General features: G+C 34.9%; 2 protein-coding genes, 1 long non-coding RNA gene and 1 pseudogene across 3 annotated transcripts in view; all 4 read left to right on the top strand.

Annotated features, from left to right (window-relative positions):
- Window positions 1-2,975, top strand: part of LOC111404546 (histone-lysine N-methyltransferase, H3 lysine-9 specific SUVH1-like) — an 18,037-nt gene extending 15,062 nt beyond the window's left edge. Inside the window, exons 5-6 of the mRNA XM_023033338.1 lie at window positions 6-1,528; window positions 2,610-2,975. Coding sequence (XP_022889106.1) covers window positions 6-1,470 — 1,465 coding nt within the window. The 3' untranslated portion in view covers window positions 1,471-1,528; window positions 2,610-2,975. The remainder of the gene's footprint in view (window positions 1-5; window positions 1,529-2,609) is intronic.
- A 29,051-nt stretch (window positions 2,976-32,026) lies between these two features.
- Window positions 32,027-33,940, top strand: LOC111403658. Its single transcript, XR_002704507.1, has 3 exons — window positions 32,027-32,197; window positions 32,724-32,812; window positions 33,761-33,940. It is a non-coding gene; the product is annotated as an uncharacterized LOC111403658 (long non-coding RNA).
- Window positions 33,941-37,497: 3,557 nt separating this feature from the next.
- LOC111404547 lies at window positions 37,498-44,580 on the top strand (annotated as a pseudogene).
- A 15,278-nt stretch (window positions 44,581-59,858) lies between these two features.
- Window positions 59,859-60,267, top strand: part of LOC111403659 (probable protein S-acyltransferase 3) — a 6,004-nt gene continuing 5,595 nt past the window's right edge. Inside the window, exon 1 of the mRNA XM_023032244.1 lies at window positions 59,859-60,252. Within this exon, the coding sequence (XP_022888012.1) occupies window positions 60,196-60,252 (57 nt within the window). The 5' untranslated portion in view covers window positions 59,859-60,195. The remainder of the gene's footprint in view (window positions 60,253-60,267) is intronic.

Here is a 60,267-nt window from a genome sequence, read left to right on the forward strand (position 1 = left end):
CGGAGAAGGCTAACCCAGCTTGAAGAAGCTAAGGATTTTTCTTCTGGAGTTGCTAGACGACCGGACCTGAAAGCTGGTGCACTCTTGATGACCAAAGGGGTTCGGACAAATAACACTAAGAGGATTGGTCATGTACCTGGGGTTGAAGTTGGCGACATTTTCTTCTTTAGGATGGAACTTTGCATTGTGGGGTTACATTTTCCAAGTATGGCAGGCATAGATTATTTAAAAACTACCATGAATGAAGAAACTGTGGCTGTCAGCATTGTCTCTTCTGGAGGATATGATGATGAGGGGGAAGATGGAGATGTCTTGATTTACAGTGGCCATGGTGGATTGAAAGATGGACGTATGTCTGATCAGAAGCTTGAAAGGGGAAACCTTGCTCTGGAGAAGAGTCTACATCGTGCTAATGAAGTAAGAGTTATACGGGGGGTACCGGAGTTTCCCGGTGCAACTGGGAAGATATACGTTTATGATGGCATTTACAAAGTTCAGGAGTCATGGGGTGAAAAAAATAGATCTGGATGCAATGTTTTTAAGTACAAGTTGGTTAGGGTACCCGGGCAGCCTGAAGCTTTTACATTGTGGAAATCAATCCGACAATGGAAGGATGGAATTGCTAGAAGACCTGGGGTTGTCCTTCCTGATCTGACTTCGGGTGCAGAGACTTATCCCGTGTATCTTGTGAATGATGTTGATGATGAAAAGGGACCTGCGTATTTCACTTACGTCTCCAGTCTCATGTACTCCAAACCTTTTGCTACACCTAAACCTTCTTTGGGCTGTCAATGCATGGGTGGATGTCAACCAGGTGGTACCAACTGCCCCTGCAATCAGAAAAATGGGGGCTATCTTCTCTATTCATCACTTGGGGTTCTTCTGGCTCACAAGCCCTTGTTACACGAGTGTGGACCGACTTGTGCATGTCCTCCAAACTGTCGGAATCGAGTGTCTCAAGCAGGTCCGAAAGTACGCCTGGATGTCTTTAAAACAAAGAACAGAGGTTGGGGGCTTAGGTCTTGGGATGCCATCCGTGCTGGAGGTTTTATTTGTGAGTACGCAGGGGATGTCATAGATGCTTCTACTACAGGTGATTTTGAGAATGAAAATGAAGATAATTATATTTTTGATGCTACCCGCTCCTACGAGCCACTGATGGCTATACAGGATGATGAAGATTGTAATGGTTCTAGAAAAGTTCCGTTTCCCCTTGTTATAAACGCAAAAAATAATGGAAATGTTGCTCGTTTCATGAACCATAGTTGTTCACCCAATGTGATCTGGCTCCCAGTTCTGCGTGAAAGTGATAATAACTCATATATCCATATTGCTTTCTTTGCCATCCGACACGTCCCTCCCATGCAAGAGCTAACGTACGATTATGGGAGTGTCCCACCTGAGAAGGGAGACCATGGAAGAAAGAAGTGTTTGTGTGGGTCTGTGAAATGCAGAGGGTACTTCAATTGACGATGCCTGATACAATGAATAATAAATTTTCTTGGTGCTTGATTCCTCTGGGAAAAAGGTTAGTTCTTTGGTTATTAAATTTTGATTATCCAAGTGTTTCTTATTTTTATATACTTTCATTCCAGTAATTCTAGAATGGTGCATCTGCGTGTTCCTTTTAAAGAAGTATTCGTGGATTTTCTCAAGTGGGCCTTTTTGGGTGCTGTATTTTATTTGGATGTTAATTTTCATTCATTGATAATATGCAAGAAATTTTGATTAAGAGGAGTTAGTCTTAACAAAAGATGTTACACACTTCTAACCTTAACTTCAATTGATTGCAAGGCATAGAAATTTTATGATTTCACAAGCCAAGCCTACTTGTATTTTTAGACAGACAATTCTTTTGAAACAAACTGAAATCCGCACGGATCACAAAATCTGTTGTTGATTAGTTCAGATTAAGTGGTTTATATTAAAGTCTGCTTCATGTCTCTGTTTTTAACAAAAAACCGTCTCAATGAAATTCCGCTTTGCCCTTGTTTGTCATCCTTTAACAAATTAAATTGTTTGCTATAGTAATATTCTCCACTACACTTTCACACAATAAAATATTCTACACACAAACCAATAAACTTCCTTAAAATTTTAACCACACATACTCCAAAAAAATACTATTCAAAACTCTATAATTTCTCTCATAATGGGAGACAACCAGACTCTTAATTGTATTGCAAGTTAAGCTACCTGAGAAGAAAGAGTAGTCAACGTTAGATATATTGGCTAGCATGTGCTTGATACCGTTTCATTTCTGCACTAGTGTGTGTAATGGGTTGGGGATAGGGGTTCTTTCATGTAGTGTTCTTTTATAATTATTCTTCATTCTTCATTCTTCATTCTTCATTCTTCATTTATTATTTATTTTATTTTATTTTTTGCTCTGAACATTTTGGTTTTTGGTCTTTGTTGGAAGCGAAAAAGAATATGGGTGTGTTCTGATCTTCTCGCCATTTTTCTTCTCGTGTGGCTGCCATCTATGCATCCCCCCCAAAAAAATGAAGAAGGCACTTTTAATATGCTTTTACTTTTCTTCATTGCACAACATGTATCATGGAATTTGCTGACATTGTGTTTGGTCAATGATGTATCAAACTTTGCAGACTAATTGAACGTGTTTGAAGATGTGTACGCGTGGAATACAATACAGCACAGCGGCAAGGTGAATGTAGCTTTTTGTTGGTGCAAGGGTTTTCTTTCCCCTCTTTTTGTGTCTTATTTTACCAAAGGAAATGGAGCTAGTCGAAGTGGATTCTTGCAATGCCACTTTTTCCCTCCTCAGATGATCAGAAGTAGATTTTAGGAAAGAGCTCGTCTCAAACTCTAATGTTTAATGAGCCAGGTTTTGGCAATAGATATGTGACATAATGGTTATGAACTTAACGAGGCAGAGTTCTTGTTTAACTTCTCCTGTCCTGATGTCCTTTATCCCCTGGGCACCCTTTTAATCGTTTTTTAAATCTATTTTATTTTGAGGTGGAGTAAATAATTTTGGTATGAAGTTGTATATTGCCACTTGAAATTGTTGTAAACTAGAGAGAAAAAAAGGACAAAAATAAAGAAGTCAATAAATTGGTAAATTAACTAGAAACTTACTTTTAAAGATTAAAGCCTTGTTTGAGCCACATTATTTAAAAAAAATATATATTTTTCAACAGTGATTTGACATTATTTCAATAATACATTCTTTAATAAAATAATATTATATGTAAATTCAAAATAGTTTTTTATTTTTTAATCATATGTTTTTCATCAATATATTATTTAAAAATGTATTTTCATTCCAATAATGTGGTTCAAGGGCTAATTTTCAAAAAAACAGGGGGGTTAATTTTTATTTCACAAATCAAGTGGTAATTAAGTTTAAAAAATTATTATTACTAAAATTTTAATTAAACCTAATTTAAATATTCACCTCACCCAATTCCCACTCACCCATTTGCACATTCAAAATTTCTAAATAAATCTCTCCTCTCACACACCCATCATCTCACCCAACTCACCTTCGTTTTCGACGTTGCTGCGCACGACAACCAGAACTGTTGTAGTTGTGATTAGCGGCCAAGTGTTGCCGCACTTGCTGCTACTCGTAGAAGCAATGTGTTGTCATCGTTGCACGGTGTCGCGAGCAGCGTGTAAGCTGATTTGTGATGGCCGTTGTCGATGGTGATGGTGGATAAGGCTAATTTTAAGAGCTATTTTTTCATTGATGCGACGATTGCAACGTTTGAGGAAGACTTCGATAGTGAGAAAGTGGAGGTCAGAGATCTGTAGGTGTTTTGTTCTTAGTAGTGGTTTTATTTGTGAGTTTTTTTATATGTGGGGTGGTTTTGTTGATGATGGTTGAGTAGGCGGCGATGGTTTTATCGCTGGGGGTGTTTGTGATCTTAGTGAGTTGGTGCCTGTTTGGTTCTTGACAATGTTGGAAATGGTGCTGGCATCAAAGTCGTGGCGGCGATGAAAATCGAGTGGGATCAAATCTATCGTTGTTGTAACTATCTACGACCAGATCTATGATAATTGTAATTTGGTTACATATAGTCACAAACTAGATTGAGTTGGTCACTGACAATTACATTGAAGACAAATTTAGTTACAGTTAGTCACAGATAATACAAGTCAGTGAAAGTAGTATTTAAGATCGTAAATTTGAGTTGAAGAGGTTATTGGAAGTGATGATGGTGGTGGTGGATTGTAATGTTGGTCTACGATTTGTGCAGATTTATTTGTGATGACCTTGCGTGATCAAATATTTGTTTATTGTGATTGAATGTTACCAAATATGTGTTAACTACGATCGGTTGTGACTCGGTCTTATACCGTCACAGTTAAGATTAAATTGGTCACAAATAGTGACTCTGAAAATAAATTTGGTCACAATTAGTAACAGGAACATAGATTTGGTTACACACAGTCACAAATTAGACAGTCATATTGATGACAAATTTTGTCACCGTTAGTCATATTTAACATACATGCATGGTCATAAACAATAAATTTGGTCACAGAAAACATAGTTAATTCGTGGATGGGGTATAATCTACAAAAAAAACTTTAAATTTTAGGAGAATTTCTACTGGTGACGTGGCGTGAGGTGTAATTTCTAGAAAAAGGTTTTAAATTTCTAAAATTTTTCCATGAATTGGGAAGGGGAGGGGCGGGGTGGGTAGTCTCTAAAAAATGGTTTTCATTTTCTGAAAATTTTGTACAAAGAGGGTGGTTGGGGTGGGTTCGGGGGATGGAGGGATATTCTTCATTATAATATTATTAATTTGGTAAGGTGGGGATGGAGTCAAGTTTGGGAATATATTAATTGGGTTGGGATAATTAATTTCAATTAATTCTATATAATATATATTATTAATTAGAATTAACGCCGAATTTTGAAATAATTTTACAAGTTAGTTTTGAAATGTGATTCTTATATGTAGGAGTTATGTATTGTTCCCCCAATAAATTTGTGTGTTTTATTAAGATCTAAAGGCCCAAATTTATGAGGAAGAATTAAGGTTACAAGGGATACAATAGTCATAACAACTAGGATTGTAGGAGTATAAAAGTCATTTATAAATACTAATATATTTATAACTTCCTCTTGAATAAATATTTACAGTAATCATTTCGCTGAGATATTATTTGACATTAGGCTGAAAAAAATGTCAACAAATGAAAAAAGAGTACAAATCATTTGGAGTAATAAAATGCTGCTTCGTTAAAATCTTGTTAAGTACACCTAATGAGATAAAACTTGATCGAAGGAAAAAGAGTACAGCCACTTTCCTTGATTTCAATTTTTATATCAAGCCATCCATGCTTTGTATGTCAATATATTTCATATTAATACCTTAAACGTCAATGTCTTCAAGTAACACCCTCTCCATACGAGATATTTTTCAACCTATGATAACTATAGTAACATAATGATTCAAAAAATAACTCTTATTGATCTTTTCGAGAGTCTCATATATTAGAGTATTATTTTGAGGATAAATGTCTTGTAAGTTATGAACACTTGTTACACAAATAATATACCTCATTAAAATCTTATTAAGAAAAACTTGTAGGAAAAATTCTAATGAAATAAAAAGAGTACATTATTCTTTTGATGCTATTAAAGTTGTCTTGTTAAAAACCTTGTTACGAAGTCCAATTGGGACAAAATCTTGGTCAAAGGAAAAAAGAATACAACCCGTATTTATTTCTCCTGATGATAATATCATTTGAATTACGTTTTAGGCATATTAAATTCTTTAAGGACAGTATTAAATTTATATAAGATAAATTCATTATAATCATATTTATTATATGCATATCGAATTTCGTGCATTGTCACGCTCAGGTAAATGCTCGTGATTATATCCGTCACATGATAACTTATCTATTTATACAAGTCTTCTCGAAATTCATTACGCGAAGTCGTACATTTTATATTATGCTTTTACTTTTTTCATTTTCATTTTGCATAAGTATGCACCTTTAACTGTTCAGATTGTAGATCAAAAATTTCAGATTTCTGTAGGAAGTACAATTTTATTATAATTACGTCCAGAAATTTTAGATTTCTTTATTAAAATTCAATTTTAGTATGATCGAATCATTTTATTTGACCAATTATTACTTCAATCGATATCTTTTGACGATTTATTTTGATTTCTCGCTATTCATAATATGATATAGTACATCATGTGTAAAAGTGTTGTCAAAAACTTTTTCTCTTTCGATTTTATTCTTTTATATAATGATATAACTTATTGAGATATCTCAATTTAAAATATATTAGATACTTGAACATCTTTTGCGATTTTATAATTTGTTATATCTAAGTACTTATTAAGAATATATGCCTTCATAATATGACCATCTTTGCCAATTATTCCATTTACGATTGGATATTTTTATATTAGAATTGAATATTATCAAGCTTTAGGTGTGCCATCAAATATCATATTAACTAATTGTCCTCTATGACGTTAATTCAAGTTAGAGCATTTTAAATCTGATTGTGAGATATTATTAATCTCTTTGGTTAGTAAATACATCTCAATTAATTATCTTTCAAACTTCTGGTTCGAATGATTTAAATGATGATGGGTTTTTACATTATTTTCACCTTCTTAATTCCCCTTTTTAATGCTGAGAGAATTGTCTAATCAAATTGACAATCACCAAACCGCGTTATAAAATAACATCTATTTGGAATAAGGATTCAAATTACACATTTATTCTCTATATTATTTACTTTTCATCTTAGTATAATGTGGTAGATTAATTGTATTATCAAATAATCTGACAAAGAAATTAGGCTCTGACCATAAGTCAATTATAACGTGTAGAACTAACATGATGCGTAATAGCATTCCCTAAATAGAAAAATTCGAAGAAATTTAGCCCAAATGGTCCCTAACGTTGCCTTATGTGTTCAAATGTTCCCTAACATTTTAGTTTCTCGGCACGGACATCCCCAACCTATTTATTTTGGTGTGCAATTTGTCCCTTTTTAAGTGAAAAAGACCAATGTGCCCTTCAGTGAAATCCATGGATACGTAGCTGTATGAATATTGTAGTTCAGGCCATGGTTGCAGCAGTCAAGGATAGGGAACATGTTTTCCTTTGTACCTCTAGCATGTGTCAAGGTGAAGCATGATTTCATTGATAGTCCCATGCCAGAAAAAATGTTACTTTGCTTTGTAAATACTAGCTTGGATACTTGAGTAACCTCCATTTTGGGATAAGTGAATATTCTTTATCAATTTTGTTCTGACCTGACCTCCTGATCCTGCATAAAATTTCCCTTTATGCTTGAGCAGTCCATTTTTATGAGTATAGTCAGACTCTTCCCTTGGATTTGTCAAAAGTGCTTCAATCTTTTGTTCATCTATCTCATCTCTCATAAATAAGGGTCACTAAAATGAGTAACATGTCTGAATAAATGTGGTTTCTTCTTTCCTTATATCTTAGGCGGTATGCACTTTTGGAAAATACTTATAGTTTCCAACTTAAGAGTTTTAATAAATGTAACATGAAAATAACATAAACTGATTGGAGAGCTATTGAGAGGCCAAGGCCTCCTAGCAATGATTTAGTTTCGTCTCTGTTTAATTACATTGAGGAATTGAGAAACATTTTCATCAAATAACTGGAGATTGTTATGAGTATCTCGAGCTACTGAGTTTTCTAAGGAAAAGCATCTGCCTTCAGATACAATGATTGTTATATAGAGCATTGAAGGACAATTGCTTTCTGTCAAGTGTGAGTACAGTCACTAAGAAATCATTTTGAATAACCTTAAAAGGTTAAACCCTAACCTTAAGGGTCCCCCACCACCCCTGCCCTGGAGTATCATGAGGGAGGTAAATCGCAGGTTATGCCTCCAAGGGTACAGGGTAGAAGGCTGCTTGTACACTTGCACTTACCCAAGAGCCAAATCCATATTTCAGGATTCGAACCCTTAACGCAGCAGCCTCAAGTAAAGCTGAATTTCTCCACCCTTCCCTTTTACCACTTGGAGATGTGCCTTGGGGGCATCATTTTTTTTTTTTTTACAATATTCAAATATGGACGTCATAACTACCATTAACTTTGACATTTTTTAAAGGTAATCAAATATTTTATTAATCAAAGAATAATACATATGAAGTATATCATTACTTTAAGCCTGAAGAAAACAACATGAAATTGGACAGCTCCTCTAGATGACTAGTAACTGTAGCATTAAACCAATTATACAATGTCAAATAAATCATTTCCTTAATCCGCTGTTTTGTCCGCGTTTGATCATAAAACAGCAGTTGTTTCTTTAACTCCATACGGTACAACACGGAATCACACACACAAGTTTGCTATCATTATCACAAAATTTTCTCCTTAATGCCTTTACTGCGTCTAGACAACACCCATTCCATGTGTTGAGATGCCAAAATAACGTTTTACAGCAAACGAGCAGCATCATAATAAAGGAATAAGTGGTCAATCGTCTCCCTATCTCTTCTATACATATAGCACCACTTTGTAACATAAAAACCTTTGTTCGAAGATTATCCACCTTTAATACTTGTCCCCTAACAATCTTCCAAAATAAAAATGCCATCCTTGGAGGTAATTTACATTTTCATATCATCTTTCATCAACCTCCACTTGCTATAATCACCCTCTCATTTGATATGTACCTCATACAACAATGTCAGGAGCAATGCAAAAAATATCCACTTCCCAGTCTTGCAAACTTCGTCGAAAATAATGTTCCAACTGAAACTTCCGTTATGTATATCTAAGACCTCATTCATCGTAATAGACGCTCCAAAGCAATACGATACAAAGAGGAAAATCCCTAAAGGATTGCTTCACACCAATAATAATCCCAAAAATTAATAGTATTACCATTTTCCACCACAAAAGTCAATTTATCTTAAAAAGTGCTCCACCCTCGTCGAATATACTGCCATAAACTTATCCCATAAGAACCACAACCTTCGATTGAGCACCATCCCCCGTCATAACACCATATTTTGCCCCCACTAATTTTTCTCCAAAAACTCTCACTCTCCACTCTAAATCGCCACAACCACTTACCGAACAATGTCTTATTAAACAATACAAGGTTCCTCAATCTGAGTCCCCCCACCCTTATGGGGAAAACAAACTGCATCCTAGTCAACCAAATATAATTTTCTCTCCTCCCTTAATCCTTCCCAGAGAAATTCCCGATGAATCTTCGTTAATCTTTTAGCACTGCAGCAGTAATAGGAAATAATGACAAAAAAAACTAGGTAGATTCCACATAGTGGACTTAATGAGAGTAAGACGACCATACTTCGATAGGTACATACGCTTCTACCCACTTCCACCCTCTCCACAATACTATTCCAAATATGTATACTTTTAAACCATGCTCCTATAGAAAGCCCAAGATATGACATAAGCTAAAGCGCAACCCTGCAACCCAATATAGCAGCCAATTCCTCCACGTTCTCGACCTCTCCCACTGTGATAGCATCAGATTTTCTCAAATATATCTTCAATGGGATACATCTTCAAAGCAAAAAGTAAACAAAGCAGGTTTCTAAATTGCTCAGCATCTGCAAATCAAAAGATTAGTGTATCATCTGCAAACAACAAATGAGATTCTTGCAACTGATCAATCATAAAGCCCCAAAATAAACTCTCCCCCATAGCCTTCTCAAGCATGATACTGAAATCTTCCATCATAATAACAAAATACAATGGAGAAAAATGATCCCCTTGTCTCAATCCTCGACTACCTCAAAAATAACTCTCAGGAGTGCCATTCACCATAACTGAGAAAGAAACTATAAAGATACAAAACTGAATCCACTAGCACCACTTATCCCCAAAGCCACATTGCTTGACCATATACATAAGAAATCCCCAATTTACTTGATTATAAGCCATCTGAATGTCAAACTTATATAGCATTCCTGGAACCCCTAGACGCATGCTTAAGTCAATGCATTCATTCGCTATAACTACGAAATCCAAAATCTAGCGCACTTTGACAAAAGCGTTCTGAAACTTAATATATGCCATCCTTGTTTGTTCATTGTCTTTTGTGGTTTTCATTTTGACCAAACAATAATGAAATCCACAAAATTTTCAGTTGGACGTTGTAAAATGCCTAAATTTTTTCAATGATAAGCTCTGGGTATTGACAATTTTTTAGGTTTTACGTGGTGCATACTTGTCTTCATGTTTATATTTGGGTAAGATTGTGTACAACTTTCTCATTTAATTAGAAAGATAACTATCTTCTCTATGTTTCTTTTAGTTTTTCAAATGCTTGAATTGTCACTCAATGAGTATATACATCAAACCTATGTTTAACCAGTGGAGTGATTATTTTTGTAGAGAGTTCTGTTGTTTTTTCAAAAATATAACTATTCTCAAGGTAAAGGTACAATATAATTTTCCTTGTACATTTTATCTTATTCACCTTTAACTTACATCTTGCCATAATGTAGTGTTTGTTGAGCCTCTTAACACACCCTGCCCCGTCTAACATTACTAGACCCAGACGTGATATGCGTTGATGATAGATATCAACTAAAAGTCGGACCCACCATCAAGGCTATTACAAGTACAATATACCACTTTTTATACATCATTTTTAACACAATTTCGGTATTATCTCCCATGTAAACAGGACTAACCAACCTGTGATCAATTACATACAAATTCCAAACTATAATACAACATAATAGAGATAAGCCGAAATATCAACTTTTACCAAGAAATAATATGAAATATATATGTAGATCCAAAATACATAGTGAGCCCCCTAACCATTTACAAGTGATGCAAAATCACATCTAGACATAAACATGCGTCCCAAAATACTGACTACATGCTGTATGAAGTGACTCATACTAACAAACTCTGTCGTGTGGCTCTGATTCCAAAATCAAGGCTCAACTCTCAAAGATTCACAGAAACTCAACTACTGTCTGATAAGAAAAATGTAGAAAAATATATGAGTTGATAGCTCGGTGAGTGGAGAAGTTCAAAAATAAATATACTTTTCTATTTTACATTTTTATCGAAAATTAGATTCATATCATTGAATAATTCACAAGATAACATCATATAATTATATCCAAAACGTGAGACATTCACATAATGTCATAAAATATCATCTCAAATCATGATATTGACATAAGCTGGTAATCATACTATAATCTCATCACATCAAATGTACTGAAAAAATTCACCAAAAATGTACTCTTTGACTGAAATCTATAATCTGCCCCTCGGGCTAAGAACTTTTGTCACGGACCTTTGACCTCCTCCGTGAACGAAAGACAGTCTCAAGACCTCTAGTAATCAATTCTAGAACACGATCAATGCTCTTTTATGAACTATATGTACACGATCAAAATCAATGTTAGGTCAAGACCCTTCCATGTAGGATAGAACATGGCCAAGGCCCATCCATGAACTAAAAGAAGTATATAATCATGAGTATTTTTCTGGCCAATTTCAATATTACATGTCTCCCATACCAAACAAATCTCAATATTACATGTCTCCCATATCAAACAAATCTCAATATAACATGTCTTACATACCAAGTCACAAATGTGTCATAAATAATCTTTGAGATTCCACATGTATCATAATAAAAGAGATTTCCATAATAATCATATAATCAAATACATAATTGTACATACTTTGATAATATACTTAATTTATAAATACTTTAAAAATATTTAAATTTTTTCACTCACAGAACTGTATACGGTAAAATCAACTCGGTTGGTAAGCTGTCCCGATATTCGTATCGCCGCCTGAAATATGATATAATTTTTAAATAAAAAATTAACTATTTTAAGTAATTTCAATAATTAAAAAGGCGATACCCAAACTTAACCATTTCACGTTTAGACAATTTCTAAAGTCTATTTAATCACTAAAACTAATTTTTCTTTCATTTAACTCAATTTCATAGCTTATTATAATTAATCCCTTCAATAAAATTGAATTTAATCTAATAACTATAAAATTAAACATAACTTGACAATAAGTAACTTTTTACTTATCTTTGAAATTGAAGAATTCAAGTTTAATAATAGGAAGCACTTAATTCCTAACAGCGTTGGCCAACTTTCCTATTTTTTCCTTCTTCTTCCTATTTTTTTTCTTCTTTCTCATTTCTCTTTCTGTATCGTTCTCTCTTTTTGTGGTAATAGGTGTGTTTGTGTGTGTAGAAATGGATTGATATAAATTAGGATTGAATTAAATGATTTCCACTGCCTGACTTTTTGTTTTATCTTTTTTTTTTTAAGTTCAGTTTTTATTTTCAACTCATAAAGTTATTACACCTCTGAATTAAACTGATCGACATGCTTATTGCCTTCAATCACTTATAGTCTTTCCTCACGCAGAGCAACTAGTGCAATCATTACATGATTAGGGAATGTATGTTTTCATTGTGGTGCTACAACCTAACCTGTTATAACTTATATGATGTTTTTTTTAGGAATTAGAAGCTACTAATTTTTCAAGATCAGTGGGATGCAAAATAATTTAAATCGAGAATAAATAAAATAGTAAAAAAATATAAGTGCAAGTACAACACAAGAATAACATGGTTCGGCAATCATACCTAAATCTACAAAGCCACACCAACTTTTTCACTAGATCAATAAGGAAAGAAGAGGAATGCACTAATACATTATATTATATTTGTTTATGTAGAGGTAATCTTTCAATTTTTTTTTTTTTTTGCTCTCTGTAAAAAATTCCAAGTACTTCTCTCTTTTTTCATTTCTCCCCACTTCTACACTTCTTAACTTTGCTCTGCATAAATTTTCATTTATGCATCCAATCTATAGAGAATTTTTAGAAGACGTGATATTTCTCCTTTTGATAATTTGGATGCAATTATGTGTGAATCCATTCGGTGCATTAATTTCATTACTTAATTATGTCAAAATATGAGAAAACACCCATGCAGGATAACCTTTGCATTAAATACAAAGGAAATACTTTCTGCCAACTTTGAAAATATAAAGTTTAAATATTAGGCTCCACTATTCATGAATAGTGGCCATCACTATTCAACAATTTCCCACTTAGAGACTAATGTTGCTTCACCTTAAGACATCTCGCATTCCTTGTGCGAGCAGTTCCATTTTAGTGTAAAATGGTGCGGATCGTCTTATTAGTCTTCATTTTAGAATACCAATTGAAGTTGAGCACAACTCCATTTTTTTGTAGTTACTACCATGATTGGGTTTTTACTACCCTGGATCTTTTTCAAAGTTAAATATGCCATCCTCCATGAGTGATATGATGAACTCATAACGAAGTCCCATGTGCTTGGTTCGTGAATGAAATGCTTAATTTTTTGCCAGATGTATAGCAATTTGACTATCACTGCAGAACATTCTCCACCTACTTGAAACCCATTTCTATTAATAGACCTTCTATTTGCTAGCTTCAGTTTGGGTAAAGCAACAATCTTCTGTTTTTGAGAAACATAATTCACTGCAGTAGTACCCACTGTAAATACATAATCAGTGTTATTTTTTTGTGATCTACCTTGTTAGCAAAATTTGCTTCTACAAAATCTTGTAATGTCAACTTGCCTTTTTTGAAGTACAAACATTTATTGGTGATACCCTGTAGATATCTCAGTATCCACTTTATTGCTTCCTTATGCTTTTTTTTGGATTGGTCATGAATCTACTCACAACTCCCACTATATGAGCAATATCTAGTCTTGTACAGACCTAGCATCCATCAAACTCCCAATAGCTCATGCATATGGAATATTAGCCATGAAGTTTCTTTCTTCTTATGCCTTCGGAGACTGATTGTTAGATAAACGGAAGTGATTAGCCAATGAAGTGTTAACTGCCTTTGCATTACTCATGTTGAACCTCTGTAAAACTTGACTAATGTACTTGGCCTGGGATAGCTGTGAAATACCCTTTTGCTTGTCCCTACAAATTCTTATCCTAGAATTTGTTTAGCTGGACCGAAGTCCTTCATTTCGAATTCTGCCGTCAATTGCTTCTTTAATTTTTGGATTTCATTCATATCTGGTCCTGCCACTAACATGTTGTCAACATAAAATAGCAAGATAATGTAACTAGACTCCAACCTTTTAAAGTAGCTACAATGGTCAGCATTGCATTTTTTTCTTTGCATAAATCCATCAAAATTCTTGTATCACTGTCTTGGAGCTTGTTTCAAGTCGTACAAGCTTTTCTTCTATTTGTACACAAGCTTCTTTTTTCCTTTGATTGAGAAATCCTCTAGTTGTTACATATATGTCTCTTCTTCTAAGTCACCGTGGAGAAATACAGTTTTCACATCTAACTGCTCTAAGTGAAATCCCTCTATTGTAACAATACTTAAAGACTGATCGAATTGATGTCAGCTTTACTTCTGGTGAAAAAAATTCTGTGTATTCAATTTCGTCCTTCTATTAAGCCTTTGAATACCAATCTCGACTTGTGTCATTTTGAACTGTCAGGTTCCTCCTTGATCCAATAGACCCATTTTTTATGTAGAGCCTTTCTTCTTGTAGGCAACTTAACTAGCTCCCATATTTGGTTAGAGATAAGAGACTTTATCTCATCTTTCATTGCAAGCTCCTACTTAATCGTATCCTCTCCTTGACATGTCTCATTATAGCATTCAGGTTCATCGACATTAGTTAGTAACAGATAATTTATGTACTTTATGTTTAGACAACTTCCTGTGGTTGAAGACTCTTATTGTCTGTTGTGACGTACTACTACTTCGAATATTGTCCAACTCATAATACGTTGGATTATCATGTATGTTACTAGACTGCATCGTGTCTTTATCCTTGTACATCACCCTTTCAATGAATATGACATCTTGATTTATGATGACCTTTTTGTTCTTATCATCTCAAAACAATACTGAGACTAATCTACACCATATCTAATTTAGTATACTTTAGTGATTTGGGGTTAACCTTACCCCGAATTTCATCACTAATATGTACATATGCAACATGGCCAAAAACTTTCAAATGAGAAAGTTTTATTTATTTTTCGCTCCATAATTCCTTCGATATCTTGTACTCCAAATGTATTGATGGCCCATGATTGATTAAGTACACTGCTACGTTGATAACTTTAGCCCAAAATTGTTTAGCCAAACCTGCATGTAACCGTGTGCTTCTGGCTCGCTTTGTCAATGCTCGATTCATTCATCCTACCTCTCCTTGTGATTTTCGTGGCAACATTCTCTCCAATTTGATATCACTCTGATAACAAAACTTTTTGAAATCTGCTTGTTCGTACTCTATGCCAGTATTTGATCTCAATTTCTTTACTTACTATCCTGTTTCATTCTCCACCATGGTCATCTCATAGTTGGAAGCCATCCAAATATCGCCGTTGAAGGTTGTGACACAACCTTTATTTGATAGTTGTCCCAAAGATATCAAGTTCTTCCTCAAGTCCCAAATGTGTCTTACATCATTTAGTTTCCATACAGATCCATTAAGCTTGATTTGTACTTTGCCTTTGCTGCTACTTCACAAGGTTAATCATCACCAAGATATACCTTTCCCAGATTGCCCGATATGTAACTCGCAAAGAGTTCTTTGCTTGAAGTAGTGTGAAAAGATGCTCCAAAATCTATTATCCAATATTCTGCTTTTCTTTCCGAAGAGCATATAAAGCATCATCTGATTCTTTCACTACAACATTGGCCTCATTCTTGTTTTCTTTTTCTTTCTTTAGAAACTTGGCATTGATTTTTGTGGTGTCCGAAATTGCCACAGTTCCAACATTCAACAAATTTTGATTTGTTGGAATTCTTTGGATTTCTGGACTTTGATTTGCTATCTTTGACTTGCTCCAATTATGTCCTTTACTTTCGTTTGAACTTCTGCCTCTGTTTTCCTTGTTCAAAGCTGCTCTCGAAGTGGAAACGCCTTTTTACTGTCTTCGAATTCCCTTGGTCAGGATCATACTCATGACATCCTCAAACTTCAACTTGGACTTTTCAGTAGAGCTATTTGTTGACCCAAAAAATGCGTCAACAGAATCTCGATCTCGTCCCCTCCACGTGGATATCACTTGCATACTGAACACTTCGTTAAAAAGCAAAGGTCTTCGGTTGAGAAAAAGGTTCGATGATCGTTTACACATTAATGGTCAAGTTGACAGCCGGACGAGGAAAAAATGGAAAAGTGTAGGAGACGGAAAAAGGATTTGATTAGGGTTAGGAAACATACCTTAATGAAGTTAATTTACACATATATATAGGAAAAATGTAAATGCGCCAAGCCCAAGATGCAAATGTTTAATTAAAATAAGCCCAATCAATGAATAGTAGAGGCCATGTTAGTGTATATGGGACCCCCTCCGTCACACGCATGCCATGTAATTTATGGATATAACAATATTTCCCATGTTTGAATCGTTTATTTATATACGAGTCAGACTTGAAATATGAACTGTTAAGTAGGCGAGGTTTGACAGATTTCCTCAGAAAGAATGAGTAGCTCCAATCAGCGAGTACTTACGAACCGCTTCAAAAATATATATATTGATCTCAAATAGGCGAGGACTTAGGAATTGCCTCGAGAATATAAGTCGCTCCAATAACTGAGGATTTACGAACTACCTCAGCAAATACGTGTGAGAGCCTGAATAAGTGATGATTTATGAATTGCCTTGAAAGATAGGTACTGTATATCATTTTTCGAAATTTCAACAATATCTCCTCTGTAATATGGACTAAACCAACCTATAATACAATACAATATATCCAATGCACATATACAAAATAAATTTGGGGTTCATTTGTCCCTCGAAATAAGGTAAAATGATGATCACATCAAACTTGCTGGTGTGAAGTAACATGATGTCTATAAAATGATAATGTAGATAACGTGCCATACGTACTAGAAGTAATGAAAATAGTGTCATTAGTCATGAGGCAAGTGAGTAATGATGTGACGTACGTATTTGGCAGCAATAATATAATGCATATGCTAACAATATTCACAATAGTTTCCCAAGACTTAGTCGAATATTTATATATGAGTCGGACTTGAAATATGAGTCACAGTGATGAAACTGGTACAAAGGCGATGCTCTAAACGTAAGCAGCTGTACTGATACTGATGATACTAATGTAGAGGCTGACTTTGAGTTGAATATAAATAGCAGAGACGGTGCTCTAGAAATAAACATTTGAGGCGATGTTCTGGATGTAAGTAGCAGAGGCCACGCTCTGAATATATATAGCTGTGATAAGTTGACATCCTTAGATAGGGGTGGCACATCCATGTCAAGGGCTTCCTGTGAGAGGCTTCACATTTGAAAGGTAGCAAGGTGCACACCTTGTGAGAGGCTTTACACTTGTCCTTGGTGAGGCTTTCTTTAATTTTTTATTTTCTTTTTATTTTTATTTTTTACCTACTTGCAAAAGGTTTATTGTTATGTGCAAGGGCTTTCTCTATGGTGTTTGATCCAGCCATTGAAGGCTTCATCTTCGCAGGTAATAAAGTGGGTCTACCCCTATCCTTACGAAGCGGTAATTGACATCCTTGCATGGTGGATGATTCATCCATGTCAAAGGGCTTCCTGTATGGTGGATGGTTCATCCATGTAGAGGATAACATAAAATCTCTGAAGATAAGTATATGCACCATAGCTGAAGTAGAAGAAAAACTCTGAAAGATAGGTAGCTGTAATGTAGAGGTATGATGAGCTCTCTAAAATTAATGCGGCTATAATGCAATAACTCATATGGTGAGGCATCTTGCAAATGAGGAATAAATATCAAGCTGGTGGATCGTCTCGAACTATCGGAGTCTTATAAATAACCTCGGATAGAAGAGGGCTTACAACTAAACTCAATGATAGCAAAATGCGGGAAATAAACATCTCGCAAAGTCAGGAATAGGCATTTGACGAGACGAGAAATAAACATTGCTAATAGCTCTCGAACTATCAAAGTCTTACAAGCAACCTCAGATAGACGAGGGCTTATAGCTAAGCTTGACAAAGGTGAGAGATGAGAAATAAACATCTCGCGAAGTCAGTAATAAGCATCTGGTGATGCCAGGAATAGACATCTCGCGTATAAGGTCAGAAAAGGCTCCTTTTATAGGGGCAAACATGTTTAGCAAATTGCCTCTTCATTTTTTCAAGGAACGATGAATTCAAAATATACCTCCTCTTCCTTTATTCAAGGAAAGGGGACTCCAAGATGTTGTCTCTCCCTTTACTCAAGGAACAAGGACTCAAAGATATCACCTCTTCCCTTATTCAAAGAATGAAGACTTCAAAATACTGCCTCGTTCCTCTATTCAAGGAATGAAGACTTCAAAAGATGCCATCTCTTTCTTTATTCAAGGAACGAGGACTCTAAGATATCGCATCTTCCTTTATTCAAGGAACAATGACTCCAAGATGTGACGTTTGATATTAAGAAATCCACGAGTTAGGATTTGCCTTAAAATATGTAAGGTCTTACAAGGTAGGCTCGAACATGGGAGGTCCAAGAGTTTGCCTCGAATAATAGTGATGATGATAAAAATGGCCTCCTAATAAGAGAGATCCGAGCTAATCATTTTGCTGAACACTTGGTGTGCATAGTTGTGATTTTGAATTTTCTATCCAGATTGTAATATGTCGTCTTGAGAATTTAATAAAGAAGGCAATTGAGGCACAATTTGAATATTTACCTTAAAAAGTCATGCCAGATGTATCATTGGCAAGTCTTTGGATGTAAAGATAAGAGAGTAAATAATTTCAACCATTAGTTCAAGCCCCATCACCTTATCATTAGAATTTCGAACTCTCCTTCCATTACCCAAGTGTAAAGCTGAGAATTCTCAAATGTATAGTAGAAAGACGGATACTTCTAAAAATACTCCAATCTAGTCGGCAATTAATGGCTCGATTGTTACCAATCCAGATTAACAAAGAAGATATTAGGTGCACAATTTACACCCCCTCTTTCGAAAGGCAAGCGACATCGACAAATAATTTTTAGTGACAAAATCAACCTATAGCATTAATTTCATAATCTCAAACAATCTTTCTTCACACAAGTAAGAGCATAGCATAAATAAGATTCTATTAAGTCATCATATCAGCCCGTAGGATGATCATTTTATAGTGAAGAATGGAGGTGGCATTTTATATGCCTTCTGCACATTAAAAATTAAACATAGCAAACTCTTGAATATGACATCAATCTGTATTGGTTATGCCAATATTTTCTTTGAATTTGGGTCACCACTAGAAAATATATTAGCAGAAAAGCCTAATCTCAAGTTAACCATATCTAGCTTCATGGTCCATTTTCCTTATAATTTTGACCTCAGTTTGTAGGCTGTAAAGTGGAATAAAGGGCAACCCAAAATGGAACATTCTAAAATATTAGGCCAAGAATATTTAAAAGGTTGGCCCATAAAAAAGAAAGAAGTTCCAGCAGAATGGAATCGTCTAATGGGCCCAAATACATGGAACATAATGATAGAATCATCAGCCCAAGAAAAATAAATTTTTGAAGTCCAAATAGAACTCCAAACTAACCTGTACCTGTTTCAACTTTTAACTTTGGATGAATCACGAGACAAAAGTACCAATTAGGCTGTAAACTTCTGTCATCTTTTTTTTCTCAATCATGCTAAACATTTATGTTTAAATTCAGATGGGACATATGTCGACGTATAATTGGACAGTTTAAAAAATTAAAACAAAAACACCAAATTATTTTCTGATACATTAGTCAATATGTTCACTCCCTATCTTTATTTTTTTTTTTTCTCTTCTACCAAACATAATTGCTTACAAAAGCTGAATAGACAGCATATCTTAGTCCAAACACACCACCACCATTGTCCCGTCGCTATGACAATTTAATGTGGCGAGAAAACCGGACCAAGCACTATATTATGGGCAGTATATTGAAGGGTGCCGGACCAGAACTGATTGGAGAGCTATCGAGAGGCCAAGGCCTCCTAGCCATGATTTAGTTTCGTCTCTGTTTAATTACATTGAGGAATTGAGAAACATTTTCATCAGATAATTGGAGATTGTTATGAGTACCTCGAGCTACTGAGTTTTCTAAGGAAAAGCATCTGCCTTCAGATACAATGATTGTTATATAGAGCATTGAAAGACAATTGCTTTCTGTCAAGTGTGAGTACAGTCACTAAGAAATCATTTTGAATAACCGTGCTTCATCAATACTCTGTGTGTGTTACAATATTCAAATATGGATGTCATAACTACCATTAACTTTGACCTTTTTTAAAGGTAATCAAATATTTTATTAATCAAAGAATAATACATATGAAGTATATCATTACTTTAAGCCTGAAGAAAACAACAAGAAATTGGACAGCTCCTCTAGATGACTAGTAACTGTAGCATTAAACCAATTATACAATGTCAAATAAATCATTTCCTTAATCCGCTGTGTTGTCCGTGTTTGATCATAAAACAGCAGTTGTTTCTTTAAATCCATATGATACAAAACCGAATCACACACACAAGTTTGCTATCATTATCACAAAATTTTCTCCTCTATGCCTTTATTGCGTCTAGACAACACCCATTCCATGTGTTGAGATGCCAAAATATCATTTTACAGCAAACGAGCAGCATCATAATAAAGGAATAAGTGGACAATCGTCTCCCTATCTCTTGTATACATATAGCACCACTCTGTAACATAAAACCCCTTGTTCGAAGATTATCCACCTTTAATACTTGTCCGCTAACGACCATCCAAAATAAAAATGCCATCCTTGAAGGCAATTTATATTTTCATATCATCTTTCATCAACCTCCACCTGCTATAATCACCCTCTCATTTGATATGTACCTCATACAACAATGTCAGGAGCAATACAAAAAATCATCTACTTCCCAGTCTTGCAAACTTCGTCGAAAATAATGTTCCAACTGAAACTTCCGTTATGTATATCTAAGACCTCATTCATTGTAATAGACGCTCCAAAGCAATACAATACAAAGAGGAAAATCCCTAAGCAATAGCTCTACACCAATAATAATCCCAAAAATTAATAGTATTACCATTTTCCACCACAAAAGTCTATTTATCCCATATACTGCCACAAACTTATCCCATAAGAACCACAACCTTCGACTAACCACCATCCCCCGTCATAACACCATATTTTGGCCCCCAATAATTTTTCTCCAAAAGCTCTCACTCTCCACTCCAAATCGCCACAACCACTTACCCAACAAGGTCTTATTAAACAATACAAGGTTCCTCAATCCAAGACCTCCCACGCTTATGGGAAAACAAACTACATCCCAGTTAACCAAATATAATTTCTTCTCCTCCCTTAATCCTTCCCAGAGAAATTCCCTATGAATCCTTGTTAATCTTTTAGCACTATAGCAGTAATAGGAAATAATGACAAAAAAACTAGGTAGATTTGACATAGTGGACTTAATGAGAGTAAGATGGTCATACTTCGATAGGTACATACGCTTCTACCCACTTCCACCCTTTCGACAATACTATTCCAAATATGTATACTTTTAAACCGTGCTCCTATAGAAAGCTCAAGATATGACATAAGCAAAAGCGCAACCCTACAACCCAATATAGCAGCCAACTCATCTACGTTCTTGACCTCTCCCACAATGATAGCATCAGATTTTCTTATAAATATCTTCAATTTGGATACATCTTCACAGCAAAAAGTAAACGAAGTAGGTTTCTAAATTGCTCAGCATCTGCATATCAAAAGATTAGTGTATCATCTGCAAACAACAAATGAGATTCCTGCAACTGATCAATCATAAAGCCCCATAATAAACTCTCCCCCATAGCCTTCTCAATCATGCTACTGAAATCTTCCATCATCATAACAAAATACAATGGATAAAAATGATCCCCTTGCCTCAATCCTCTACTACCTCGAAAATAACTCTCAGGAGTGTCATTCACCATAACTGAGAAATAAACTAAAAAGATACAAAACTGAATCCACTAGCACCATTTATCCCCAAAGCCACATTGCTTGAACATATACATAAGAAATCCCTAATTTACTTGATTATAAACCATCTAGATGACAAACTTATGTAACATTCCTGGAACCCTTAGACGTATGCTTAAGTCAATGCATTCATTCGCTATAACTACGGAATCCAAAATCTAGCACACTTTGACAAAACCGTTCTGAAACTTAATAAATGACATCCTTGTTTGTTCATTGTCTTCTGTGGTTTTCATTTTGACCAAACAATAATGAGATCCACAAAATTTTCAGTTGGACGTGATAAAATGCCTAAATTTTTTCAATGATAAGCTTTGGGTATTGATAATTTTTTAGGTTTTACGTGGTGCATACTTGTCTTCATGTTTATATTTGGGTAAGATTGTGTATAGCTTTCTCATTTGATCAAAAAGAAAACTGTCTTCTCTATGTTTCTTTTAGTTTTTCAAATGCTTGAATTATCACTCAATGAGTATATACATCAAACCTATGTTTAACCAGTGGAATGATAGTTTTTGTAGAGAGTTATTTTTTTGTTTTTTCAAAAATATAACTATTCTCAAGGCAAAGGTACAATATAATTTTCCTTGTACATTTTATCTTATTCACCTTTAACTTACATCTTGCCATAATGTGGTGTTTGCTGAGCCTCTTAACATACCCTGCCCTGTGTAAAATTACTAGACACAGACGTGACATGCGCCGATGATAGATATCAACTAAAAGTCGAACCCACCATCAAGGCTATTACAAGTACAATATACCACTTTTTACAAATCTTTTTTTAACAGAATTTCGGTACGATTTCCCTTGTAAACAGGATGAACCAACATGTGATCAATTAAATACAAATCCCAAACTATAATACAATATAATAGAGATAAGCCGAAATCTCAACTTTTACTAATAAATAATATGAAATACATATGTAGATACAAAATACATAGTGAGCCCTCTAACCATTTACAAGTGATGCAAAATCACATCTAGACATGAATATGCATCCCAAAATACTGACTACATGCTCTATGAAGTGAATTATACTAACAAACTCTGTCGTGTGGCTCTGATTGCAAAATTAAGGCTCAACTCTCAAAGATTCCCAGAAACTCAACTGCTGCCTGATAAGAAAAATGTAGAAAAATATATGAGTTTATAGCTCAGTGAGTGGAGAAGTTTAAAAATAAATATACTTTTCTATTTTACATTTTTATCGAAAACCAAATTCATATCATTGAATAATTCACAAGATAACATCATATAATTATAGCCAAAACGTGAGACATTCACATAACGTCATAAAATATCATCTCAAATCATGATATTGACATAAGCGGGTAATCATACTATAATCTCATCACATCAAATGTACTGAAAAAATCCATCAAAAATGTACACTCTGACTGAAATCTGTAATCGTTCCTCGGGCTAAGAACTTTCATCACGGGCCTTTGGTCTCTCCAGTGAACAAAAGTTGGGCTCAAGACCTCTGGTAATCAATTCTAGAATACGATCAAGGCCCTTTTGTGAACTATATGTACACGATCAAGATCAATATCAGGTTAAGACCCCTCCGTGTATGATAGAACACGACCAATGCCCATCTGTAAACTAAAAGAAGTATATAATCATGAGTATTTTTCTGACTGATCTCAATATTACATGTATCCCATACAAAACAAATCTCAATATTGCATATCTCCCATACCAAACAAATCTCAATATAATATGTCTTACATACCAAGTCACAAATGTGCCATAAATAATCTTTGAGATTCCATATGATCATAATAAAAGAGATTTCCTAATAATCATATAATCGAACACATAATTGCACATACTTTGATAATATACTTAATTTATAAATACATTAAAAATATTTATATTTTTTCACTCACAGAACTGTATACGCCAAAATCAACTCGGTTGGTAAACTGTCCCGATATTCGTATCGTCGCCTGAAATATGATATAATTTTTAAACAAAAAATTAACTATTTTAAGTAATTTCAATAATTAAATAGGCGATACCCAAATTTAATCATTTCACGTTTAGACGATTTCTAAAGTCTCTTTAATTACTAAAACTAATTTTTCTTTCATTTAACTCAATTTCATAGCTTATTATAATTAACCCCTTCAATAAAATTGAATTTAATCTAACAACTATAAAATTAAACATAATTTGACAATAAGTAACTTTTTACTTACCTTTGAAATTGAAGAATTCAAGCTTAATAGTAGGAAGCACTTAATTCCTAACAACATTGGCCAACTTTCCTATTTTCTTCCTTCTTCTTCCTATTTTTTTCTTCTTTCTCTTTTTTCTTTCTGTATCGTTCTCTCTTTTTGTGGTAATATGTGTGTTTGTGTGTGTAGAAATGGATTGATATAAATTAGGATTGAATTAAATGATTTCCACTGCCTGGCTTTTTGTTTTATTCTTTTTTTTTTTAAGTTCAGTTTTAATTTTCAACTCATAAAGTTATTACACCTCTGAATTAAACTGAACGACATGCTTATTGTCTTCAATCACTTATAGTTTTTCCTCACACAAAGCAACTGGTGCAATCATTACATGATTAGGGAATGTATGTTTTCATTGTGGTGCGACAGCCTAACCTATTATAACTTATATGATGTTTTTGTTAAGAATTAGAAGCTACTAATTTTGTCAAGATCAGTGAGATGCAAAATAATTTAAATCGAGAAGAAATGAAAATAGTAAAAAAAATAATAATAATAAGTGCAAGTACAACACAATAACATGGTTCGGCAATCATACCTACATCTACAAAGCCACACCAACTTTTTCACTATATCAATAAGGAAAGAAGAGGAATGCACTAATACAATATATTTTATTTGTTTACGCAGAGGCAATCTTTCAAAATTTTTTTTTTTGCTCTCTGTAAAAAATTCTCAGTACTTTACTCTTTTTTCATTTCTCTCCACTTCTTAACTTCGCTCTGCATAAATTTTCATTTATGCATCCAATTTGTAGAGAATTTTTAGAAGACGTGATCTTTCTCCTTTTGACAATTTGGATGCAATTATGTGCGAATCCATTCGGTGCATTAATTTCATTCCTTAATTGTGTCAAAATATGAGAAAATACCCATGCAGGATAACCTTTGCATTAAATGCAAAGGAAATACTATCTGTCAACTTTGAAAATATAAAGTTTAAATATTAGGCTCCACTATTCATGAATAGTGGCTATCACTACTCAACAATTTCCCACTTAGAGACTAATGTTGCTTCACCTTAAGACATCTCGCATTCCTTGTGCGAGCAGTTTTGTTTTAGTGTAAAATGGTGCGGATCATCTTATTAGTCTTCATTTTAGAATACCAATTGAAGTTGAGCACAACTCTAGTTTTTTTGTAGTTACTATCATGGTTGGGTTTCTACTATCCTGGATCTTTTTCAAAGTTAAATAGCCATCCTCCATGAGTGATATGATGAAGTGATAGCGAAGTCCCATGTGCTTGGTTCTTGAATGAAATGCTAAATTTTTGGCCAGATGTATAGCAATTTGACTATCACTGTAGAACATTCTTCATCTACTTGAAACCCAATTCTATTAATAGACCTTCTATTTGCTAGCTTCAGTTACTGTCACGTCTTGTTTCTATAGTGGATAAAGCAACAATCTTCTGTTTTTGAGAAACGTAACTCATTGCAGTAATACCCGCTATAAATACATAATCGGTGTTATTTTTTTGTGATCGACCTCGTTAGCAAAATTTGCTTTCACAAAATATTGTAATATCAACTTGCCTCTTTTGAAGCACAAACATTTATTGGTAATACCTTGTAGATATCTCAGTATCCACTTCATTGCTTCCCTATGCTGTTTTCTTGGATTGGTCATGAATCTACTCACAACTCCCACTATATGAGCAATATCTAGTCTTGTACAGACCTAGCATACATCAAACTCCCAATAGCTCATGCATATGGAATATTAGCCATGAAGTTTCTTTCTTCTTATGCCTTCGAAGACTGATTGTTAGATAAACGGAAGTGATTAGCCAATGGAGTGTTAACTGCCTTTGCATTACTCATGTTGAACCTCTTCAAAACTTGACTAATGTACTTGGCCTGGGATAGTTGTAAAATACCCTTTTGTTTGTCCCTACAAATTCTTATCCTAGAATTTGTCTAGTTGGATTGAAGTCCTTCATTTCAAATTCTACCACCAATTGCTTCTTTAATTTTTGGATTTCATTCATATCTCGTCCTGCCACTAACATGTTGTCAACATAAAATACCAAGATAATGTAACTAGATTCCAACCTTTTAAAGTAGCTACAATGGTCAGCATTGCATTTTCTTCTTTGCATAAATCCATCAAAATTCTTGTATCACTGTCTTGGAGCTTGTTTCAAGTCGTACAAGCTTTTCTTCTGTTTGCACACAAGCTTATCTTTTCCTTTGATTGAGAAATCCTCTGGTTGTTACATATATGTCTCTTCTTCTAAGTCACTGTGGAGAAATGCAGTTTTCACATCTAACTGCTCTAAGTGAAATCCCTCTATTGTAATAATACTTAAAGACTGATCGAATTGTTGTCAGCTTTACTTTTGGTGAAAAAAATTTTGTGTATTCAATTCTGTCCTTCTATTAAGCCTTTGAATACCAATCTCACCTTGTGTCTTTTTGAACTGTCATGCTTGTCCTAGATCCAAAAGACCCATTTTTTATGTAGAGCCTTCCTTCCTGTAGGCAACTCAACTAGCTCCCATGTTTGGTTAGAGATAAGAGACTTTATCTCTTCTTTTATTGCAAGCTCCTACTTAATCGTATCCTCTCCTTGACATGCCTCATTATAGCGTTCAGGTTCATCGGCATTAGTTAGTAACAGATAATTTATGTACTTTAGTTTAGAAACTTCCTATGGTTGAGGACTCTTATTTGTCTGTTGTGAAGTACTACTACTTGGAATATTGTCCAACTCATAATACGTTGGATTATCATGTATGTCACTAGATTGCATTTGCGTCTTTATCCTTGTATATGACCCTTTCAATGAATGTGACATCTCGATTTATGATGATGTTTTTGTTCTTATCATCCCAAAACAATACCCAGACTAATCTACACCATATCTAATTAAGTATACTTTCGTGATTTGGGGTCAACCTTACCCCGAATTTCATCACTAATATGTACATATGCAACACGGCCAAAAACTTTCAAATGAGAAAGTTTTATTTATTTTTCACTCCATACTTCTTTCGATATCTTGTACTCCAAAGGAACTGATGGTCCATGATTGATTAAGTACACTGCTATGTTGACAACTTTAGCCCAAAATTGTTTAGCCAAACCTGCATGTAATCGTGTCATTCTGACTCGCTTTGTCAATGCTTGATTCATTCATTCTGCCACTCCATTTTGTTGCGATTTTCGTGGCAACATCCTCTCTAATTTGATATCATTCTAATTACAAAACATTTTGAAATCTGCTTGTTTGTACTCTATGCCAGTATTTGATTTCAATTTCTTTATTCGCTATCCTGTTTCATTATCCACGATGGTCATCCCATAATTGGAAGCCATCCAAATATCACCGTTGAAGGTTGTGACACAACCTTCATTTGATAGTTGTCCCAAAGATATCAAGTTTTTTCCTCAAGTCCCAAATGTGTCTTACATCCTTTAGTTTCCATACAGATCCATTAAGCTTGATTTGTACTTTGCCTTTGCTACTACTTCTCAAGGTTGATCATCATCAAGAAATACCTTTCCCAGATTGCCCGATATGTAACTCGTAAAGAGTTCTTTGCTTGACGTAGTGTGAAAAGATGCTCCAGAATCTAGTATCCAATATTCTGCTTTTCTTTCCAAAGAGCATATCAAAGCATCATCTGATTCTTCCACTACAACATTGGCCTCATTCTTGTTTTCTTTTTCTTTCTTTAGAAACTTGGCATTGATTTTTGTGGCGTCCGGAATTGCCACAGTTCCAACATTCAACAAATTTTGATTTGTTGGAATTCTTTGGACTTCTGGACTTTGATTTGCTAATCTTTGACTTGCTCCAGTTATGTCCTTTACCTCTATTGGAAATTTTGCCTCTGCATTTCCTCTTCAAAGCGACTCTCGAAGTGGAAACGCCTTTTTACTGTCTTCGAATTCCCTTGGTCAGGATCATACTCATGGCATCCTCAAACTTCAACTTGGACTTTTCAGTAGAGCTACTTGTTGACCCGAAAAATGCATCAACAGAATTTCAATCTTGTCCCCTCCACGTGAATATCACCTACACACTGAACACTTCGTTAGAAAGCAAAGGTCGTTGGTTGAAAAAAAGGTTCGATGACCGTTTACATATTAATGGTCAAGCTGACAGCCGGACAAGAAAAAAATGTAAAAGTGCAAGAGACGAAAATGGGATTTGATTAGGGTTAGGAAACATACCTTAATGAAGTTAATTTACACATATATATAGGAAAAATGTAAATGCGCCAAGCCCAAGATGCAAATGTTTAATTAAAATAGGCCCAATCAATGAATAGTAGAGGCCATGTTAGTTTATATGGGACCTCATCCGTCACGCGTATGCCATGTAATTTATGGATATAACAATAGTCCCCATGTCTGAATCGTATATTTATATACGAGTCAGACTTGAAATATGAACTGTCAAGTAGGCGAGGTTTGACAAATTGCCTCAGAAAGTATGAGTAGTTCTAATAAGCGAGGACTTATGATTCGAAAATATATATCGATCTCAAATAGGCGAAGACTTACGAATTGCCTCGAGAATATAAGTTGCTCCAATAATTGAGGCTTTACGAACTACCTCAGAAAATATGTGTGAGAGCCTGAATAAGTGATGATTTATGAATTGCCCTGAAAGATAGGTACTGTATATCATTTTTAAAAATTTTGGCAGCATCTCCTCTGTAATATGGACTAAACTAACCTATAATACAATACAATATATCTAATGCACATATACAAAATAAATTTGGGGTTCATTTGTCCCTCCAAATAAGGTAAAATGATGATCATATCAAACTTGCCGGTGTGAAGTAACATGATGTCTGTAAAATGATAATGTAGATAACGTGTCATACGTACTAGAAGTAATGAAAATAGTGTCATTGGTCATGAGACATGCGAGTAATGATGTGACGTGAGTATTTGGCAGCCATAATATAATGCATACGCTAACAGTATTCACAATAGTTTCCCAAGACTTAGTCGAATATTTATACACGAGTCGGACTTGAAATATGAGTCACAGTGATGAAACTAATACAGAGGTGATGCTCTAAACATAAGCAGTTGTATTGATATTGATGATACTAATGTAGAGGCTGACTTTAAGTTGAATATAATAGCAGAGACGGTGCTCTAGAAATAAGCATTACAGGCGATGCTCTAGATGTAAGTAGCTGAGGCCATGCTCTGAATATATATAGATGTGATAAGTTTGACATCCTTACATAAGGGTGACACATCCATGTCAAGGGCTTTCTGTGAGAGGCTTCACACTTGTAAGGTAGCAAGGTGCACACCCTGTGAGAGGCTTTACACTTGTCCTTGGCGAGGCTTTCTTTAATTATTTTATTTTATTTTTTACCTACTTGCAAAAGGTTTATTGTTATGTGCAAGGACTCTCTCTATGGTGTTTGATCCAGCCATGGAAGGCTTCATCTTCATAGGTAATAAAGTGGGTCCACCCCTATCCTTACGAAGCGGTAATTGACATCCTTGCATGGTGGATAATTCATCCATGTCAAAGGGCTTCTTGTATGGTGGATGGTTCATCCATATAGGGGATAACGTAAACTCTTTACAGATAAGTATATGCGCCATTGCTGAAGTAGAAGAAAAACTCTGAAAGATAGATAGCTGTAATGTAAAGGCATGATGAGCTCTCTAAAAATAAATGCAGCTATAATGCAATAACTCATATGGTGAGGCATCTCACAAATGAGGAATAAATATCAAGCTGGTGGATCATCTCGAACTATCAAAGTCTTATAAATGACTTTGGATAGACGAGGGCTTACAACTAAACTCAATGATAATGAAACACTGGAAATAAACATCTCGCAAAGTCAAGAATAGGCATCCGACGAGACGAGAAATAAACATCGCTTATAACTCTCGAACTATCAAAGTCTTATAAGTGACCTCGGATAGACGAGGGCTTAGAATTAAGCTTGACAATAGTGAGCGATGAGGAATAAAAATCTCCCGAAGTTAATAATAAGCATCTGGTGATGCAGGGAATAGACATCCCGGGTATAAGGCTAGAAAAGGCTCCTTTTGCAGGGACAAACATGTCTAGCAATTTGCCTCTTCATTTTTTCAAGGAACAATGAATTCAAAATATACCTCCTCTTCCTTTATTCAAGGAAAGGGGACTCCAAGATGTTACCTCTACCTTTACTCAAGGAACAAGGACTCAAAGATATCACCTCTTCCTTTATTCAAAGAATGAGGACTTTAAAATACTGTCTCCTTCCTTTATTCAAGGAACAAAGACTTCAAAAGATGTCATCTCTTTAAGGAACGAGGACTTTAAGGTATCGCATCTTCCTTTATTCAAGGAACAATGACTCCAAGATGTGACGTATGATATTAAGAAATCCACGAGTTAGGATTTGCCTTAAAATATGTAAGGTCTTACAAGCTAGGCTCGAACATGGGAGGTCCAGGAGTTTGCCTTGAATAATAGTGATGATGATAAAAATGGCCTCCTAATAAGAGAGATCCGAGCTAATCATTTTGTTGAACACTTGGTGTGCATAATTGTGATTTTTAATTTTCTATCCAGATTGTAATATGTTGTCTTGAGAATTTAATAAAGAAGGCAATAGAAGCACAATTTGAATACTCACCTTAAAAATCCATGCCAGATGTATCATTGGCAAGTCTTTGGATGTAAAGATAAGAGAGTAAATAATTTCAACCATTAGTTCAAGCCCCATCACCTTATCATTAGAATTTCGAACACTCCTTCCATTACCCAAGTAGAAAGCTGAGAATTCTCAAATTTATAGTAGAAAGACGGATACTTCTAAAAATACTCCAATCTAGTCGACAATTCATGGCTCGATTGTACCAATCCAGATTAACAAAGAAGATATTAGGTGCACAATTTACGCCCCCTCTTTCGAAAGGCAAGCGACATCGACAAATAATTTTTAGTGACAAAATCAACCTATAGCATTAATTTCATAATCTCAAACAATCTTTCTTCACACAAGTAAGAGCATAGAATAAACAAGATTCTATTAAGTCATCATATCAGCCCGTAGGATGATCATTTTATAGTGAAGAATGGAGGTGGCATTTTATATGCCTTCTGCACATTAAAAATTAAAGACAGCAAACTCTTGAATATGACATCAATCTGTATTGGTTATGCCAATATTTTCTTTGAATTTGGGTCACCACTAGAAAATATATTAGCAGAAAAGCCTAATCTTAAGTTAACCATATCTAGCTTCATGGTCCATTTTCCTTATAATTTTGACCTCAGTTTGTAGGCTGTAAAGTGGAATAAAGGGCAACACAAAATGGAACATTCTAAAATATTAGGCCAAGAATATTTAAAAGGTTGGCCCATAAAAAAGAAAGAAGTTCCAGCAGAATGGAATCGTCTAATGGGCCCAAATACGTGGAACATAATGCAGAATCATCATTTTTGAAGTCCAAACTAACCTGTACCTGTTTCAACTTTTAACTTTGGATGAATCACGAGACAAGAGTACCAATTAAGCTGTAAACTCTGTCATCTTTTTTTTTTTTGCCAATCATGATGCACATTCAAGTTTAAATTTAGATGGGACACGTGTTGATAAATAATTGGATAATTTGAAAAATTAAAATAAAAACACTCAATCATTTTTTAACACATTAGTCAGTCCATTCACTCTCCGTTTTTAAGTCTGACTAAGTGGCTTTATTTTTTTTTTTTTCTCTTCTACCATACATAATAGCTTACAAAAGTTGAATAGACAGCATATCTTGGTCCAAACACGCCACCACCATTATCCCGTCGCTATGACAATTTAATGTGGCGAGAAAACCGGACCAAGCACTATATTATGGGCAGTATATTGAAGGGTGCCGGACCAAACGGTGGTGGCTGGAGGTTATGGAGTTTTCGACTGTAGTTAAAACCAAAAAGTGTAACTCATTTCTTCTTCAATTGGTAATTGAGCTGTTTAATTTGAAGCTTGATTGTATTGTTAACCATAGTCTCTAATTTTCTGTCATTTTTCACTTGCTCCATTTATGCGTATTAGGCGATATTGAGTTTCTTTTCGCCAAATGTCCACAACAGGACTAATAATGGCCTCTATTTCTAATCTTTGTTGCTAAATTTTTTAATGCTTGAAGTATCAAACAACGGTGGTTCACCTCTTCATTTTCATCTCTTCCCGAGTTTTTGTTGGACAAATCTATATGTTGATGTGTATTGCATAAATCCACATTTTCTTGATTGTGGTCTTCTGTGGTTGCCTGAGATTAAAGAGGGAGTTTTTTCATTTCTATTATCCGTTTTGGTTGAATGAACTCCTCGAAAAATCATCCTTTATCGTTAGCGTTAGCGTTAGCGTTAGCGTTAGCGTTTGCTTTTTTTTTTTTCTTTTTATATAGAAATTGACCAAAATATTATCTTTTCCAGTGGCTTTCTGGATGTGGTAATAACATGGTTAATGTACCGATTCCTACAGATTGCGCCAATTTGTTGACCCAAAAAAATGCGTCAACGGAATCCGACGTTGCCCCTTCCAAGTAGACATCATCTGTACAACATAATTCGGTTAGTCATTCGACTTTTCGTGAAGTGGTTTATACAAATGCTTCTGGTACGAGTAATCCTCCATTCGTATCTTCCAGAATCCAAAGTTTGTACCACAAACTTGTCGATTTTGGATATCTTCTCGTCTACAGCCATTGCTCCCACTCAAATTCTAGAACTATGATACCAGTTGTTAGGAATTAGATCCTAATAATTTTGCCACAATCAGTGAGTGGGACGCAAAATAATTTAAATTAAGAAGAAATTAAATTAGTAAAAAATAAGTGTTGCCTACATTCACAAAAGAAAAGAAGATGAATACAACAATACACTCTCTATATTTTATTTGCCTATGTAGAGGCAATCTCTCAAATTTCTTTTTCGCTCTTGCGAAATTCTCGGCACTTCACTCTCTCCACTTCTGCACTTTTTAAGTTCACTTTGCATAAATTTTCATTCATGCATCCAATTTATAGAGATTTTTTTTGGAGACTTAATCTTTCTCCTTTTGAGAATTTGGATGTAATTTAAAATGAAACATGATTATTAGAAGTAACAAATTTAATATTTTCGTTAACAAAATGTAATTATTTATGTAGTAGTAAATTAAATAAATAAATAATTTTTTCAGATATATAAATTGTTAAGAACAAAAAAAAAAATGAAGAAAATGATTAAACACTGCTCATTTGGTGCAACTTTTGGTGCAACGGGTTGGAGTTGATTGTTAGTTTGATGCAAGATTTAGTGTAAAACGATGCAAAACTTATCTCAAATTTTGGTGCAGAGTTAGATATGGCCTAAGACCTAATGATCACACATTCTTACTCTCATAGCACTGAATAGGGATCCTTTGTAAAATATAAGCATTTGAATTGTACCTATGATCAACTCTAACTATATGTCTACCCACAGAATGCTATAATCATAAATTCCTTCAATTATATTTCAGAAACTTTTATGTGGCAGGAGATTGATCTTTGGTCCAAATAAGGCATCATGCCTTTTATCGACATTCTTGATACGAGCCCCTGCATTAACACTCTGTATCAAAATGCTTATGAGGATTCGAGAAGAAGACTTCCTTGTATCGGAATGCTGTATTGATAGTGGGACCTGTCCTCACAATTTTCGTTTGTATTTTTTTGTTTCAAGGGGGCCAAAAAAAAAAGAAAAAAAAAATTAGGTTTTTGGCCTTAAAAATGAATGAATTGTATGAAATGGTGTTTATTTTATTATATCAAGACCAGAAGCATATATTTTCTTATATAGAGGTTTATAATGAAGGATATATATTGTGTACAAAGAAAGAATCAGACTAAAGGGAAAGAATAAAGATTAAAAGGAATGAAAGAAGAAAACATGCTGTAATCAAGCCTCTTCCTGTAATCAAGTAATCATATCTCTTCCAATATGGTATGTCAACTGGTATGCTTTCTGTTAGTTTCCTTAACATCCCCAGCCCCTCGCAAGCGAATAGGGGGAGACAAACCATGAGCTTGGCCTTGAGAAAGAGAAACCGAGGAGAAGTAAGTCCCTTTGTGAAAATATCAGCAATTTGGTCATATGTAGAAATAAACTTAACAACAACATCCTTATTCAAAACTTTCTCCTGAATAAAATGACCATCTACTTCCACATGTTTTGTGCGAGCATGAAAAATGGGATTGGAAGCAAGGGCTATTACCCAAATTATCACACCAAATAGTTGGAACACATGTAAGATGAACTTGTAAATCTATAAGTACCATCATAATCCAATAAAGTTCGGCAACAGTCAGTGCTAAAGCCCAATATTCTGCCTCAGTGCTTGATCGAGCAACAATCGATTGCTTTTTATACCAAAGCCTGAGGTGGAGCGACGGTCATCCGGATCACCCGCCCAGTCAGAATCACTAAATGCTTGTAAGTGAAGATTTCCCTTGGAGAAAGTAAGACCATGATCAATCGTACCTTTAAGATAGCAAAGGACCCATTTGGCGGCCGTCCAATGAATAGTAGTAGGAGTGTGAAGATGTTGGCAAAGCTGATTGACAGAATAACCAATTTCTGGACAGGTAAGAGTGCAATATTGGAGATCACCAACAATCTGACGATATTCAGTGGCATGAGGCAGTGGATCACCACTAGAAGTAGCAAGCTTCGAACCTAAGGTACATGGTGCCGAATATGGCATGGCACCAACCATATGAACATGTTCTAAAATGTCTAATATGTATTTGGATTGATGGAGGTGCATGCTGTGAGAGTCACGGGTGGCCTAAATTCCAAGAAAATAATGAAGGGAAGCCAAACCCTTCAAGGTAAATTCAGATTTTAATTGCTGAATCAATGAGGCAATGAATGAGTTTATGTGATCCTGTATTAAGAATGTCATCCACATAGACCAAAATAAAAATATGAACATCAGTTTGGTGATAAGTAAAAAGAGAGTGATCAACCATGGATCCCATAAATCCGAGTTCCAACAGACATTAAGAGAATCGATTAAACCAGGCTCTAGGTGCCTACTTTAATCCATAAAGGGCGTTATTAAGATGACATACATAATCTGGATGTTGTGAATCAATGTAGCCTTGAGGTTGAGAAATGTAAACTTTTTCATCAAGAGTACCATGAAGAAAGGCATTAGACACATCCAATTGCTTGATATCCCATCCAAAGTGTACACCAAGAGTCAAAACAATGCAAACAGTGGCAGGTTTGATGACAGGACTTAGGTCTCAGAATAATCAATGCCACTAATTTGATTATATCCCTTAGCCACTAAGCGGGTTTTTCGACAATCGAGAGAACCACCCTCCTTTTGTTTAGTCTTACAGACCCACTTAGTGTCAATAAAATTATGACCAATAGGTTGGGGACAAAGGGTCCACGTGTTGTTGGCAAGTAAAGCAGCATATTCCTCATCCATTGCCTTTTTCCACTATGTAGAAACTATTGCTTGTGAGAAATTCAATGGTTCTTTAGGTAAAGAAATTGTGGTCAAGGTAGATTAAGATGTCGGTTCAAGTAGTGGGTAACGAAATCAAGGAATTGCTTGGGCCGTGAAAAACCAGTTTGTGATCTTGTTACAATCTGTTAGGAATTGAAATTGAATCAGTTGAAGGTAACGACGATGATGTGGATGGGTGAAAGGAATCCGTGACTATAGGAGAAATGATTGATTGAATGGGTGAAGAATCTTCCACCAAGTGAAAAGAATTTCCATAGGATATAAGATATGTGGAGAGTCGAAATTATTGGAGTTAGATACTTGCTCATGTGGGGAGTGATGGGAATCGATGGTAGGAGATATGGATTCAACGGGAGAAGAGTGATTGTGCTCAAAGGGGCTGCTTGGAGGAAATCTTGGACACGCAATGGGTGAGAGATCTTTCGGTAGACGAGTGACAATGGACATATCCTTAGTTAGAAAAATTTCTCATAAAACACTACATGTCATTAATAGGTATACTCTCTTTGAGATGGGATCAAGACATCGATAACCTCTATGATAAGATGAGTAGCCTATGAAGATGCACTATTTATTGCGAAAGGCGAGCTTGTTTGTATTATAGGGTCTAAGGAGAGGGTAACAAACACATCCAAAACATTTTAATTGAGAGTAATCAGGTGGTCTTTTGAAGAGAAGACTGTAAGGAGAGTTAGTAGTCTAAGGCTTGGTGACTTGTTTTTCCACAAATCTAACAGGGATTGCAAATATGAGAGTTGCCATTCCCACTAGGCATCATATTGGATGGCCCTTCTTGTGCCTTTGAAGGTCCTCCTTGCGGATGAGGAGACTTTGAAAATTTTGGTTTGAATGAACCTTGCCTTGGAGAGCTTTTAGGAGGATAATTTGGTTTGTTACGCCATTGTCCTCCCTCATGTGAATTTCTACCAGCAATCATAGCAAATGTTGGTTGTTCCATAGAGGATAAGTGAGCTTGGTTTTCAATCATTATCTCATAAGAAAGTAACTGTGATTGGAAGTCATCAAAACTCATGGCACTATATTGCAAGGGAAACAAAACGGCTGTGACAAAAGGATTAAAAACTAAATTCAATCCACTCCACGTAAGAGAGAAGATCATTCTCACTTTCTGGCTTACCACTAACTGCAAGCTGATCGGCAAGGGATTTGGCAACAGCTAAATATTCAGTGTATGTCCTATTTCATTGCTGTAGTATTTGTAATTGACGCTTGAGACATTGCACATGGGCCGGCGAGTGCGACGCATATCGCTTGGCCAAAGAGTCCCACACTTGTTTGGCAGTAGTGAGACCAAAAACAGAAAGAAGGTTATCTGTTAGAGTGGCATTTAGCCATCCTATGACAAATTGACCCTTCTTGATCCACAAAACATATTCAGGATTAATATCCTTGGTAGGCTTTCCTTCGGAGTCACGAAGAAATTTCTCCGGACAGGGTTCAGAACCATCCACAAATCCAAGTAAATCATTGCTACATAGAACATGTTGCAGCTGTGAGACCGAGTTAAGATAATTGGTACCATCCATCTTCACCGAAACCAACTGAGAAAATTTCGGTTGAGAGAAGACCAATGAAAGAGTAGGAGTGGAAGTCATTGATAATAATAGGACAGGAACTTGTTTTAGCTTAAGCTATAAAAGCTCTGATACCATGAAAGAATTGTATGAAATGGTGTTTATATTATTATATCAAGACCAGAAGCCTATATTTTCTTATATAGAGGTTTACAATGGAGGATGTATATTGTGTACAAAGAAAGAATCAGACTAAAGGGAAAGAATAAAGATTAAAAGGAATGAAAGAAGAAAAACATGCTATAATAAAGCCTCATGTTCTAATCAAGCCTCTTTCTATAATCAAATAATCATATCTCTTCCAATATGGTATGTTGACTGGTATGCTTTCTATTAGTTTCCTTGACCAAAAATGTTTATTTTATATTTGAAGGAAAAAAAAAAAAAAAAAAAACCTTCGCAGGATTTGATCTTTCTCTTCATGACATCTTCAAGAGATACGGGAATAATTCCTATAAACTCACAGCTGCCTAAATCAGATGAATCACTTTTTGCTTCATCTGTGGAATGGATGAACAATGCAACTCTTGAAACAAAACTTCCTAGAACAGAGGACATTTTTGTCGATGGACACATAGTTAAAGTGAAGTTCTATGACACTTGTTTGTTATATTGTCCACCATTGCTCTATCTGCAACAATTGAATCCAGAGATTTGATCATCATTGTCCATAGGTGGGTCAGTGTATTGGAGTTGTAAGTCTACCACTTATAGTTTATGCTAAGAAGTTTTCATCAATTTTCATTTATAATTTTAATGCCTCTTTGCTTTTTATCACTGAAAATGAATTTTGCATCTCCCAAATATTACTTGTGTTTTTAAGGGAAGGCACCAATCTTGATTACCCAAAATTCTAAATCTTTAGTTTTGTCTGGTTCTAGGTCACAACTAGCAGCAATTTAATCTTTAGTGGCATGGTAGTTTCTCAAATATACCTTGAAAGGTCGTAAATGATTGTATTTGGTAGTATGCATTTGGGACCTCGAAAGAGAATTTGGAAATATAAATTCAATATCTATTTAAGTTTTTCAAATACTGATTTTGAGGTATTAGACTTTGATGTGGTTCTTGATAAAAAATCGTCTCCACAGTGTTTGTTGGGACTTTCGTCTCATTCATATCGACATCAACAATCTTGTGCATATATGTTTACACTTTTTCCTTTTTGAACCTCCTTAAAGAATAGGGAGGCATATGGGGTGCCATGTCAAGGGACGTTGTATCAGTCATTCTAATGGCTTACTGCTTCGTTGTGGTATGTTTGTTGGTGGGCTTAGCGTCTTTCATTTCTATCTCATATCCACAAGCAAGGTTAGCTTTTTTCTCTTCATAAACTAATGATGTTTCGTGTCCTAAGAGTTATGAAATCCATATGTTGTATGAAGATTAGTTTTTCTTATTATAATTTCAATCAACTTATTTAGCCCGTTATTGATCCCTCATTATTTTCAAAATACAATTTTCTTACTTCTTTTCAATCATACTGATACGAATCCAAAGCAAGGCGGTTGGGGAGTATCTGATATTTTTTGTTCTTTCTCAAATAAGTTAGTCTGTTAGTTTGTTATCAAATTCCTACTTTAATGGATGTAAAAGTTGTGCCCAGCTCTACTAAAGTGTTGGGAACTGTTTAATAAAGGAAGCAAAAAAATTTAACAGGTCTCCTTTGGGAGAAATTAGGAAGTATTGGTTCCTCATATAAACCAAATTATTTGTTGTTTTCGCTATTCATAACTAATAATTCTTTATCTCCTATCATTTTTGGTATCAACGCCCAAGATGGATCTTCAAGATAGATTGACAAAACTTGAAGAAATTGTGGCCTCTCTAGCTGCGAGTCAGAAAGAGAGACTGTAAAAAATTTCTGAAAACAAGGAAAAAACATCCAACAAACTCATGGTAAAGGAAAAGAGGATGAGTAGTGCTCTTCCTACAAGGGAGGAATATGAAGTAGTAATTTCATTCCAAAAACACTAAAACTTGATTTTCCTCGTTATGATGGACGTGACGAACCAACGACATGGGCGTGCAGAGCAGAGAAGTATTTTTCATTGCATGAAATTTGGGAATCAGATAAAGCCTTGTTGGCTTTATTTCATCTAGAAGGCGATGCTTAATTATGGTTCTAAATGTTGGAGCAGGAGATTGTATATGTTACTTGGGAGGACTTCAAACAGGGGATATTTTCTCGCTTTAGCCCCAACCAGTTCGAAGACCCATTTGGTGAGCTCATTCATCTGAGACAAATTAGAATTGTGATTGATCATCAAGTTTGAGAAGCTTTTATCCAAAGTCGGTCATTTGTCCCAGGAGAAAGTGGGTTCTTTTATCACTAGGCTGAAGGAAAATATTCGAATTGATGTGCAGGCCAACTTACCAGCAACTCTTATGATCGCTATCAATCTGACAAAATTATATGAAGCTCGTGATATTGCTCAGAGAAGAACCCCTGTAACGATGCCAAGACCTACAATCAATACCCCACAATAACCTCCAGAATGCAGTCCAATAAAAGTAGCCACTGTGTCAACTTCAAAACGAATGACTCCAAATGAATTAGCTAAGAGGCTTCGAGAAGGATTGTGCTTCCACTGTAATGAGAGATATGTTCCAGGCCATAAATGAGCGAAGTTATTTCATATCGAAGCTTGTTGGGAACCTGATGAGGATGATGGCGATATCGACATGGAGATAAAAGCAATTGAAGGTGCTATACCAGAAATCTCATTACATGCCATGGTTGGGGTAAAAATACCAACAACTATGCGAGTTTGGGACAGTTTACAAGGACAGCCAGTAATGGTGCTTATTGATTCTAAATCGACACATAACTTTGTCAATTCTCGAGTCGTACAACAAGCAAAGCTNCAAGGACAGCCAGTAATGGTGCTTATTGATTCTAAATCGACACATAACTTTGTCAATTCTCGAGTCGTACAACAAGCAAAGCTTCAAACAAACTCAATTGGCGGACTTGATGTCATGGTAGCATCAGGTGAAAGGTTAATAAGCCATGGTAAATGTAAGAAAATTTATCTTGAGCTCTAAAGAACTCCATTTCTCGTTGACTTCTTTTGTATTACCATTGGAGGGGTATGATGTTGTTGTTGGTACTCAGTGGCTAAGCATGTTGGGTCATATTAAATGGGACTTCAATAAGCTTCTCATAAAGTTTCTTTGAAATAAAAAGGAGCGTGTCTTGCGTGGCATAGTAAATTCACAACGAAAGGTCGATGAGACATCACCAATCACCAAGCTTCACAAAGGGTAGCATGGAGTTGTACTACATGCCATAAATGGTAACATCTCTTCCAGTAGAACTGATTGTATACCATTGCAGATTGAAAATCTTTTGTAGGAATACCTGGAGATATTAAATCTTCCAAAGAGCCTTCCTCCGCAAAGAGAGCAAGATCATTGAATTCCTATTTTGCCTGGGCTTGGGCCTAGGGCTATGGCTGTCCAGCCATATCATTATCCTTATTTTTAAAAAAATGAGATTGAGAAAATTGTGAAAAAGCTACTAGGAGCCGAAATAATTTAACATAGCACCAGTCCATATTCTTCCCCAGTTTTTTACTAGTAAAAAAAGAATGATGGGTCATGGCAAATGTGTATAGACTATCGGGCTTTGAACGAGATCATAGTGAAAGATAAGTTTCTAATTCCAGTTATTGATGAGCTATAGGATGAATTGATGGGAGCTCGCTACTTCACAAAATTGGACTTAAGGTCAGGCTATCACCAAGTGCGGATGCACCCACCAAATGTTGAAAAAATTGCTTTTTGAACTCACCAAGGTTACTACTAATTTTTGGCAATGCCTTTTGGACTTACTATTGCTCCTTCCACATTTCAAGGATTAATGAATGAGATATTCAAGGACTATTTACGCAAATTTGTGTTAGTTTTCTTTGATGATATACTTGTGTACAGTAAAAATTGGGATGATCACTTGGCGCATCTACAAGTTGTCTTTAACCTTTTGAAAACTAACCAATTGCACCTTAAGCTGGAAAAGTGTCAATTTGGGAAGGGGGAAGTTTGCTACTTAGGGCATGTGATATCCCAACATGGAGTAGTAGTTGATCTTTCAAAAATAGAAGCTATGGTTCCTTTGCCCAAACCAAAGACAGTGAAGGGTTTACGGGGATTTTTAGGCCTTACGGGGTATTATAGAAAGTTTATCCAAAATTATAGAAAAATTGCAGCTCCTCTTACCAACATGCTCAAAATGGATTCTTTTAGGTGGAGAGCTTCATCAGAAGATGCATTTGAGAAACTAAAAATCGCCATGACTCAAGCTCCGATGCTATCTCTTCCTGATTTTTCTAAACTTTTTATAATCGAATGTGATGCTTCAGGAACAGCCAATTGCTTATTATAATGTAGTTCTACATGGGAAACATCTCCTTCTCTCTACCTATGACAAGGAAATCCTTGCTCTTGTTTTGACAGTGCAAAAATGGAGACCATACCTTTTGGGGAGGAAGTTTATTATGTGTACAGATCATCAAAGTTTGAAGCATCTCCAAACTCAAAAAATTACCACTCCAGCTCAGTAAAGATGGTTGTACAAGCTGATGGGTTTTGATTTTAGTGTACAGTATAAAACAGGGATGGAAAATATTGTTGCTAATGCTTTATCACGGTATCATGAAGCTAAGTCAATAATTGGGTCACTTTGGCCAATTTCGCACTTGGTCCCCCATTGGGTGGATGCCATTAAGGATGAACTTCAAGCAAATGCATCAAAGAACTTATGGACCGTATTCATCAAGATGAAGCCCTAGGCCCAAGAAAAGTAGTGGATGGGTTGATTTTATATACGGATCGTATTTTCCTTCCTGTCTCTTCCAGACTTACAAGAGACATCATTTAGGAATCTTATGGTAGTACACATGAAGGGTATGTGAACTTTTCAGAGGACTAAAGCTAATTTTTATTGGAAAGGGATGCGAAATCAGATCAAGGGATTCATTCGTGAATGTGATGTTTGCCAACGACACAAAACTGATCAAACTAAGCCAGCAGGGTTATGGCAACCACTTCCCATCTCCCAGCGGATTTGGGAAGATATTTCTTTGGATTTTGTTGACGGTTTACCTATGTCAAATGTTAAGTCAACTATTTTTGTAGTGGATGATAGACTTTCGAAATATTCCCATTTTATTCTTCTGTCCCATCCGTATACTGCTATGGCAGTAGCTAAATTATTTTTTGAGAATATTTTAAGTTGTATGGCTTGCCGAAATCTATGTTTGTGATCGTGATCCTACGTTCACCAGCTCATTTTGGAGAGAATTGTTGAGTTTAAATGGGACCTCCTTCAATTTCAGCTCCAGTTATCACTCACAAATCGATGGCCAAAGTGAAGTGGTTAACAGAACAATAGAAATGTATTTAAGGTGTTTTACAAGCTCAAGACCCAAAGAATGGATGAAATGGCTTCCATGGGGTGTAATATTGTCATAATACTAGTTGGCACACTTCTTCTAAAGGGACTCCATTTGAGGTCTTGTATCATCTCGAGCATGAATTATTGGAAAGAGATCAAGTTCTTAAGGATGTACGCCATGATATTTTGAAAGCCCAAGAATGGATGAAGAAAATATATGATGCTAAGCATAAGGAGCAAGAATTTGTAGTAGATGATTGGGTATTCTTGAAGCTTCAACCATACAAGCAATCATCCCTTGCATCCCGAAAGAATTTCAAATTATCTCCCCATTATTATGGGCCGTTCGAAGTGTTAGAAAAGATTGGAAAGGTGGCATATAAGTTCAACTTACCTTCTTCTTCCCATTTACATCCAATATTTCATATTTTAGTACTCAAAACGAAGGTTGGGGACCAACAATTTTTTTTTTTAAAGATATACCATCGGTAGGAGAAATCTTCGAACACCATCCTCACTCCATAATTAACTCTAGAGTCGGGAAGGGAAAATCTGAGGTGCTAGTTTGATGGCAAGGACTATCGCCAAGCAACTTGAGAAGATTGTCAAGTTATCCAAGAACGTTTTCCAGAACTCAACCTTGAGGACAAGGATGTTGCTTAACGAAGAGGGATCTAATACGACTCCTAGTTATGGAGGCGTTGGGGAGTATCTAATATTTTTTGTTCTTTCTCAAATAAGTTAGTTTGTTATCAATTTCCTAATTTAATGGATGTAAACGTTGTGCCCAACTCTATTTGAGCGTTGGGAACTGTTTAATAAAGGAAGCAGAAAAATTTAACAAGTCTCCTTTGAGAGAAATTGGGAGGTATTAGTTCCTCGTATAAATCAAATTATTTGTTGTTTTTGCTGTTCATTACTAATAATTCTTTAGCTCCTATTACACACATTTTTCAATAAAGTAATATTACACACAAATCAAAATATTTACTTATTTTTTAGCCACGCATTCTCTATCAATATACTATTTCAAAATGCATTTTAAGCCAAAAAAGGGACTTAAACAGGTGCTAAATTTACACTTTCTTATATGTTAAACTTGTCTTCCACACTTCATTTATCAGATATCAACTTCGTGATCATGCGGGAATGAATGTTGGCAAACTTTTTCGAAAGGCCATTTTCACTAGTGAAAGTTAAAAAAACCCCGAATTCTAAAGTGTTCCTTTAAATGCCTTACCTAGATATTGATAATGTATAATTCAAAACAATGGTATCCGTTGATATTGTTTAGTATCATGTACTGAAATTTTGTTGATATTGTTCATTATCATTGATAATTTTAATTTATGAAGTGTCCATTATCTTAGCTTAGTTTATACTTGTTACGGACGACATATGAAAATTTTTCGGTATCGTAATGATAAGAAAGAGAATCCATTTGATTGAGGTATGATATGATAAAGAATCTCAAGGAAATCTGTTTCTCCAAGACAGCACCATTGCTAGTCAAATTTCGGGAAATGGTCACCGAAGAAGATCATACGATACTAAGATCCATAACAAAAGGATTTGGGTGATATTATCAGCTCGAAGGAGAAGGACCTAGAAGTAGGTACCATTGCCGAGGACGGTAAGCCACTTCCGAATATTTTTGCAGAATGTGGACTACAATGGAATTGAAGATAGCTTGAAGAAGGATGAAGGAGGAAACATCAACCTCGACCTTTATTTTTTTTCGACTACTCAAGAAGAAGATTTAGGTATTGGAGACAGTATGGTTGATGATAATGGGGACTGGAGCTCTATGAGAAATTCATCTGCAGTGCTTCGAAGATAAGGTTATTTATTTCTTGTCTCAAGAAATATGTGTAAGTTTTATCCCCTAGATCCAATCGATTTAGGTTGTAAACACTTTTAATATGTTTAATACATTTATTTTTGGCAAGATCTATTATTTATTTAAATTAATGTTCTGATAAATAATGTTAAATAATAGAGTCCGAAGATTCAAGTTTAAGTGATTTGTTAATCACAAGGAGTTGTGATTGTGAGATGCAAATTATATATGTTTGGATCTTGAATAATTCATGGTCATAAATAATAACGAGATACAGATATCGTTATTACAGATAGACCTTCATGTGTGACTTTTTTACTTGCGAAGTAAGTAGTTGATCTCACAAATTTAAGTGTAGTGACACTTAAATGAACGTGTGGATGTTTTGTTATAGAACGAAACATTGGAGATCCGCTAAGGGATTTCACATGGATAATTATCTGAGTGTTATTGATTAATCTCTAACATTCAGTAGTGAAATTGATCCTTTGACTTGAGGTCATTATAGTGCCTTGTATGAGGACAGTCATACTTTGACAATGTTGGATGTTGCTCTACCAAAGACCGTTAATACAGCATCATTCGGATATGTCAAGAACCATATAAAGGTTGTGAATGACCAATAGATGATTCATCACTCTTAGATAGTAGGAGATTGTGATCTACATTTCGTTCGATTAAGTCGATAACAAAATCTTTGGTCAAGGTATACTCATAAGTCGAAAAGAAGTTTTCGACTCATATTGGCTTAATGGTAGAATGAAAGATATGATCGATAATCGAGATTGACACACTTCCATATCTCGTAATTGATCGGATCATATTGACGAAGAGATTATAGTTTCATGGTAAACGAACAGGTTTGGTTTTGTCTACTACATAATATTTCCCGTCACATGTGTTGTCCTGGTACATTACTAGATGTCAATCTGGGACGACGAGTGTGAATTAATGATAATTGAAATGGTGTTTTAATTTATCAATTTTGATTAAATCAAAATAATATTTCACATCGTTAGGTATCGTGATCGGGAACCTGATGGGTCGCACACAAAAGAGAATTAGAAGATTGCAATTTGTCGATTAATTAATTTAACAATTGTTGGATGAATTAATTAATTGGGTTGGTTATTTATAGACCCGAATTAATTAATTCATGGGCCAGAATTAATTAAATGGATTAATTAAATATCGGACCGAGTCCGGTCAAACCCGTTTGGGTTTATATAAATACATGCCTAGAGTTTTCAGTCCGTAGAGAATCTTGAAATTTTTGCTAGCACAAGGGGAGAAAATCCTGGTGACTGCAATTTGTTCTCTATGTAGAATTCATTGGAGACTGGACAATTGGATAGCTGTGGAAGGCAGATCCAAGTTGTTGAACAAAGATAAAGAGTTTGCAGATCTAAGAAAATGTATAACTTTTATCACAATTTTTATCTAAATATAGAGATGAATCCTGGTAGGAATTGAAATTGTTTTTATTTTCGCTGCGTATGTTTAAGTAAATTCTCAATAGTAGTATCAGAGCTAACTTTGTATTTGTTAGGAATTGATTTACATGTTTATGAAATCAAAAGTTGATTTTTATCATGTTCTTGAATCTAGCAAATTATAATATTAATTTTATCTTCAAAATTTGATTTAAAAAAAAGGGTTGGAGGCGGAGGAGGGGCTACAGTAACGTGCACCTACGAGAGCTGCAAGCAGCGATGGTGCTGCCGCTGCTTCAACAGCACGAAAGCCCTGCTTAAAAAAAGAGGCGAGAGCTCGCCGCTGCAGGCAAGGTGGGAGGCTTGTTGGGTTGCTAGGCGGCTTCGCCAGCAGCTGAAGGGAAAATTTTTTTTTGGCTTTTGGGGAGTTGGAAGAGGGAGCCTCTCGTGCAATTTACGAAATTTGCAGGCCGCGCATGTAAATTGTTTTGGGGAGTTGTCTTGTAAATTTTAAATAAAGGACTTGTCACGTAAATTACATTGTTGAAGGGCCTATTTTTAATTTTTACTTGGGTCAAATTGCAATTGTTAAAATGGGTATTAGATTTGAATTCTAAATGGGTTTTTAAATTGTGATTTTAATTGGATTTGACCCATATTTCAATTTGGGCTCAAAATTAATTATTTATTTAAAATTGCCAACTTTTATATTTTTGTTAAAATTAGATTTTAACTTAAATATTTAATTTTAATTCAATTTAGTTAGAGTTGGACTCTAATCTTATGTTAATTAAAATTAATATTACTTTCCCAATACATATTGAAATTAGAGTAGGACTCTAATTAATTAAAATTTGATTTTAATTAAATTATCACACTATAAAATTTTATATAGAATTAGAGTTGGACTCTAATCCGGAGTTTAATTAAAATTTGATTTTAATTAAATTACTTCGCCCTATGATCATGGAATTAGAGTTGGACTCTAATCCAGTATTTAATCAAAATTTGATTTTAATTAAATAGACTCGCCAATTAAGTTAATTAATTAATATGATTAATTAATTATTTAATTATTTCGATCCAATTTTAAATAAGTTTTGACGACTATAATTGCTAGATTCTTGAGACATTGCATATAATAATAGATATTATATATAGGGGAACAATTATGTGATGAATGTTTATTTATGGATGATTATGGACTCGACCGTATGGATGTGTTGAATAGTTGACTTAATTCTTGTCGTTTTATGGGCCTGCAAGCCCTTAATTGTTTTAGACTTGAGAGTCCATTATTATTATTATTGTCATGAGCTTGTGAGCTCTTTATTATTTTTGGATCTGTGAGTCCATTGTTGTTATTATTATCATGGGCCTGCGAGTCCAATTTCATTTAGGCCTGCTTGTCAACTAGTATTGGATACATGTTGCAGCTGGACTAATTGAAGGCGTGAGAAAAGGAGGAAACCATGGAGATGGTGCATTGATATTGATTCAATGTTGTACCCCCTAGGAATTGACCAACTAGTCTTCCCTTTAGCTCGAGAAAACTAGATAGAATAAGTCCATAATCATCCATACTGTTATTTGTATATTTATTCGTATAGTTGATGTGTGTGTGTGTGTGTGTGTGTGTATATACCATTGCATGTTAAATCCCTTGTTAAAAAATTAAGTTAGTATTATTTTCCTTCTGTTATTGTAGTGAAAAACGAGAATCCTAAATCGACCTCAACTTGTTGAGTACACTCAAAGCTGATCTATTAGGGATATGTTTAACACTATGAAATATTTGATATTTTTGAATGATGGGTTTGACTTAACTAAAATTTATCTTTTGTTTAGTACATTCAAGAAGATAAGTTTTAGAGGCATGTTAAGCTAACACATAAGATGTATGAAGATAAAGAGCTGTCAGCTTAATGATCTGAGAGTTGTATGGAGATACAATTGATAATAGTATCTACTCAGATATTTTATTAAGGTTTGTTGAGTACACTCAAGATCTTGATATAACTAATGGGATCCCAGTCCACTGAGAATCAAATGTGGATTTCAATAATTTATGTATGAAGGTCATGAATTTATTTTAAGTAGTGGGAGCACGTTTAATTAAAGTCCTTATTGAATTTGTGCAAATGCATTATAATACCTATTGATTCTATATTTTTCGTCATTTACAATTTTTGAATCATGAATAATCATATGAATCTAAGAGGCATATTGGACGCCAACAAACTGACCAGACCAAATTTTCTCCATTGGCAACGCAATTTGAGAATCGTTCTCAAGCATGAGAAAATTGGGTATGTCCTTGAGTAGCCCCTTCCAGAGGTACCAACTGAAAATTCCACTGAGGAAGAGGTGGCCGCTTACAACAAACACATTAATGACGATAACACTGCAGCATGTGTGATGCTTGTAGCTGTCACCTGAGTTGCAGAAGTAACATGAAGGTATGGATGCTTACACTATGATTTTTCATCTCAATGAGTTGTATGATAAATAATCTCGTATGGAGAGGTATGAGACCTCTAAACAACTGTACCGGTGTAAAATGGCAGAGGAATCTTTAGTCAGTGCTCATGTGCTGAAGATGATTGGTTATATTGAGAAATTGACTCAATTGGGTTTTATCATGGATCACGAACTAAGTACTGACTTGGTTGTACAATCTTTGCCAGATAGTTATTCGCAGTTCATTATGAACTTCAATATGAATAAAATCGAATGCACACTCCCTAAATTGTTTAATATGCTTAAAACTGTGGAGCCCAATGTCAAGGCTTGCACTAGGCATGTCTTAGTCATTTAATCCTCCAAGGGCACTAAGAGAAAAATCAAAGGAAGTTTTAAGAAAACATCCAAAAAGGCTAAGGGCAATAACAAAGCAGGCGAGGAAAATACCAAAGTTGATGACCCGTGGTATCACTGTGGAGTGAAATGTCATTGGAAGAAGAACTGCAAGGCTTACCTTGCTAGCTTGAAAGGAAAGAAGTCTTCTGAAACTTCTACTTCAGGTATTTTTGTTATCGATGTTAATATGTCTACTTCATTAGCTTCTTGGGTATTAGATACTGAATGTGGATCTCATATTTGTATAAATATTCAGGGACTAAAGAGAAGTAGACCACTGCAGAAAAGAGAAGTTGACCTGCGCGTGGAGAATGGAGCAAGAGCTGCTGCATTAGCTGTATGGACATTCTTCTTACCACTACCTTCGGGCTTAGCATTAGAATTAGAAGATTGTTATTTTGTTCTCGCCATTACTAAAAATATTATTTCTATTTCATGTTTGGACATGAATGATTTTTCAATTAATGTTAAGAGCAATCGTTGTTCATTTTATAAAGATGAGATCTTTTGTGGTTGTGATATATTGCAAAATGGAATTTATATTCTTGATATTGAGTCATCTATTATGAATATAGAAAATAAAAGGTATAAAAGTGATAATCTAAATAATACCTATCTCTGACATTACAGACTGAGTCATATCAATGACAAACACATTTCCAAGTTACATAAAGATTGATACTTGGGGTCAACTAATTTTGAATCATTTGACAAATGCGAGTCATGCCTATTAGGCAAAATGACCAAATTTCCTTTTACTGGAAAAGGAAAAAGAGCTATAGAACTGCTGGGACTAATACATACTGATGTATATGGACCCATGTCAATCACTGTCAGGGGTAGCTTCTCTTACTTCATCACATTTATTGATAATTATTCTAGATATGGTTATTATATCTGATGACATTCAAGCATGAAGCACTTGAAAAGGTCAAGGAATTCAAACTTGAAGTAGAGAAATAAATCGGTAAAAATATTCTCACGCTAAGATCAGATCGAGGTGGAGAATATTTAAAGGGAGAATTTTTAGATTATCTAAAAGAAAATGAGATTCTCTTACAGTGGACTCTGCCATATACATCGCAACATAATGGTATATCTGAACGGAGAAATTGCACATTGTTAGACATGGTGCGATCAATGATGAGTCATGCAAACATCCTAAAATCATTTTGGGGTCATGCACTAATTGCTATATGCTACGCACTAATTGCTATATGCTACACACTAAATCTTGTCTCGTCAAAATCGGTCGACAAAACTCCATACTAGTTATGGAGAGGAAAAAGACCAAACTTATCTCACATGAAAGTTTGGGGCTGTAACACTTATGTGAAGCGAAATGAATCAGATAAGCTTGAGGCTAAATCTGATAAATGCATATCTGTGGAATATCCAAAAGAGACAATTGGATATCAATTCTATAATCCCGTTGAGAAGAAGGTGTTCATCTCAAGACATACCATATTCCTAGAGAAAGAGTTTATTCTAGGAGAGGGTAATGGGAGCAAGATAGAACTTGAAAAAGTTCAAGAATCCACAGATACTATCGACCAATTAGATCAACCCGAGTCTGATCCCACACTTGGTTATGGACAGACTCTTGATCCTACGAATTCACAATTACTAATCAAGTATTATTAATCGAGGATGATGAACCTACAAATTACGTAAAAGCGAAGTCAAGTGTTGACTCAAAGAGATGGCAAGAGGCCATGAAATTCGAAATGAACTCGATGTATGAGAACAAGGTTTGGACCTTGGTCGACCGATAAAACCCATAGGTTGTAAATGGATTTACAAGAAAAAGGTTGATGTGAATGGAAACATCAATACATACAAAGTAAGGCTAGTAGCAAAAGGTTACAAACAAAGACAAGGTGTTGACTTTGATAAAACTTTTTTGCCTGTAGCCATGCTGAAATCCATTTGAATCTTGCTTGCAATAGCTGCATACCATGATTATGAGATATGACAAATGGATATCAAAACTGCTTTCCTTAATGGAAACTTGCAAAATGAGGTATACATGACACAGCTTGAAGGTTTTAAATTCAAAGAAGCCAACAAGGTATATAAGCTAAATCGATTCATTTATGGATTAAAGCAAGCCTCTAGGAGCTAGAATCTTCGTTTTGATGAGACAATAAAAAAGTTTGATTTTATAAAAAATAAAGATGAACCGTGTGCTTATAAGAAGACAAGTGGGAGCGCGGTTGTATCCCTAATATTATATATCGATGACATATTATTAATGGGAAATGACATCCCAATGCTTCAATTGGTAAAATTATGGTTGTCAAAAAAATTTTCCATGAAAGATATGGGAGAAGCAGCGTATATCTTGGGAATCAAGATCTATAGAGATAGATCTAAAAGATTGCTTGGCTTATTTGAATTTTCGTACATAGATAAAATCTTGAAAAGATTTAACATGGAATAGTCCAAGAGAGGTTTGTGTCCTATGTCACATGAGATTTAACTCTCAAAAGATATGTGTTCTAAAATACATGATGAAAGAAATCGCATTGATAAGATTCCTTATGCTTCAGCGATAAGATCTATCATTTATGAGATGTTATGTACGAGATTAGATGTTTCATATACTCTAAGTGTTACGAGCAGGTTTCAAGAAAACCCTGGTGAGAAATACTGGATAGCAGTTAAGAACATTCTTAATTACTTGAGAATGACTAAAAGATGTGTTCTTGATCTATGGAGGAGATAAACTAAAGGTTCATGATTATACTGATGCTAGCTTTCAATCTGATAAGGATGGTAGTAAGTCTCAATCTGGATATATGTTTACTCTCAACAATGGAGCGATTAGTTGGAAAAGTTCCAAATAGGAGACAACCACTGATTCAACAATAGAAGCCAAGTATATTGCTGTTTCTGAAGCAGCGAAGGAAGCTGTCTGGATCAAGAAGCTCATTAATAAACTGGGAGTCGTTCCTAGCGTTGTTGATCTCATACCTTTGTATTGTGATAACAATGGAGCCATCGCACAAGTGAAGAAACCAAGGTCTCATCAACGATCCAAGCATATGCTAAGGCAATATCATCTCATCAGGGAGATTATACAAAGAAATGACATAAAGATAGAGCGAGTTCCCATAGATGAACAGATCCATTGACAAAGCCGTTGTCACAACAGAAACATGATCGTCATGTGGATGCTTATGGTATTAGATACATGAGTGATTGGATCTAGTACAAGTGGGAGTTTGTAAGTGTTATACCATAGATCCAATCGATTTAGGCTGTAAACACTTTCAATATGTTTAATACATTTATTTTTGGCAAGATCTATTATTTATTTAAATTAATAATATGATAAATAATGTTAAATAATAGAGTCCGAAGATTCAAGTTTAAGTGATTTGTTAATCACAAGGAGTTGTAATTGTGAGATGCAAATTATATATGATTGGATCTTGAATAATCCATGGTTGTAAGTAATAACGAGATACGGATATAATTATTATGGATAGACCATCACGTGTGGTATTTCTTACTTGTGAAGTAAGTAGTCGATCTCACAAGTTTAAGTGTGGTGACACTTAAATGAACGCGTGGATGTTTTGTTATAGAACGAAACATTGGAGACCCGCCAAGAGATTCCACATGGATAACTATTTGAGTGTCAGTGGTTAATCTCTAACATTCGGTAGTGGAATTGGTCCTTTGACCTGAGGTCGTCATAGTGCCTTGTATGAGGACAATCATGCTTTGACGATGTTGGATGTTGCTCTGCCAAGGATCGCTAATACGACATATTCGGGTATGTCAAGAACCATATGAAGGTTGTGAATGACTAATAGAAGATTCGTTAATCTTAGATAGTAAGAGATTGTGAGTTGCATTTCGTTCAATTAAGTCGTTAACGAAATCTTTAGCCAAGGTATACTCATAAGTCGAAAAGAAGTTTTCGACTCATATTGGCTTAATGGTAGAATGCAAGATATGATCGATAATCAAGATTGACACACTTCCATATCTCGTAATTAATTGGATCATATTGACGAAGGAATTATATTTTCATGATAAACGAACATGTTTGATTTTGTCATACCACGTAACATTTTTCGTCACATGTGTTGCTCTGATACATTGCTAGATGTCAATTTGGGACAACGAGTGTGATTTGGTGATAAATTAAAATGGTATTTTAATTTATCAATTTTGATAAGATCAAAATAATATTTCACGTCTTAAGGCATCGTGATCGGGAACTTGATAGTTCACACACAAAAGAGAATTGGAAGATTGCAATTTGTCAATTAATTAATTTAACAATCATTGGATGAATTAATTAATTGAGTTGGTTATTTATCGGCTCGAATTAATTAATTGGATTAATTAATTCACGGATCGAATTTAATTAAATGGATTAATTAAATATCGGATCGAGTTAGGCCAAGCCCTTTTGGGCTTATATAAATACATGACTATGGTTTTCAATTTGTAGATAATCTTATAATTCTTGCTAGCACAAGAGGAGAAAACTCTAGTGACTGCAATCTGTTTTCCGTGTGGAATTCATTGGAAATTGGACAATTGGACAGTTGTGGGAGACAGATCCAACTTGCCGGACAAAGATAACGCAAAGGAGTTTACAGATCTAAGATAAGGTATAACTTTTATCACAATTCTTATATAAATATAAAGATGAATCCTGATGGAAATTGAAATTGTTTTTATTTTCGCTACGCATATTTAAGTAAATTCCCAACTATATGTTCACTGTACATGTGGTAACTGGACAAGATGGTTTATGATGTGTAGTACAACTTAGTATTGTTTCTTGACATTCACATGAACTTATGTAACCAAGTTAACATTGTTCATTCAAAGGTTTTACTTTGTGTAAAATTGAGGATTTTGCTTTGCATTTTAGAGAGTTTTAAGGTTCTGCTTTCACTTTGTTTTTGCTGTTATCTAGGTGACATCAAAATAAGTTTAAGCTGCCAGTTTTGGCCAGATAGCACCAAAGAAGATGGAATTATTCCTTTTCTACAGCTACATCAAGGCAGTTCCTACCTTGTGGCCAAACAATTATCGTATTGATAAAAACAAACAAATTCAATTTAAATAATAAGAATGCAAATTAAAAGTGGTGTGGTGTGCCTGCACATTGCATAAATAACAACTGTTCTATTATTGCTGATTTTTTTATAGCTTGTGTTTAAAATTTAACACAAATTGGTATATCCATTTGGCACTTCAAGAAAAACTCTCCACTTTCTTGGCTGAAGAGTTTTTAGGTCCCGTTTGATACACATTAATGTAAAAATGAGAATGAAAAATATAGTCGTTAAGGACCCTATACAAGAGAAAGAAAGTCAAGAGCCTGTTTTGGAGTGGTCTTGAGAAGTGATTTTTTGACCGTTAGGAGAAAAATGAGATCCACCTGTGAGAGAAGAAGTCAAATATGATGGTTGAAATAGTGAAATAAAGGTTAAAAAATCAATTTTTTGGGGGAAAAATTACTCCCAAATAGGCTCCAAATATGATGGCTTGATGTGATGGATAACGATTATATTTTTCATTTTAATGAAAAATTAATAAAAAACAAACGGGGACTTAAATTTATTCTTCCATAGTTGATTCTCGAACAATATAAAATCCTAGGGGTGGGCGCGGGTCGGTTCGGTTCGGTTCTAAAGAGAACCGAACCGAACCGAACTTTTCGGGTATCTAGTAAATGGAACCGGTTCGGGTCCGTTCGGTTCTGTACTATAATTAAATTTTTTAACATTTATAACAACATTATATAAATACAACTAATGATACATTCAATGGTTCTGGATTGTCAGAGACTGATAAACTACCTTATTCAAATGATCGCTACGATCAAAGTTTCGGTTGGCGAAGGTCACAGCTTCGATCGGAGGTCACAGTGTCGACCGATGATTGTATAGGTTTTGAAATATTAGCGAGGCTGCGAGAGTGAGTACGAGAGTGAAGACAACGTTATGCACTTTAGTGTTGGTGTTTAGGGTTATTTAGTGGATTTGATCTTGCTTGGCTAAGAAATGTAACAATAAAATGGGTAATTGGGTTAAAAATTAAAAAATTAGAAATGAAACAAATTATTTGGTCAAAAATTTGAATTTAGAAATCGTTAATTTGTTAATTTGTTTAGAAAAAATTAAAATTAAAATAATTTGATTTACTCAATATAAAAAAAAAATAGAAATATTCGGTTCTTATTCGGTTCTTCGGTTCTTGGTCTAGAACCGAGAACCGAACCGTACCCGTCGGTTCTCAATTCAGATACCCGTTCGGGTATTTAATTTGACAAGAACCGTCGGGTTCGGTTCGGTTCGGATTCGAGTTCGGTTCGGTCGGTTCGATTCGGGAGATTTGCCCAGCCCTATAAAATCCTACTAAAGACTAAGGCTTCATTGCTTCAAGTGGAATAGAATACTTTATATAATATTTTTTTATTCAGTTTGTCTAACTATGTACCTAGTCACCTACTTGATATTTTCTCAATTAGCGACATATTCAGGTATTAGGAATCCTCTCACTTCAAAGCAAAAATAATCAAGAAATTTTCTAAGACCCTATTTTGTATATTTAAATTTTTTTATTAAAATCTAAATCAAAGTTAATAATTAATTTTAACCACATTTCATAAGACCCACAACTTTTAACTGCACATTCAATCAATATTTATCGAAATCTACTAAAATTTTGATTTTAATCTTTACCAAATAGGGGTTAAAAATTTTTTGGGTGAGATTTTTTGAAAACCATTTTTTCAAAATCACTGTTAACCATACATCGTATAAGATTTATAACCATTTATTAATACTTTTTTACCAATATTGTCCTCAAACAAATGCTAAATACCTCAAAATAAGGGACTCTTTAAACCCTTGATAAGGATACAGTTTTCCATTTTCTTGACTCGAAAATTAAGGTCCGTGCTTCCAAGGTCAAAAGTGACACTTTAGCTTAGAGAGAGAGAGAGAGAGAGAGAGAGAGAGAGAGAGAGAGAGACTAAACAAAATCAATGAATTAATAGCAGAAAACTCCCTGTAAATGGTATAACGTGCGGTGTACCTCCCCGTCTATTGGAAATTCTAAAAAAAGTCCATGTTTGATACCTTTTGTGTTAAAAATCCCCTTGTCGTTAAGATCTATTAGATTTTTCATTAAAAATAATAAAAAAAGTCAAAAATAAAAAGGAATAATTACAATTTCATACCCAAACTTCTTATTTTTTACAAATTAAATCCAAATTTTTTATATGTGCAACTTACAATCCCAATTTTTTCGAATTTTATTTTCCACACCACACCACTCCGCCCCGCCCCGCGCCACCTCACTTTACTTCATCTTCTTTCCCAAAAATCCAATTAAGACTCCACATATTAAGAAATGTCTTACCCAAACAAACAAAACAATAACGATGTGAAATCAAAAAATGCCTTATGCAAATTAACTCCAAAATCCCTCCCCACCCCCACCCCCCACACTCCTAGACCCAAAAACCAAATCTACAGTCACGTCGTCACCATTGCCTGCAACGACCTTCCCAACCTGGAAGGAAACCGTCAGAAACTGCCACTCACCTCTACCTCAAGCAGCCGAATCTTTCTCCTCATTAGCTTCTAGAATATGAATGAGTGTTCTGGGAGAAACCAATGACTCATCATCATTGAATGCCCTCGTTTCTTGTTGGTTAATTTTTGGGGATTGCTCTAATTGTACTCTATTTTTATTTGGTTTCATTAAATTGTGTTTGTTCTTGAAGTATATGGATATTGGAAGTTGAAAAGTAAAGGCACATTTTTCCAGGTAGTCTTGCAAGCTGAGTAAATTAGGGAGTTTTGATTCTTTACACGAGTGGCTTTCCTGTTGGGTTTATGATCTAAATTAGGAAAAAGATTTTGTTTCCTTATTTTCATGTGAAAAAAATTGTTTCTATGATTTTATTGGAAATATATCATTTCCATATTTCATATCATTTCTATCTTTATGGTATGTACTATAAACAGTGACCTTTTCTTTCAATTTATTTCAAACAAAAATTGTTATGTTGTAATTTTCTCTCCATATTGTCGCTATAATAGAACATCGTTTCCTCTGTTTAACTCTCTTTGATTTCTTTACTTTTAACTTTGTTTCATTGTCGTGATCTTGTTTCATATATCATACAACGTTATTAGTCTCAATCTGCGTCGCCTTTAGGATCAACAAGTGATATCAGAGCTAGATTGCATGTTCTTCGTGAATTAATTGTGATTTTTTAGATATGACTATATTGAAATATGATATTTCGCTGTTGGATCACAATACAAAGTTTTCTTTGTGGCAAGTAAAGATAAGGGCTATTTTGGCATAGTTGGATTTGGATAATGCGTTGCTGGATTTTAAAAAGATGCCAACTAATTGGACAATGGAGGGATTAAAAGGCTTTATCGTAAATTTGTCTTCACTTATTCAATAATATTTTGCAGGAAGTCTTGAAAGAGAAAACAACGGCTGCTTTGTGATTGAAATTTGAGCAATTATGCATGACTAAAAGTCTCACTAGCAAATTGGCTCTAAGGCAAAAGCCGTATTCCCATCGCATGGCGGAAGGCGGGTTATTGGAAGACCACATTGTTGTGTTCAAGGAAATAATTGCAAATTTAGAGACATTGGAGATTAAGTACGATGAGGAGGATCTGGCCTTGATTCTGTTATGTTCACTGCCCGCCTCTTATTCAACGTTTCGGGACACTATTCTATATAGTCGTGATACTTTAACTATTGAGGATGTCTAAGATGCTCTATTCTCAAAAGAGAAAATGAAGCATTTGGTTGGAGTTACATCAAGAGATAAGGAAGCTCTGGTATCTCATCGTGATTGATGAAAGAGTAGATTGAGGACGAACTTTAGCAATTTGTATTGATTCTACTGCAGAAGGAAATGACACGTTAAGAAAGATTGCGATAAATTGTAGGCTAAAAGTAATTTAGCTGCAAATCATAAGGAGCAGTCATGCAATTTGAATGAGACTAATGTTACCCAGATTTTTCGGATGGCGGTGATGTAATGTTAATCATGGTATTTGACGTGGAGTCTAAACATAACGAGAAGTGAATTCTCGATTCGGTATATTCGTATCATATGCATTTCAATCAGAATTTCTTTCAAACATATGAGGCTGTCAAGGAAGGTGGAGTTGTAATGGAAAACAACCAGTCTTGTTGTGTTGCTGAAATCGGTCGAGTTAGACTAATGTTACAGAATGGGACGGCTAGAAGAATTGATCAGGTTGGACATGTTCCAGACCTGAAAAGGAATCTCATCTCACTGAGTGTCATATATTCAAAAGGGTATAAATTCTCTAGTAAAGGTGGAATCTTGAAGGTCTGAAGGTATATCCGAATTGTACTGGAAGGACAAAAAAAAAGTCTCAGCTGTACATCTTCCAGGAAAGTGTAGAACCAGTTAAGAGACATCTAGACAAATTCAGTATCGTGGTGGATATTCAGTTTGGTACAGTAACTCTTATGAAGGGTTCTAGGTCGGTTCAGAATATTGCTCAGGGAAGCATTGGTGAGTCCACATTGCCACCAATTTCAGCGGATACACTGTGTTCAGTTGCCAGGGTTGGACTCATGGAGCATAAGTACTGTCGTGTCAGTGATGTCTATGATGCTTTCAGGATCGTTGAAGGCAACAGTTCTGGCAAAGGGTCTTCTAATCAAGTATTTGGTATGGCTGTTGCTACATGGTGTGCTTTGACCTTATTTGGTTAACAGTAATTTCTTGATGGAATTTTGGGAATGGGAGTAGGGTTTGGGTGTTGCTTGTGGATGCTCGGCAGAGGAAAATATTTTGTGATGGAGAGTTTTTGTTACTGTTTTGAAGAGTTCGGTTATTTCGATGCAGTTGGACATATTTTTTCAGATGGAGAAATTTTGGAGCTTCGTTCGTTGCAACGAAATTTGTGTCAAGTTGAAGATTATTGGATTTATGACCCAAATAAGGAAAAATTTTGTTTCCTTATTTTCACGTGATTATATTGAAAATATATTATTTCCTTATTCCATATTATTTCCATCGTTATAGTATGATATGTACCTATAAATAATGGCATCTTCTTTCTGTTTAGTTCAAACAAAAATTGTTGTGTTGTAATTTTCTTTCCATATTATCGTTATAATAAAACATTGTTTCTTCTACTTAACTCTATTTGATTTCTTTACTTTTAACCTTATTTCATTATTGTGATCTTGTTATATAATTCATACAACGTCATTAATCACAATCATTACATCGCCTTTGGGGATCAACATTTGCAAGGTAAATGAAAAGTGTGGGAACATTCAGCTGTGTATATTGCCATGCCTTAGCTTGTATTCACACTCTACATACACACTCCACAACTATTTTGCAAATCCATAAAACTAAAATTAGTGAAATTAAACTCCAAAGAACCAAATTATGTAATTTACATCTGTTTTGGAAATATAGCAACCTTTTCCAGAAAAAAAAATTACATGAAAGTGCGAAGAGTCATGAAATCTTCGGCCACAAATTCACTTGAGTTAAAAGGACAAGAACTAAGAAGAAGATGACAAAGAAAATTGGTAGCCAGAAGGATTTGAGGAAAGAATTTGATTTTAAACATAGGAAGGATTGATTTTTTATATAAAAAAATTTTTGGGAAAGAAGATAAAGTAAGGTGGGGGTGGAAAATAAAGTTATAAAAATTTGGGATTGTAGGTGGTACATATAAAAAAATTTGGATTTAATTTGTAAAAATTTAAAAAAATTGGGTACTGAAATTGCAATATTCCTTTTTAATTGACATTTTTTATTGTTTCTAACGGAAAACCTAACAAATCTTAACGGTAGGGGTTTTTCATACAAAAGGTTTCAAATATGAGGATCTTCTGCAATTTTCAATAGGTAAGAAGGGGTGTTTTTGGCTATTGATCCCAAATTCAATTGTTTTAGTTAAAGAGAATGCAAACGAAGATAAACAGAAAAAACTAATATTGTTCCTGGGAAAATCCGTCATGGGACAGAAATAGTTGAGCTAAATGGCAGCTGGTTTCTTGATCATATCATAAACCATCTTCTCTCTGGACAACGGCATTCACCATTTTTCGATATTCTAACAAAACCACTAATAAAAACTCCAACAAATGGTTTTAGACTTGGTTGATCAAGAATTGAAGAGATTCAATTTTGAGGTCATTTTCTCATGTGAGCTGATGCAAAGGAAGCAATAAAGAGGGTTTTGTGATTGGAAATTAACTACAATCCGAATTTAGGGTTTGAGTTGCTTGTTGGTTTTTCTTCTTTTCCATGGAACAAGAAAAAGCCAAACCAAATAGGCTTTATCAGGTTTGGAAGGGAAGCAATGTAAGTCTTCCCCCC

This window comes from Olea europaea, chromosome 11 (assembly GCF_002742605.1).
Source record: "Olea europaea var. sylvestris chromosome 11, O_europaea_v1, whole genome shotgun sequence".
NCBI classification, from domain to species: domain Eukaryota; kingdom Viridiplantae; phylum Streptophyta; class Magnoliopsida; order Lamiales; family Oleaceae; genus Olea; species Olea europaea.